This window comes from Sesamum indicum, linkage group LG6, assembly GCF_000512975.1.
Source record: "Sesamum indicum cultivar Zhongzhi No. 13 linkage group LG6, S_indicum_v1.0, whole genome shotgun sequence".
Classification (NCBI taxonomy): Eukaryota; Viridiplantae; Streptophyta; class Magnoliopsida; order Lamiales; family Pedaliaceae; genus Sesamum; species Sesamum indicum.
Genome location: NC_026150.1, coordinates 21,200,109 through 21,272,197, shown reverse-complemented (window position 1 = coordinate 21,272,197; position 72,089 = coordinate 21,200,109). Strand labels below are relative to the sequence as shown.

Genomic DNA, 72,089 nt, shown 5'->3' with positions numbered 1-72,089 from the left:
CCATTTCATGTTATTTGATTTCCTTGTGATCAATATTTACTGCTACACCAACATGGTGTTTGTATTTATTCACTTCCATAGTTGTAAGCTGAACAAAGGACTATCAAGACGGTAACTTGTTGTATTTCATTTTATATGCACATACATTCCGGTAGTCTTCCAATTACAGTCTGAGCTCAAAACTAATTTGTATTCCTGAAGGTTGAACAGGAAAAGCTTTGGATGAGAACATGTTTTGACTGTTAGTAAAAGGACATAGTAAAGTAGCCACTGAACAGTTAGAGAAGAGCTAAAGTAGCTGATGTTTTCAACAATGTTCAACGCCTTCCAGAGAGTTAATTAATTTTTTATTATTAAAAAAAAATTATATTATTATAATTTTTTTAATTATATAATAAAAATATGACAAATCGCGACTCGTCAATAAAATAATCGAAAAAATTGCAAAAGTGGCGAAGTCGGGTTTTAAAATCCCGACTTGGTTATTTTCCTTTTTTTTTGTTTAAATAAATTTATATATAATTAATTTTAACAACATACTAAAATCCAAAAATTAATAAAATTAACATTGCATTAACTTAAAAAATTACAATTAAGGATACAAATGTAGTAGTTATTTATTTTGTACAATTGTAAAAAATTACATTAAATTATACAATTACAAATATAAAAAATGTCCACCCATTCCACAATTTCGTCTGTGGCGCTGACGTTGAGGTCTTCTTATTTCCTCGTCCACATTTTGAATTGGCTCATTTTGCGCGTAATTTTCATCACCACCGAACCGACTTGATGTTGTTGCGGAACTTGACTCCACATTGTCACGATATGCACCAAATGATGGAAATGGAATTGGTGAAATATTATATCCTTGTGTATATGGTTGATTAATACCAAGACCAAGAGAATAATCTTGTGTTTGGTTTGACATATATGGAGTCGATTGAAATAAATCACCTTGAGACGGTTGAGGCATGTAATAATTTTGAGGCGGTTGAGGCACGTAATAATCTTGAGGTGGATATACTGTAGAAGGACCAGCTATATCCACCCCAATATCATGACGTTCAACTGAACCAGTTGACATTCGGCTAGAACTTCTTTTTTGCCTGTGGGATGTTGTGGGAGCATCATCGGATGAAGAAGCAATTTGTTGTGGCTGTTGGGTTATAGCTTTCTTGATAATATGTAACCCATTTTCAAATCTATCGACCAATTGACTATATCCTTCAATATTTGGTGGTCTAGATCGACATAAAGTTTCAAGGACATTCACCTCATTTGCCTGAAAAGTGTAGAAAAATAATGAGCCTTGTGTTGTTAATATATATATATATATAATATTATATAACAACGTACCACAACTTGCAACATAGGTGCTTTTCCAGGTTGATACCCGCTTTCCACACGTCTATCAGTAGATGACGACACGAAATTTCGTATTATGTTGTACTACCATTCCCAAAAACCTCGTTCTGTTTCCCTTCTATTGGAAATGAGTGGCCTATATGCAACCGTGTCATATCGTCTTTGCCATCTAGTGATATATTGTATGTGTTGCAGGTACCAATCTGCGCCCGCGTGATTTTTACGGGAAATCTGATGGAGGCTCATATCCCGGGTATCCGTCGATTCTGGTACATTTTGCCTCATCTCGAATTGGCGAACAACCCGTTCGGGACGATGCATTTCAACTATTGGTACAATATCAATGGAACGGATGACCTCCACAACTGGGGGTTCAATTCATCAACGTAAGCCATAATAACATCCGAGTCCATGTCATACGGTTGCCGTATGAACTGTAATAAATATAAAGATGTAAATTAATACGGATTTAATTCACGATATAAATATATGAATAATATTAAAAATAAGTTACTTGATCCGCATGCATCTCATCCAATATTTCTCGTATGACTCAGACAGTTTCCCGTACTATAGTGGTGAAAGTGTGATGACAATTCCAAGTAGCACCATATGGTGCTGCTAGGAGCCAACGATTGTTGTCCATTTGGACTTGGCCCATAAATAGTCGTTGGACACCAAGTCCAGGACAAAGTGGCGTAATCCGTGACCATGTCCAAATCTGCACAAACAATACAAATATTTGTTATTAATGAATATTAATAGCAAAAAAAATGTGTAAGAGTTTTTAAGTCAATTTTACTTGTAGCAATTGCAGCCCCCCACCAATTGCCGCTTGTGCTGGCATTGCATAATTCGCGATATAAAAATGCCAGCACAACACTTCCCCAACTATAGTTCCTCGCAGTTTCTATATCTTCTAATTTTGAGAGATATAGTTACCTGAGGAATCTGGACACATCAATCCCCCAAATAGAAGTAATGCAACGGCACGTGCGTACCGGACGACGACAGCCTAGGGAGTGTTATAAGTGATTTCGATCGTCGCCAAATATGATGTAATTGCGGATGTCTGTAGTCTCGAGCCCTTCGACACATTTGCATTCGGGCTAAAGCCTATGTAAGTAAGGCAGTATTCTTGCCATTGTTGTGTTGTGCGGTCGAGATCAATTCCAGTCACCAGCTTGCCGTCTATTGCGAGTGCCCATATTATTTGAATATCTTGTAGGGTAATTGTTGCTTCCCGTACACGAAAATGAAAAGTGTGCGTCTCCGATCGCTACCTCTCCACTAATGCAATGATTAAGTGATGATTTAATTGAAGGTGTTCGCACCTATAGACTCCATAAAATTCTATTTAATGTAGAATTTCTTGTACACGCTCAAATATATTATTTTGGTGAAAATGACTCTGAAAGCTACCATCCGCACACCGTGAAATTAGTACGGCATCTAGGTCACCTTCTGGAATATCGTCGGACCTATGTTGGGCTTGTTGAGATAATACAGTACCATCACGAGGACTGTAAACTGAACGTCTATCCATTTGTACGAAAAATAACACTACGAAAATTACCTCACACAAATGGTTTTGAATGTAGTGAAAAATTAAAAGTTGAGAGTTTTTGAATGTAGTGAGTGAATGTCCACAACGCTCAAATTTATAATGGTTGTTGGCGGTTTAATTATTTTTAAAATTAAAAAAAATTATTGATGGGTCAATTTTTTATTGACCCATCACTGGCCGCGGCCAGCCTTGGTCAAAGGATGGCGTTGCCAGCCTTTCATTAAGGGGCTGGCACGCTTCCCAGCCATTTATATATATATGTAAATATATTATATATTTGTAATATAAACATAATATATTTACATATATATGTTTATATATATATATGATATATATGTATATGTATATTATATATATTGGTACGCCACCAGCCTTATTAAAGGCTGGTAGGTCGCGTATCAGCCTTTACGTTGCAGCGCATTTTGTGCTGAGTACCCGCGTAAAAATAAATTTGGTAGGTTTAATCACTAATGTTCGTATTTTGGACATGTATAAATATGGTAGGTTTCAGTAGAATTTCACGCCATTCTCATTTCAAAACACATTTTGAAATTTCACGCAATTCTTATATCAAAAATGTCTGCTTCATCTTCTCGTATTGAGATTTTTGTGTATTTTGATGGTGAATTATCGAGCGATCAGACACCCATTGCAACGATGAGAATCCCTCATTCATCCACTTACGATCAATTTCTATAAAAAATTTGGTATTGATAGCTCCCAATTTTCGTTAAATGTATCTACAAAACATTCGTGCCAATACCTCGGGCGAATAAAGGAAACACTCATACCAATAAAGGATGACGATATGTTGTCATTTTTCACTATCCTACAGCTGGATTCCCACTCATTAAAATTTTTGTCGAAACTGTGCAAATCCACCACGACGATGCTCCACAAATTGACCGAGATTGGGGAGCTTTCGATTCCCAAAATATAACTCAATAGTGGGTGGATGACAACTCATAGATGAGTCAATAGTGGGGGGAATACATGGCAATGTTATCAAGCCAAGGGTTTCCGTCATCTTCCAACTACGAAAATTTCTCGAGTACGTACAACACTAATTTCGATGGAGGTACTTCTAACACCGATTTTGGTGCAGGCACATCGAATTATGAGACAGAGTGTTATACTCCCAACGTGGTGGCTGTTACGCAAGGGCTCGATAATATTGAACTCAATTACACAGAGCCCACCTAGTCACATACTCCATCCACCTCCCATTTTATACCAACTTCTGCACAAGACACTGCCGAGCCAGAAGACCCTATTACATACAGTTTGGCTGATGAATCAAATGCAGCTTTCGAACCGGATGAAGTGGATTATCTAATTCCACCGGAAGATGTAATACAAGATGTTGACATAAATATTGTGGCTGAAAATTTTGCACAAGGTACGTCAACATCCTCTCAATCGGTTACGCCACATCGAACTACTCAGCAAACATTTACCGCTCTATACCATTTTTCGAACAAACATTTCCGGAGGTACAAGTGGATTCCATTGATGTACCAAACTGAAGATATGCAAAATTTTATGACAAAAACGAAGGCAGACTTGATGTGGGAATGCTTTTCAAAAATAAAGAAGCTTTAATCGAGGCGGTGAAAAATCACTCAATACGATATGCCCGACGCGAGTATTGGGTAGCTGAGAGTTCAAAGACCAAGTGGAAGTATTATGTAAGCATAGCACCGAAGGTATATATATATATTTGTCGTATATGTATAAGCATACAAAATTATTCGACTAATTCGTATTTACTTTTTTCAGCTATGTGGTGTAGATGGGAGTTGCGAGGCATTTTCGAAAAAAAAATGAGAAGGTGGACAACAACAAAATACGCAACATATACTCTATCTAAATTACCGTGTTCGAGAGACATTTGATTCAAAATTTCCATGAGTGGGAATCCAGCTGTAGGATCACTGAAAAATGACAACGCATCGTTAGCCTTTATTGGTATGAGTGTTTTCTTTATTCGCTCGAGGTATTGGCACGAATATTTTGCAGATACATTTACCGAAAATTGGGAGTTATCAACACCAATTTTTTTGTAGATTTTTGATAAAAATTGATTGTAAGTGGATGAACGAAGGATTTTCATCGCTGCAATGGGCATCTGATCATATGTAACAGACCATCCATCGCTCGATAATTCACCACCAAAATACACAAAAATTTCAATACGAGAAGATGAAGCAGACATTTTTAATATGAGAATGGCGTGAAATTCTGCTGAAACCTACCATATTTATACATGTCAAAAATACGAACATTAGTGATGAAACCTACCATATTTATTTTTACGCAGGTACTCAGCGCAAAATGCGCTGCAACGTTAAGGCTGGTACGCGACCTACCAACCTTTAATAAGGCTGGTGGCGTACCAATATATATAATATACATATACATATATATATAAACATATATTATATATACAAATATATAATATATGCATATATATACATATATATAAATGGCTGGAAAGCGTGCCAGCTCCTTAATGAAGGGCTGGCAGCAACCAATTATGGGTCAATTTTTAATTTTTTTTAATTTTAAAAATAATTAAACCGCCAACAACCATTATAAATTTGAGCGTTGTGGACATTCACTCACTGCATTAAAAAACTCTCAATTTTTAATTTCACTACATTCAAAACCATTAGTGTGAGGTAATTTTCGTAGTGTTATTTTTCGTACAAATGGATAGACGTTCAGTTTACGGTCCTCGTGATGGTACTGTATTATCTCAACAAGCCCAACATAGGTCCGACAATATTCCAGAAGGTGACCTAGATGCCGTACTAATTTCACGGTGTGCGGATGGTAGCTTTTAGAGTCATTTTCACCAAAATAATGTCTGAGCGTGTACAAAAAATCCTACACCAAATAGAATTTTATGGAGTCTACAGGTGCGAACGCCTTCAATTAAATCAACACCTCATCACTGCATTAATGGAGAGGTGGCGATCGGAGACGCACACTTTTCATTTTCGTGTAAGGGAAGCCACAATTACCCTACAAAATATTCAAATAATATAGGCACTCGCAATAGACGGCGAGCCGGTGACTGGAATTGATCTCGACTGCACAACACAACAATGACAAGAATATTGCCTGACTTACATAGGCTTTAGCCCGGATGCAAATGTGTTGAAGGGCTCGAAACTACAGACATCCGCAATTACATCTCATTTGGCGGCGGTCGAAATCACTTATAACACTCCTCAGGCTGTCGTCGTCCAATACGCACGTGCCGCTGCATTACTTCTATTTTGGGGGATTGATGTGCCCAGATTAATCAGGTAACTATGTCTCATTACTATATCTCTCAAAATTAGAAGATATAGAAACCGCGAGGAACTATAATTGGGAATGCTGTGCTGGCATTTTATATCGTGAATTATGCAATGCCAGCACAAAAGGCAAAGCGACAATTGGTGGGCCGTTGCAATTGCTACAGGTAAAATTGACTTAAAAACTTACACATTTTTTTTGCTATTAATATCCATTAATAACAAATATTTGTATTGTTCGTGCATATTTGGGCATGGCCACGGATTACGCCACTTTGTCCTGGACTTGGTGCCCAACGACTATTTATGGCCAAGTCCAAATGGACAACAATCGCTGGCTCCCAGCAGCACCATATGGTGCTACTTGGAATTGTCAGCACACTTTCAACACTACAGTACGGGGAACTGTTCGAGTCATACGAGAAATATTGAATGAGATGCAGGCGGATCAGGTAACTTATTTTTAATATTATTCATATATTTATACCGTGAAGTAAATCCGTATTAATTTACATCTTTGTATTTATTACAATTCATATGCCAACCGTATGACATGGACTCGGATGTCATTATGCCTTACGCTGATGAATTGAATCCCTAGTTGTGGAGGTCATCCATTCCATTGGTATTCTACGCAATAGTTGAAATGCATCGTCCCGAACGGGTTGTTAACCAATTCGGGATGAGGCAAAATGTACCAGAATCGACGAATACCCGGGATATGAGCCTCCATCAGATTTCCCGTAAAAATCACGTGGGTGCAGATTGGTACCTGCAACACATACAATATATCACTAGATGGCAAAGACGATATGACACGATTGTACATAGACCATTCATTTTCAATAGAAGAGAAAGGAAACGAGATTTTTGGGAATGGTACTACAACATAACACGAAATTTTGTGTCGTCATCTACTGATAGACGTGTGAAAAGCGGGTACCAACCTAGAGAAGCACCTATGTTGCAAGTTGTGGTACGTTGTTATATAATATTATATATATATATATATTTAACAACACAAGGCTCATTATTTTTCTACACTTTTCAGGCAAATGAAGTGAATGCCCTTGAAACTTTATGTCGATCTAGACTACCAAATATTGAAGGATATAGTCAATTGGTGGATAGATTTGAACATGGGTTATATATTATCAAGGAAGCAATAACCCAACAGCCACAACAAATTGTTTCTCCATCCGATGATGCTCCCACAACATCCCACAGGCAAAGAAGAATTTCTAGCCGAATATCAACTGGTTCAGTTGAACGTCATGATATTGGGGTGGATATAGCTGGTCCTTCTACAATATATCCACCTCAAGATTATTACGTGTCTCAACCGCCTCAAGATTATTACATGCCTCATTCATCTCAAGGTGATTGGTTTCAATCGACTTCATATATATCAAACCAAACACAAGATTATTCTCTTGACCTTGATTTTGGTATTAATCAACCATATACACAAGGATATAATATTTCACCAATTCCATTTTCATCATTTGGTGCATATCGTGACAATATGGAGTCAAGTTCCGCAACAACATCAAGTCGGTTCGGTGGTGATGAAAATGAGACGCAAAATGAGCCAATTCAAAATGTGGGCGAGGAAATAAGAAGACCTCAACGTCAACGCTACAGATGAAAATGTGGAATGGGTAGACGTTTTTTATATTTGTAATTGTATAGTTTAATGTAATTTTTTACAATTCTACAAAATAAATAACTACTACATTTATACCCTTAGTTGTAATTTTTTAAGTTAATGCAATGTTAATTTTATTAATTTTTGAATTTTAGTATGTTGTTAAAATTAATTATATAAATTTATTTAAACAAAAGAAAAAGGAAAATAACCAAGTCGGGATTTTATATCCTGACTTGAAGTCGGGATTTTAAAACCCGACTTCGCCACTTTTGCAATTTTTCCGGTTATTTTATTGACGAAATCGCGACTCGTCATATTTTTATTATATAATTAAAAAAAATTATAACAATATAATTTTTTTTTAATAATAAAAAATTAATTAGCTCCCTTCCAGATGCCACTGACTCGGTAGAGAAGAGGTATTTCACTCTTGAAAGAACAAGTCGTGTGCAGGATCATATGGATGGTCCTTGGAAGGAATCTCCAAGATTGCCGGGATTGGTTTGTTATAGCTATCTACTAAGAACCTTATCATATTTGCTACCTGCAACAGGAGAACAGAGGATATGACTACCAGAGTTACTCTTACAATCATGTGGCAGACAGCAAACAAATGGAAACTAAGACCCTTGGTACTTCATTATCAAGTAGTTGCCAACCAAACGGAGCCTACATCAGTTATTTTCTGGACGTTCTGCACTGAAGCCATTTTACCCACATAGTTACGACAACTTTCTGTAGGACAAACTAGCAATTGTTTGATTGTTCTCTCATTAGGTTGTAGATGTTACTTTATAATCTCAAATCATAGAACAAGATCAACAGAATGAGCACCTCAAGAAAGCTAAAAACTTACATATTGGCTGATTAAAACTATTGCAATGGAGTTGTGAATTCTTTGAATGCGTCTTCAACTTGTTTCACCGTAGTTTCTAAACAAAAGCAAGTGGATCCTCAGTGAGAATAGCAAGCACATTGACGACCTCAATGAAAAAGTTGAAGCATAATAACTGTTTCTCAGGATGAGCACATTCAGAGATCATGTTATAAACACATTGAGGCGGTTGTGGCATGTCTTATTAGCCTGTTCTCTGGGCGTAAATGCAATCCACCAGTTCAAAAGTTCTAGCATATCCAACCTATTGTGAACAGGTTACCAAAATTCAAAGTGTCTGAATAGCGGACACGCCAATCATAATATTCTGACAAAAGTATCAGAACTCAGACAAAAGAAAACATACTTGACTGCACTATAAGGTAATTTGTTTTCCTCCTCAAATCGACGTTACCAACTCCAGCCAGCAAAAACCCAGTGATAGTGTCCTACGTCAACAAGAGTCATCATTTAACTTCACCACGCAGCAGACAAGAAAGAGCTTTGACTGCAAACAGACTGTAATAACTCGGGTAGGAAGACTTCACCTATTCACATCATCTCACATTTTAAAAACTATATCAAAGTTGATAGCATATAACACCAATTAAAAATGAAGGGCTCATATAAAGAATCACAGGGGAATGCTGCCGATTTACAGACACTTAACCGTGGATCATATTTCCTTACAGATACTTGGACCAAAGGAAACAACCATGCAGAAGACAGCAGTTAGAGAAGAAGTTAGAAAAACCAGTGATCGGTAATGGAAAATTTGGGTAATTTGCAGCATTTTCAGAAGTAGCAAAATTGGTATGAAGAACCCATGTTAATTAATATTTTTTCTCCCAGTAACAGGTCCCAGACCAGAAGACAACACAGCCTTTTCTCGTTCAATCTATAAACAACCGACAAAACCTCCCTACAGGCACACCGCAAGACTTAACCGTGGGCGCCGTCCTCCTACCCCATCCCTATCAAAATTACTCAAAAAAGAAAAATAATAATATAATGAACCAAACATGTGAGCAGGAAAAGAACTAAGAGAGCGAAAGTCAGAGAACGTGAGCACTGAGCAAGTTACCAATCATACAAACAAGACCATTTACTCCACCATATTCAATTAGATATGCAATACGGGGAATAGAAAATTACACTTCAATGAGCTAAACCATAGTCGAACTTGCAAAAGAACACCAAAATTACGGAACAAAAACAGAAACTTATACGGAGAAATACAGTCTATTGAATTGATCAAAAAGAACAAACCCAAAACCATAAAGGAAAGAAAAAACTGATACCTCGTCCGCGATCATAGCTATTAACGCTGAGCTACTTGTGCGGATCTGAGGCTTGTTCGCCATTCATTCCGATAAATACTAAAGCTGCTATGACGGATAAGCGCGACAAATCAATCAAACGAAAATCTAAACGAAGCGCAAAATTTGCAGAAGAAACAACTACCCTCACACCAATTACAAAAGTTGGACACGAGATTAACAGTATTTTGCGGCAATATGAGGTGGAGCTGGAATCTAAAACCTTACAGATGTTGAACTTGAGCGCGGATCGTGAGAGAGCTAAATTAGGGGTTGCCGATTAGTCGAGCTCAATTATTTCTCTTTATCAGCTTGCGGAGTTTTTTTATTTATTTTTATTGTTTTATCTATATTTTTATTTTTGGAATTTTTATATATTTAATTTTATATACAATACTTTATTAATTTTATACTCAAAATTGACCATATAGTACAATTATTAATTAATATTATATTTTATTTTAAATAATAATAAATTATGGTACTTTTATTTATATATTTTATACAAAAACAAATTGAATCAACAACTTAGTAAATTATAATATTTTTATAATAAAAATTAGTATTTAATATGACGCATGTAAATTTTATGTTATATTTTAATATATATTTGTATTACGTTAAACTTTTTTTTCATAGACAAGTAATTCACTTATGATTTTTTTTTTATCTATTTATGAGTTTTATATTTATATCAAGACCCATAATATGCAATATGCAATCTATTTTATTATTTATAAATTTACGTCGAAATTTAGTAATTTTTATGAATTAATCTAAAATTAATGATAATGATATTAATAATGATGGTTGAATATTTTTAATTATTATTTTATTATATGTAATGTGATAAAAAAGTTTAATCAATAATTACGAAATTCGGGCACTTGATTCATACTAAATTTAAATATATACAAGACTGTGTCTATTAGATCATATTAGACGGTATGATTTAAAATCACATGGCCTGATTCAATGATACATCGTCTTGAATGATTACTCTTATGTTCCGAGTACGATATCTCAACATCCCTATATCCAATAAGTCTACAACTTTAGCAAATGTATTGTTCTGTAAGTTTGATTATATCTAACTATTTGATCTGAATTTTGATAGCTCAACTAACCCATGTTGTTCAATAATGTAAGATGATAGGTATATCAATGTTATACTAACATTTATAAATATATAAATTTTGCAGATTGTGAACATATATTAATTTCAACTCTAACATTTATAAATATATAAATTTTGCAGATTGTGAACATATATTAATTTCAACTATAAAATATTTTTATCACTTGTATTATTCCAGATAATAGATACTTTTCTATAATTTTAAATTGTTTAGTATGAATTCTTTTTTGGTATATTTTACTAATCATATTACTACTAAACTAATTAGTAGTTTATATTTATATCAATAAATTAAAACTTCATACTATATTTTGGTATATTTATAACATAGTATACATTATAATAATCTATTTCATTACTTATAAATTTATGTAAAAATTTGGTGATTTGATCCCATGATTTAATATAATTTTAAAAAATATCAACTTGAGCTCGAAAAATAAGGATCAAGCTCAATCAGCTCGAGCTCAAGAGCTCGAAATGTAAGAATCGAGCTCGAGCTCGAGCTCACCAAAAGAGGTCGAGCTCGACTTGTTTACAGCCTTAGAGCTAATTGATGGGGGCTGACATCAGCAATAATTAGAAGACTGAAACAACAAAATAGAAGAAGAAAATAAATTGTTAAATTCCGGGAAAAGGCAATATTTCTATTTTTCTACCTCTAATGTGACAATCAGTGAATTATGAATATTTTTTCCTCTAACCCCATCAAAATATTGTGGCCTAATAATTAAAACTTTAATATTATTATGATAATATCTATCTATCTATACTGTTTATTACAGGTTAACCCCCCATCTTTATTTTGGGTGGCATGCCTAATCGCTATTTATTTTTTATTTACTTTATTTTTTACCAGCTCATTATTAGTGCCTCAACTCCGCCGGTACATAATATAATTTTTCCATGATATGAATCAAGATTTGAGGGTAGGTACTAAATTATCACCATGGCCCATCACATGATATAGAAATTTAGGTATTGAAAATGTCCTTATGCTTTTATGCAATTTAACAAGATTTGTCTCTACTTTTCAATTAGTTATCTCATCAACTTTAGATATGATATGACATGTTGTTGGTCAATTTTTTGAAATTTGCAATTGCTTTCTTGTTCTATACACATTTTCCATTCGTCTCTCCATCTTCAACCTTTGGCAACCTTCTCCCTACCATCTTCAACCAAAGGGTGGATGTCCCTCCAATGACTATCGTCCGTGCGAATTGTTCCCTTCAGGTAGTATCACCCACTAGCCGGTCGATTTGAGGAAGGAGTTGAAGATGAGTTCAAGAATGGAAGGAGATGTTTTGGCTAATGAATTATGTACTGTGACATGACATTTGCATGCTTGACGTTTTTTTGGCCAAGGGTCCAAATAACTTTTCTATTTTTATCATGTTAACAATACTTCAAAGAAAACATCACCTACACTAATAAATACATAATTCATATTTATAATTACATAAATATAATTTAACTTGCGTATACACATTGCGTGTGCTTCATTCATAATACTAGTAAGTGACATTTTATACACGTGCATAAAAAATTTAAAAATATAAATAATTAAATATAATTTACTGATTTTTTTTGGAAGAAAAATGATATATAAAAATAATTATAATAAAAAAATAATTTTAAAAGAGAATATTTTGAAGTAAGAGAAAAAACACTAACTAAACTATTAAAAAAATAAAATTTTACCATTTATAGATAATGGAAAAATGTGAAAGTTAGTGGTGAAAAGAGCAGAAGAAATACAAATAAAAAAAGGAAAGACACCAAAATGATGTTATTTATTTTAATCTTTCTTAATATGTAGTACAGATGAATAACGTGGAAACAAGAACTCCAACGCGCAGATCACATTAGTTTGAAACCCTTCACAATTTGCTTGACATAACGGCGTTATGCAAATCACAACTCCCACTCACCATTTTAATGACTTGGGTGACTGGAAAATCATATGACATTTATAAATGCAAATCAGGAAATAAAATTTCAATGTTTTTCTCATTTCGTTTAATTAAACTACTGTTAGTATTCTCCATTATTGCACTACAAAACCATGCTCTCTGAACTTCAACCAGTGAGTACTGTACCAAAATAGTGCAAAGAAGCTGAAGCAATGAAGTTTCTCTAGATAGACAATTGTTGATCCCCATAATAGAAGCTTAACGATAGATGAGACCAAACTACATATTGTCACAATTATAATCTGAAAGTTCTATGCTACAATCAATGTCCTGCACTGGAAGTGAAAGTGCAAGTATACCCACGGTACATTTTCCATCGTCTTTTCCTTGAAAGTTTATATCAATGTATGTATTTTTTTCGTCACATTTTACATTTTTTACTGTCCCCGATAGAGTCTGTCCAGTAAAATAAATGTTTTATATTTTGCTGGAGACAACATACCCTCAAAGTGACTGAATGGAGTTAGGAAGTTTGAGGATAGTCATTGCATTCGTGATCAATCCCATGAAAGCAAGAACTGGATTATGGCTGAATCTTGATACCAGATTGGAGACCAGCTTGAACTTTGGCTGAGAAATGTCCTTCCAACCTGCAAGCCAACTGTGTATTTAGATCCACAAACAACAAAAGAAGACCCAAGATGTATATCTTAGCTAAATAACAAAACGGTGAATGAAATTGGAATTTCTCAAAGGTGGCTGCAATCATGCCTGGTTGCACATTTATAATAGATTGTTTCGGGAGAGTTGTAGGTGCGTGCGTTCGAGAACATTCTCCGAACATCAGCCACAAACATCTCAAATGTCACATAATATTGCTCAGATTCTACTCGCTTCGACATTGTTTTTAAATCTGCATGCAATGCAATAAAATACAAAGCATCAGAACTTCATGGAGACTCAAAACACTTATTATGGGATAACAGTATGCACAAGGATTGAAGAAAAGGAAATAGTTCTGCAAGGCAGATTGAAGAGCTAGAACCATATGAGCTGCAATTGGCAGAAACGAGTTATTTAGCTTGCAATTCAGTTCCTGTATTTCTTCATAAAAGAGCAACTACGAAACCTAATATAGTGACTAAATATGCATGCACTAAAGTATAGGCCTTGGAAACTCTGCAGGACCTCTCTCTCTCTCTTCTTTTCTCCTGCTCTTTAAGGTAAACAATGCATTCTGACTCTTAAAACTCCTGAATAACCTTTTTGAGTTAGAAAGAGCAAATTGTCCATCATATTTTAACCAAATGTGAGAAACATTCTGAAAGAGAAAAATGATAAAAAATAAGATCCAATTCAAGCAATCATAAATAGAGAAGTTCGAGTATAGAGCTGAACTGTAGGATAATCAACAAGCATATTATTAGAAAAAAGTAGAATCTTCGACGAGATATCTCCCATCGAGCGATAAGGAAAATACCATCAGCACATACACATATATGAAATATACCCATTGGATCTTTAATGATGTCATAGTAGTCAGGCACATCACGTGCATCAACAGGCTCCTTGAACGGCCAAGCATCAGGATGATCATGCATTGCCTGCTCAATAGGATAACTGTCAATAGCATGTGGCATGAAAACATAGAGAGTATTATGGATAATTGTATTAAATCTGTTTTAAATGCCATTCATAAACACGAGCTGCATGGTGTTCCAGTTAAACAGATGATGTAAACACCAACATGTCACACAACAAGCTAGAAAAGGCTGCAAACGAGAAGGAACCCTAGGATAATATTATTTATAATAGAAAAAGAAGAGAGAAAAAGAAAAAAATCCATAGGAAGACCTAACCTGCTTAGTTGAAATAATCAATTCACAAGTCAGAACAATTTGTTTACAAACAGAGATTAATGATATATATGCAATGTACGCTGTCTGAACCCAAAGTTAGAAATTTGAGGAATTGCGCAAAACTTTTGCTATGAGAATACTAGAAACCAATCTGTATTAAATATGGAAAATAAGCTACCTAAATATCATCTTAGGTGACTTACCTTTATAAGTGAGCGCATGAATGCAGTCAAAGATTTCTGATGTGAGGCAGCATCTGTTGATGAGTTGACTGTTTTAAATCGAGAATGACCATACTGATCAGGGGTCCAGCCAGCCTCTCCTATTAAAATTAGATTCAAGATGTGCTCAAATTAAGATTTTAAATGCTAAAATCAACAGAGAAGCAGAGAGCAAAAATTAAATAAGACATGCACAGGTCAAAGCAACAACTATGACTGAGTTAAAATCACAATGTAACAGCATTAATTCAAATGTATAACTTGTTAGAATTGGTGACCATCAAGCCAATTGTTGACTCATTGTCAGCCAATCTCAACAGTCTTTTTTATTAACATATCAATATTGAGAATTGTTCTTTCACCATCTTTATCTTGTGCTTTATACAACTTGTATGCATTTGGTTGAATCTCATCGATCATGATACTATAGGGTTGAGTAGCGCATAGGATGAAGATAATGAAATCAACCTCTATGGTTTGATCTAAAATCTTCCAAGTCAATGAATTGGTTGAGACGGGGCATTGACCATGATTCTTTAGAGACTTGCACTAAGTAATGTTCATATGATGATTGTTGCGTTTCATAGACAATGATGTATAACGTTTGTACACTTAATGGGTGCTTGATAAGGATTTATCAAGTTCACTAATCAGACTCGTAGGAGTTGCCATATGTAAGCCAGTGAGGCATGATTTGTGTGAACTCTGATGATATATGAGTTAGTCCTTTGACTTTAAGAGTCACAATAGCCTATTATACGGGGTGGTGTATCTTGGTCTTAGCTAACATGGTTGCATAAATATGTGGTTGCTAAAAAGCCCTGTCCCATGTCCCAGTGCAGTCAGAACGTGCATTGAGATTGGTGTATTCCAAGAAAAGGGTCCATCGCCCATCATGAGATGACGGTGATCTTCTATGTTTTCTAGGTTGTGTACTCTCCAAAAGTCTGTGGCCACAGCTATCGATCAAATAGGAAAAGGGGTTTCTTATGATGATTAAGAAGACACACGAAGAGAGTAGATAAATAGATATCAAAAACTCTTGGATGGGAACCTATTACGGATTCCATGCCCTAGACTTTGATGAGGAGATGACTTCATGGAGACACTGGATCTATATGGTCCGCGTATCTTACAGGTTCACATAAATTCACGTATTCTCTAGTGCCATGGACAATTGCTAGGTGGCCACCTATGATCACAGTAACCTGCAATTAAAGAGTTAATTGAGGGTGATTAATTATGATAGGGATTTAACTAATTTGAGCAAATTAATTGCCGATTAAATTGTATGCGATACAAGCTCAAATCTTGTTGAGTAGTGGACTTAAAGGGTGACATACAAATCCATGATGAAATTTTTGAAAATAATTAATTGGATTAATTATGGAGAAGATGACAATTGACTTAAGGTGTTAAATTACTTGATCATGAAGCAAATTGTATTCTCTTAATGAGCTGAAGAAATCAAATTGACTTCCTCTTCGTAAAATGAAGAAGCATAGTTCTCCTTATAAGATGAAGAAGCAATCTCGTACTGAATAAATTTGTATTTTTCTTCGTGAGATGAGGAATCAAATCTATCTTCATCTTTGCAGAACAAGAAACAAACTTGTGTTCCTCTAATCAAGTTTGTCCTTTTGCAAGAAGAGTAAGTAAAATTGTCTTCCTCTTTGCAAGAAGAAGCAAAACTTGTCTTCCTCTTGCAAAGTTAAAGAAGATGAAGAAGACAAGTTGAACTTTTCTTGAAGGTCTATAATAGGAACTTGGCTAGTGGCATGAATGAGATATACACACACAACACGCATTCTTGCTCTCTCGTTCAACCCTTAAAGAGAAACGAGTTTTCTTGTCTTCTCCATTGATCATTCGTTGGTCTATCATAATTTGTAACGCCTACCAACACAGGGTAAAGGATATTCCATCATATGGACTATCTTTAGAGGGATGACATGTTTGTTCCTATCGTGAACGATGACAAAACGGTGTCACATTGTCATAGGACTAGTAGCCATTTTCCACCGATTGCTTGTAGGTATCGTTCTCGAGAACATTCACATCATCTACATCAAATCCGCATACACCAAAGGTTGGTACCCCTAAACGATTCAATTGACTCCTTTGTACATGAGATGTGCGTCATAGCAGCAAGGAGACGAGCGATTCAATCACTAATTGCAATATTGTATTGTAATTTAAATTTTAATTTCCGCTGCATTTCACTTTTGTATCAGTATTTTTTTATATGAAAAATGGAAGAAGTGGTGTGAATTGATTCCACATTGAAGAAAGAATTGAATATCCCTTCACCATATCATTCATTCCATAGTCGAGGCCTATACACAACTAACAGAACTAATTGACTGCCACAACATATGTAGAAATAAAACAATACCACACTTCAAATACTCAAGTTGAACTAGTAAAAGTTACATGTCAGCTCAGGAAATTATATTATAACACCAGGTCAATATCTAGATACATTATGATCTGTGTGCAGAGATGGCTGTTGGATGGTTTGACCCGGTAAAACTTAAGGAAAGTAATAAAGATTCACTAAGGTATAAATAATGATCTTTTATTTAGAAAACATAGCAACAGGCAAGTCCAACCACAGGCACAAGAAGTATATAAATTAGTAGGTACTGAAACCAATTAATGTGAAGGAGGAACTCACTCAAGCCAGGTATATCTTCAACCTTGATGGATTTTTTGGGAATACCGGCTTCTTTCTGAATAGAAGAGTTCACATAAAAACAATGACTAGAAAGTTAAAACTTCGGATAATATATAAAAGTATAAAAAATGATCAAATACTCCCAAATACAGAACAGGAAACAACTGCAACACATAGCATCACTAAAAATTGCAAACTTAATGATACTTGCTAGGAATGAACTATATGGCTTCAATAAAAAACTTATTTCTCCATCAAATCCTCATATTCCTGTTATTGTTATTGCTATCTGTTGGAAACAAGTTGTTTGAAACGATACAAACAACTAACTCATGAAATTACTAAGTCAGAACCAAGAGATGTGGGTATTTGGGATATTCATATACAATTTTCTTGGGGATAATTACACTCTCCTCCCTTGAGATTTGGTAATTACAAGACCACCTTTGATTTGGAAAATTACATCTAGCACCCCTGAAGTTTGCTTCCGTCTAACAAATAAGTCTTTCTATTAGTCAAAATTCACCAAATTTGCTGATATTAACAAAAAGAATAGGAAAAAAAATCTATATTTACCCCTGATTGACTTATTGCAGGTCAAAAAAATCTTTTTACAATCAAATTACCCTCATACGTTTTAATGCATTAATGCATATGAGGAGGTATATCATTCACCCTTATAAGGGTTGTTTAGTCGGAAAAAAATTGTTCAGCCTGCAATAAGTCCGTAATAAGTCAATCGAGGGTAAAATCTGCTTTCATTCAGCTTTTTTTGTTAATACCAGCAAATTCAGTGAATTTTGATAAACAGGGGACTTATTTATGGAAGAAAACCTTAGGGTTGCTAGATGTAATTTTCCAAACTACAAGGGATCTATGTGTAATTACACCAAACCTCAAGGGAGGGGAGTGTAATTATCCCATTTTCTTGATATCTAAGTAATTCTTATCATACGCCAATTGAAAATCCAATATCTTAGAAAACTTTAGTGCAGACTTTAGAGGTTAACTAAAATTATCAACCTTTTCTAGCTGTAGAAAACTAGTCATGCCCTGCCTCTGAATGAAATATGCATGAAGACCCAACTAGATATCGTAAAACTAAGAGAGAATAAGAGTGAATAAAATAAAAAAAAAAAGAAGTGAACATACCTTCTGGAAATCAATTCCAGGGTAGACAATGTGACAATTTGAGAGCTCCCTAATCTTTTCATCAATTGCCTAGCAATCAGATACAAGTCAAGGTCAGTTTTTCTAGCATGTAGTTAGCGGTGCAATACAGGATGGGCAAATGGGCCATTAAAATTTAATTTGAAACTCATAACTCATCAGGCACCAATATTTGCTCTAGCAGGACCTCAACATACTACATTAAATTAGTTCCTACTACTGTATGCAAAGAAATTATCAAATCGACCGTTGCACCAGATTGTCTTACCTGCCTCTGACGACGTATCATAGTTGATAGATCAGTATATGGAAGCTTTGGATCAATTTTGCATTCCATAAGGATCCCTCCATCGTAATCTTTAATATAGCTGCAAGAAAAATAAACCTCTATAGAAAAGCTATAAACTTTGAGTTCAATACATTTTGGTAAAAGAAGGATGCTTGCCGTTGCCCCACAATGGTCAATGTCTACATAACGAACTAAAATGCAAATATCTGATACAAATTATACAAAAACTAATCGAACTATGTGCTTCATTCTGTAATTTATGCTATGAACATTTGTTTATTGAATTATGCATAATGGAGAAACATCAGCTAGCTACCAGGTGATAGTTTATAAAGAGGTGAAAACTTTAGAATAACATACCCATGCCATCGTTCTTTCTCCAAGTAAATTTCTTTTGTGAAGCCCTAGAAAATAAAAAACAAGTTAGAGGTATTCATATATGAAACTACTTCATACATGAAAGAAAAAACCACAAAGAAACCAATTTTAATATTTTAAAAGAACAATTGCACAGAGAATTGCTCTTCCAATATTTTCAACAGAGCGACAACTCCACTGCAACGCAGCAAGCCAGAAGGCTGCCAATTACGGGTAGGTGCATATGCTGCATCTGACACCATCCTACCCCCAACAACCGCTGTTTTCTTTTTCTTTCCTTTTAAACAACTATACAGCTATACTTATGGGTACCAGCACCATGCTTGAACTGCATGAGATACAAAGGTCTAATACTGAACATTCTGCTGAGAAAACGGAAAGATTGGTTTTTATAGGTTGTCAAAATTTCAACTCTTCCTACATCTAACTGTGGGCATGTCTTCTCCATCACCCATCCTTCTGAAAAGTATACGTGCATGACCAATCCAAGGCCAAACCAAATTGTAGACCCATATCTAGGAAGATAAAGCCTCATTTTTGTCCTTTCCACCCCACTTGTGAGCTCAATAGCAACTCATCCAGCCAACCTATATTAATCAAATGAAGAGGTTTTGCACATTCACCATCAGTTGGTCTCCTGTTATTTGACCAATCTTTAATTATAACACAAACTATATACCTACAGTCCTACACTTCAAGCAATGGGTATAGGTTAATGAGGTCAAGTCTATGAAGGTTCTCTAGTCTTGGTTTATTCACATTAGAATGTTGCTAGCCATGATACAACCTTCCACAGTCTATCATTCATCCCCCTATTCTGCCTAGCTTCTCAAACTAACACAAAATTACAATCATATCTTGATTCACCATAGAAGGTCATATATCTTTGGCTTCCAAGCTCCTTATGACCATTGTTAGCCAGATTGGGACAGTTGAAGGCAATATAAATGAGAACATTGAAGAAAATGCCCTATACCCGTGTTTCAGTAGAATTTCACATGGAAATTATGCTAAAGAGATTCTGTAAATTGCTTTGCTACATATGCGTGGTGCAATCTCACCTGCTTGACAAAGTAACCAACAGCATTATTATCAGCATATGTGAGGAAATGTGTTAGGCCATCCACATCACGTGCGTGCTGCTTTAAGTGATTCATAAGACGGGTGCCATAGCCTTTAACTTGTTCATCTGCCGTGATTGCACAAAAAGCTATCTCCCCAAATTTTTGGCTACATGTAAAGTTCAGTGTTAGAAAGGCACCAAGAGCGCAAACAGAGTTCACAAACTAGTACAAAATTTGATAGCAATATGAACATCCTGTGAGGGCTGACATGTCAAGATCTCTTTCCATTTCTTTTCATTTGAATTATAGCGAATATATAGCAGAAATTTTACACATAATGTCCATCATACAGAGAGTAACATTGTCGCAATGCATATTTTTTAGAATAGAGTAAGTGCAACATAACTTTAGTCAACAAATATGTAAGAGGATATGCAAATCCAATCTCACCAATGCACATTTTCATAGACTCCACATGACAAAAATCTTCGTGATGGTATTCCGATAAAATAAGCAAAGCCTGGCATGAGAAGTTGTACCTGATATAGGGGCGATATGTAATACCACCAACAACCAGATTCCTTCTGATAACCATGACAGACTTGTGGTTTCTGCAGCATGAAATCGCAAGAAAGAATGAGATAATTCTTTAGAAACAAAACAGAAGATTATAATGTGAACCACGATGCAATTAAGTAATAGATTACATAGTGAAACTAACTTGTAGTGCAAATCCGGATGTCAGAAGGTGTATTTACTTTCACTTTGTCATATAATTACCAAGGTTACATACATGATGATGATAAGCATTGATCAGCAAATTGTAACATGATGACTATAAGCATCTATCAGCAAATATTCATTAAATTACACTGGAAGATTTTGTAGATCTTATTAAGATATGTCAGTAAACGAACTAAATTTGATCGTAGAACAATAAAAACCAGAAAAATTAGATAGACAGGAGTAACTGGCATTAAAAACCAGAAAAACCAGAAAATGATTTACTATATACAAATCAGGAATCTAATCAACTTTGAAAGAATGCTCCAGAAAATTTCTTGCAAGCATTATCATTAAGATTTATCTCAGAGAAATGGCAGAATTACCTTACAGGGATTCCTATTACTTGATGGTATATGATTTTAAATAAATACTTGATGTAATATTACATCACTGAAACATCATCCGGATAAATGACCAACAGTAAAAACTGCCAGTGCATCTTTCAGATATAGGAAACTTCAGTCAATCATTATGATTACAAAAAGCTTCGCAAAGAGGTCAGACACTGGAGGCATACCTGTCCATGACGAGACGAACAATGTATTCTCTTGGCATATTAGGTAGTTGCCTGGCAAAAATGTTCTTCAATCCTATCAGCCTGAAAATACATAACTAAATTTTTCAATTGAGTTTGGAATTTTTGTTGCGAAAAACTTACACATACATCAGTGTATTAGCAGACTTTAAGAAGATACATCAGGGGAACAGAATTCCTAGTTATGAACATGTAGATACAATAACAACTATGAAGAGGAAGTAGAAACAGTTACCAGACCATGTGTTCATCAACACCATCATTTGAAGCACAAACAAATTTGAGCCTTCCGGCTTCTTCCTGTGGATTTAAGGAAAATTTGATCCATAACCCTTACAAATGGTTTTCGGGGACAAAAGAACATGAAAGTGTAGAAACAGGAGTTGATGCTCGAAATTAACAAAACTGAAATTGAAAATGGACATCAGCAGCCAATATCAAGCAAATAACAAGTTCGTAAACACAATTTCCAAAATGAATTGAATATAAGCATTAACTCCATCGTTATCTAGGTGACTCTGCTTTGTGCATTAATTCATCATTCGACAACACCAAAGTAGTACAAACCTATACACCTAATATGCACTTAAACAACTCCAAGACAGACATATGTTTGCGACCGAGGGGCAAATGTAGCGGTGCAAGAGCGTCATTCGCCATAGAGGCTTCAGATGATGTCACTTATAATATAAAAGATGCTTCCATTTCTAACTTCTCTTCTAAAACCTATGAGTTCTTTCATTAGGTGAACAATTTTCTCCACAGCTACAAAATATCCAGCAACAGTTCAAATGATGCGTAATGATGAACCCTTATTCTTTCACTTCTCAACATTTTCATTCCAAAATTGAAGTATAAACTTGCAAGTACCAATCTACAACACATTTTAAAAGAAGGAAAATACATCGACCAACTCAACTTTAAGACATTAACTAAGCTTACTTCTCTCTTCAAACTCTCCTCCCTCGCACTGTAAGCGCCGCTGGCCTGTATATTATCCGTGAAAATACTCTTCACGGTATCCTCCTTCACCACAATGCCCGGAACCGAACCATTGGTCCCTGTTGTCGCAGCATTGCCTGAATTGTTGTTATTACTATTATTACCATCCTTCGCCACGTCAGCGGGCTCAACTTTCACCGAATTCTCAGCCTTGATCTTGGTGTTCCTCGCCGCGGGGCCAGCGGCGTTGCTGTTCTCCAGCCGAGACGACGTGAAATTCCGCATTGAGGAGTTGTCGTACTCTTCCTCCTCATCGTCTACAACCTCCTCGGACTCGTCATCGGAGTCCGAGTCGGCGCCGCGGACGCTGATACTCTCCAAGTCATCATTCGATGTGAGAGCACCGTCTCGCGTGTCGGATAACGATGGGGGAAACGGCGGTGCGTGGTCCTCGGGCGGCAGTTTTCGCTTGTGGATAGACGACGTGGCGGAGGCCGAGGCCGAGTGCGAGGGCGACGGAGATTGAGAACTCCGTGAACGGACCGGCGCTGTCAAATGCGATGAATGCCCGTCCATTGATAGGGTTTAGCCAAAGTGAATGAGAATTAGGTCTCTATTGATTCTTCGAGAGAGAGAGAAATGGTAATAGATGAGATGAATGGAAGCTGCACTGTAGAAGGTAGTTTTAATTAGGTTTTCAGGTTATCCTTCTCTTTGAAATTGGGTTTCGGAACTGGCAAGCGGACTCCAATTGACCGTTGATAGACCACCGCCGGTCGTTGCCTTGCTTTCCTACTGACAGATATTATTACATCCACCTCCTCGACCTTTTCTGTTTTTGTTATTCACCTCCTTGATATTCTGATTTTTAACATTTACCTACCTTGATCTTTCTATTTGATAAAAATCTTTTTTCTTTTTATTTAAAAAGTTAAAACACTGCTAATCTAATATACATATAAGCAATAAATTACTTTTAAAAAATAATTTAAAGTTAATTATTTTAAAATAAAACTAAAAACAATAATATTAATTTAATGCGTTTTCATAATTCAAGCTTTGAAAATATTTTCAACTGTAAACAATAATATTAATTTAATGTAATAGAATAATATATAATTTTAAAATATATGAGAGATTAATATTTAATTCAAGCCCATAGTAATAATTCGAATTAAATTGCTAACTATATGCGAAATATCATCAAATTCGATGAATGATAATTAATGGGGGAATTTATTTGTCAAGTAGAAGCAAATCTTAGAGATATTAGATTTATTTTTTTAAATTACAGAGAATTTATATATAATTACACCAAATTTTAAATAAAGAGATTGTAGTTATCCCAAAATAAAATAAAGAAACTATAAAATTACTCAAACATACATTATAGAAAAAGGTTGGATTTGACAAGGTCAGGACAACCGCTCCAAAATCCTTTCCACATTAGAAAGGGCTTTAGAACACATAAGGAACGAACAGTAAAAGATGACGTCATGTTCAATATTTTTTTTGGGTTATAATTTTGGGACAGTCACACCGTTCCAAAATGAGTTCCAAACAAAAAGTTACTAAATCCCTTCCAACCAATGTTCCAAAATATTAATGGTACATTGTTAGAACTCTGTTTGGAACACAATATGAATTAGTGACGATTATGAGTCATCTATTCCTATATGTGTGGAAATGGATATCCAAAAAATGATAGTTCGAAAATGTATTCCAAAATGAAGTATAATTTGGAATAATTTTGAACATCCTTAATCAATTATGAGAAAAAACTGTTCCAAATTATTAATTTTATCTAAGAAGTTATGTGTTTCTAAAATCGTTCCAAAACCTGATACAGATTAGAAAGGTTTTTTTGTATTATTTCTCTAGTATTGCTGAGACCGTTTCAAATGAAATAAAACGGTCAAAAGAATCGTCCCTAAAGCCGTTTCTACGATGTGCCAGAACCTAAGTTAACAGCTAAATATATGTTCCTATACTCGTTCCAAAGACCGTTCCAAATTTTTCTATATAAATGTGTTCTTCTTTTTTCATTTAATCTCACTATCTTCTTCTATTTTTCTTATTTTCTCTCTATTTCCTCAATCTCTCTCGAATTTTTTTGATCTCTCACTATCCCACTAATACTTTTCTACTCTTGTTCGTCAATCTGTCTTGAATTTGAGTTGATATTTGAAGTTATTTTGATCGGGTAACAACTTTAACCCTTAATTTATCAATTGATTATATTTATTGTAATTTTATCAATTAAATTTAATGTTATAATAATTTATATATATATATATATGTGTGTGTGTGTGTGTGTATGTGTGTGGAAAGAACGAGACATTCTGAATGTGCATCCCATTGATGTGGATTGTGAACGACCTACCTGCTTACGGGATGACGTCTGGATGGAGTTTCACTGGTGTTCTAGGGTGTCCAGTTTGTATGGAAAACACACGTGCATTCTATCTATAGAACGGTAGGAAGGCGTGGTACTTTGACTACCACAGATAGTTCCTCCCCCCGGACCATCTGTACCGTAGGAACAAGAAAGCATTGCTAGGAACCGAGTAAAATGAAAGGTTGCATGGCCAAGATTGATGGGAGAACAGATCTGCGAATGAGTTGAAGAGTTTAGTCCTGTGGTCGACAGTGTTGTTGTCACTCCCGAAATGGTATGGTAGCAAGCATAAGTGGATAAAAAAAAGCATCTTCTGGGAGCTCGAGTACTGATCGTCGTGTTTGACAATATTTCGATACGGTGATGGATATGAAGGGGAAAACGAAGGATACTCTGAATGCACGGAAGGACCTCAAGATCATTTGTAGTTAATCGGAGCTTAAGGTGGATGAAAGAATGCTAAACGTGATGTCCAAAGCCATATATACCCTGACCAAAAAACATAAGAGGAGGATATGTGAAGGATTAGTCATTTGAAGTTTCCTGATGGTTACGCATCTAATTGGGCCCATTGTGTCGACATGAAGGAGCTGAGGCTTTACGGCATGAAAAGTCATGATTATCACGTATTTATGCAGAAGTTGATCTCGATTGCCTTCCGTGGAATGCTTTTTAAGCCGATGTGAAGTGCGTTGATAGAGGTTAGCCTTCTATTCTAGATTCTATGTTCGACGACGTTCGATGTGAACAAGGTACAAGAATAGGAGGGTAGTGTCGCAACCAATTTGTGCAACCTCGAGAAAATATTTCTACTAGCTTTCTTCGACTCAATGGATCACCTAATTGTTCACCTGCCATATGAAGCGCTCGTGGGAGGGCATGTGCAATACAGGTGGATGTATCCATTTGAGAGGCAATTAGTACACAAGTCATTCTAATTTTTTGAAATAGTTCTAGTGTCATTATATTTCTAATAAATATTTTGGTTATTAGATTTCTTCGAAACTTGAAAATGAATGTGAAAAACAAAGCACACGTTTCGTTTTTAAAGTTATGGTTGTTTTTGTACTTTGCCATTTTTTCGTTTTAATTTTTTATACCAACTACACGAGTTTTGCAAGTTACCACCTTAGAGAAAATAGTCACATGCAACATATATTTGTAATTTCCACCACAAAATCTCAATTCTAGTTCTTTTTTTGATAGACCATATTCTTATAACAAAAAATGAAATTCAATTTAATTAACAAACCAATGAGTGACTTTTTAAAAATAAGGAAGATTCTTGCACATGTGTGTTGCATGCATGTGGACAATTTTCGATGATGCCTTACTCTGAGAACCAACAGACTCTATAAGAATGATAAGTAGCTCTATAACTCACATCTAAGTATGTAGATCAACTTCCAAACTCGTAATGGAATTAGTTATAACATAAATTCAAGTAAAACAAACTTATTGTCTTACTTTGGTTGTTCAGTGGCAATCATAGGTGCAAAGGGAACAACGTTTAAGGCAATTGGGTAATTCTAATATGTGGTACTCTATAAGAATGATAAGCAGCTTGGCTTATCAAAAAATAAAAAATAACTACAACTATTTAGTAAATTTGTTCATTCGTTGAATCTCTTTCTTCCAATGAATGAACAAATTTACTATGAAGTGCATGAGTAAGAAAAAATATGAACTGAAAAGATATTTTGCCAGCACTGCCAATGCACGATATCACTATTTTTTCTTTTTCGAAAAAGAAACAATACATAAACACACACTAATAATTTAATAGCACTTAGTACTGTTTGATCAGAAAATAACTCACTAAACAAGTTATTATTTAATCATTTTTGTTGTAGTTTATTAGAATGAAAAAGTAATAATATACATATTTATATATAGGTTTGTAACAACCACACACTTAAGTAATGCATGGAAACTAAATTAACATAACAAGTAAATTAATTTTAAGCATGCACAAGAATTCTAATAGTATAAAATTAACACATTTACATATGCACAAGATTTTCACAAAAATGTTCACCATCTATATATGCACACGATTCTCACGTATATGAATATTTTTATTATGGTGCAAAATTTATGTTTCAGTAAAATAATTAATCTTCCCATTATCAATTATTACTATATCCGAATTGCAAAAGAAAATTTGGAAGTATTTGCCATAACATTACTGGTAGTGCGAAAATGTGCATATTGAACAATAGAGAAGAAGTTTTCTGTGCATCCTTGGGTACATCAACTATAAAAATTTAATCGACAAGAGAAATGAAATCAAGAATTAAAAACTTAATAATTTCTATCATAAGTTGTTCTTCATAACTAAATTCATAGCTACTCCTTTTCAGTTTTCTCAAATGGATTTCCTTTCGAAACCTTTTCACCAACATTTGAACATCCCATTGATGGAGGCGTATTTCGAGTTACAGCTGTCGGATCATTGTCAGCTCTCATTTTCAAAGCAGAGTGTTTATGTTTCTGCTGACGTGGCTCATTTTCCATCCTCACTGCTTTGTTATAGCTTGGATTTCTAGACTCTGAAGAGAACTTCATATCTTTGTATCCTCTTCGGTCATCATTCCTGAAATATTCAAGGGATGAGTTGGATTAACAACGAACAAAGACATAACTCAAAATGTGTCATGATTTTATGTCATCTCAGAATGTGAATACATTAAGGGTACGTTTGTATTGATGGATTTGAATTTGAGAGAAGAATTGGAGAAAGAATTTCAAATATCTCCATTCAAAAAGCACTTAAAATCCATCCATATTTATCAAAACATAGTCCAAAACTAAAATGATAGGATTTGAAATCCTTCAAATTTAAAATTATTTAAGTATATTCAAATGATTTATTATTAAGAATTTCAAATCCTTCGATACAAATGCAACTAAGACTACATGTGAATGGAATGATTTGAATTTGAAGGAAGGATTTAAGGAAATAATTCAAATGACTTCATAATCAAAAGAATTTAAAATTCATAAATATCTCACAAAACATAGTTCAAAATGAGAGTTGCAAAATTTAAAATCCTTAATTTGTAATATGAATAATCCAAACAAACCCTTGTTACTAGGAATTTGAAATCCTTACTTTTAAATCCATGAATCCAAACACAATGTAACATTCTAAAAAAATACATCCGTTGGAATTTTTTTTTAAATTCAAAAATGGTAAATGCAACATAGTACGACTTAATGGAACATTAAGTCATACCGATATGGAGTAGTTTGATGAATACAATGTATTGTACGAATCTATCCGAATACTTAAATGGATATATGCGCATTCAATTCTCAACACTCAATTTAATTTGGCATAACGTTCTGACATGATCAGATTCACACAATCTTTGACCTAAGGGCTCCATCTCGAGCTTAGCTCTCGCTATAACTCACTTCTAAGTACTTAGATCAACTTCTAAACTCGTAACGGAATTAGTTATAACATAAATTCAAGTGAAAAAACTTATTGTCTTACTTTGGTTGTTCAATGGCAATCACAGGTGCAAAGGGAACAATGTTTAAGGCGATCGGGTAACTCTGGTCTGCGGTACTCTCATTTGCTTCCTTGAACTGTATATACAAAAATTCAATTATTTTTTCATGTATAGCATCAATAACACATATAAGTTAAGAGGTGGGATTTAACTAACCTTTTCACCTCTAGTAGGTGAGCCATGGTGAGGTCTTGAGGTGACTTCATCTGCTACAGTGAGATGCTGAAACTTCGAGGAACCAACAGACTCTGCAAGAATGAAAAGCAACTAAACTTATCGAGCATAAGAAATAACTATATCTCTGTAATATATTTGTTCATTCATTGAATCTCTTTCTTCCCTACATAGAATGAGTATGAGATGCATGAGCAAGAATATGCTCACAAATGCATACTATAATTTCTATCCTTTGGAGAACATCAAGACTCATCTAGGTCGATGTTGTTATATACTTGTTATAGGAAAAACCTTTTCTTCATTCGCCTTTTTTATATCTAATTAAGAAATTCTTCTTAAACAACTTCTAGGATGTCAATTTTTTGGATCAAACTGTAAATGAGTAATAATTCATGATTTAAATTTCTGTTTCAAATCACAAATACTCTCGAAATTCTAATTGACCGATAAACATGATTTAGTCAGATCTCCATCTAAACACAAATTGGTGTTTATTAAAAACAAAAAATGTTTTAGGATGTCATAACCAAATTTATTTACATAAATTTTATATATTTGCATCAATAGAGTCCTTGTTCAGATCTTTAACCTTTTCTCGATCAGACAATTTTTTAGAATTATATATCTTGAATAAGAAGACTCTATATACTAAATCTAATTTTCTCCTTCACAACATCAAATAAGAGACATAACCAGAAAAAGCATAATTACAACATGATAACTACAATTTGTTTAAAAAGAATTTGCATAATTTAAAAGCTTACCTTCATCCATAAGATCACTCATTTTCCAAGCAATCAATCTGAAACCCTTAAGCAAAAACAAGAAGAAGAAGAAGAAGAAATACTTGAAAAAACTCTAGACAAGCTTATAGTTCAAAGTGCTTATTAAAAAATTTGAAGTAGCAACTTGATACTACCTAGACATATTAATGAGTTGTTCAAAGAGTTAATATTTATGGTCATTTGCATTTACTACAGACATTTTTTTACTGGATTCCACATCAATACATAAAGGAATCAAATTAACTAATCATTAATACCAACTCTTCTAAGATTTTCAAATTTCATACATGACGTAATACTTTGCCTTCGTTACATCGTATTTTTCCCAATCTAAAAACCGATTTTTTTAGTAGACAGTGAGTGTCGTGATCATTGTACGTAGATATAATTCATTGTAGTTCTCATTTTCATTAAAATAATTAATTACAGATTCACTATACAAATATAAGTTCAAATAAGAAAAAATAAGTTTTAAAGTATTATTGGATGCTTCTCGATTAGGTAAAAGTATTACAATAGATATGCATTAGTTTTCTAACCTTTTCTGTAGTGTATTTGAATTTTTTAAGTGGCAAGAAAGTATTATACAACAATTCAAACAGAATTTGGATTTTCTATTTGAAATCTTCTTACATCTTTTGTTTTATTTAATATGTGCATTTATATGTGAAACTTTTTTCTTAAATAAAATTATATGGCATACTTTGCGTATATATATATATATATATTAAATTAGACTCTGGTATGATATTTGGAAAAATTTTATTTCCTAGTTTATTTCATTTATATATATATATATATATAAAGATATGCAAAATATGCCATCTAATTTTATTTGATAAAATATTTTCATATATAAATGCATATATTAAATAAAACAAAAGATGTGAGAAGATTTCAAATAGAAAATCCAAATTCGGTTTGAATTGTTGTATAATACTTTCTTGCCACTTAAAAAATTCAAATACACTACATAAAAGGTTAGAAAACTAATGCATATCTAGTGTAATACTTTTACCTAATCAAGAAGCATCCAATAATACTTTAAATTTATTTTTGCTTATTTTTAACCTATACTTGTATAGTGAATTTGTAATTAATTAGTTTAATGAAAATAAAAATTACAATGAATTATATCTACGTACAATGATCACGACACTCACTGTCTGGTAGAAAAAATCTTAGAAGAGTTGGTATATTAGATTAGTTAATTTGATTCTTTTATGATCAAGACACTCACGTACAATGAATTATATCTACGTACGAGGCAAAGTATTACGTCATGCATGAAATTTGAAAATCTTAGAAGAGTTGGTATTAATGATTAGTTAATTTGATTCTTTTATGTGTTGATGCAGAATTCAGTAAAATGCAAATTAATGACCATAAATATTAACTCCTTGAACAACTTATTAATATCTCTAGGCAGTATCCCGTTGTTGCTTCTGTTTTTTAATAAGCACTTTGAATTATAAGCTTGTCTAGAGTTTTTTTGAGTATTTCTCTTCTTCTTCTTCTTCTTCTTTTTTTTTTTTTTTTTTTTTTTTTTTTTTTAATTTGATTCTTTTATGATCAAGACACTCACGTACAATGAATTATATCTACGTACGAGGCAAAGTATTACGTCATGCATGAAATTTGAAAATCTTAGAAGAGTTGGTATTAATGATTAGTTAATTTGATTCTTTTATGTGTTGATGCAGAATTCAGTAAAATGCAAATTAATGACCATAAATATTAACTCCTTGAACAACTTATTAATATCTCTAGGCAGTATCCCGTTGTTGCTTCTGTTTTTTAATAAGCACTTTGAATTATAAGCTTGTCTAGAGTTTTTTTGAGTATTTCTCTTCTTCTTCTTCTTCTTCTTTTTTTTTTTTTTTTTTTTTTTTTTTTTTTTGGTTTTCGCTTCAGGATCAAATTGGTTGCTTGTAAAATGAGTGATTTTATGGATGAAGGTAAGCTTTTCAACTATGCAAATTCCTCCTAAAAAATTGTAGCTATCATGTTATAATTTTGCTCTTATGTGATGTTGAAGAAGTAGATTAGATTCAGGATATAGAGTCTTCTTGTTAAAGACATATAGTTCTCAAACAAAATGTGATTAGAAAAGGATTGAATCAGAACAAGAATTTCATCGGTGAATATATATATAATTCATTTAAATAAATTTGATTGAGACATCCTAAAAACTTTTTTTTTTTTTAAATAAACACCACTTGTGTCTATGTGGGGATCTGACTGAATTCTGTTTATCAATCAATTAGAATTCCAAGAGCACAGATTATTTGAAACAGAAATTTAAATTATGATTTCTTACACATTTACATCTTTCATCCAAAAAAATGGCATCCTAGAAATTGACAACAAGAATTTTTTAATTATAACAAGTACATAATAAGGTTGACCTAGATGAATTTTGATGTTCTTCAAAGGACAAAATTTTATAGTATGCATTTGTGAATATTTTCTTGGTCATGCATCTCATACTACTATTTTTTTTATCATTCTACGTCCTTCATTGGACGAAATAGATTCAATGAATGAAAAAATATTATAGAGATACAGTTCTTTCTTATACTCGATAAGTTTAGTTTCATCACCTCACTATAGCAGACGAAGTAACCTCAAGACCTCACATGGTTCACCTAGTGGAGGTGAAAAGGTTAGTTAAATCCCACCTTTTAACTTATATGTGTTATTGATACTATGCATGAAGATAAAATAATTGAATTTTTGTATGTACAATTCAAGGAAACAAATGAGAGTACTGCAGAGCGGAGTTACCTAATTGCCATAAACGTTGTTCCCTTCGCACCTGTAATTGGAATTTAACAACAAAAGTAAGACAATAACTTTTTTGACTTGAATTTATGTTATCACTAATCTTGTTACGAGTTTGGAAGTTGATCTGCGTACTGAGCTAAGATGGAGATAGAGCCCTTAGGTCGAAGATTGTGTGAATTTGATGATGTCAGAATGTTATGCCAAATTAAATTAAGTGTTGAATTGAATGCGTATATATCCATTTAAGTATTCCAACAGATTCGTACAATACATTGTATTCAACTACTCCACATCGGTACAACTTAATGTAAGCCACAATATGTTGCATTTACCATTTCTAGATAAAAAAAATTTCCAGTAGATGTATCATTTTAGACTGTTACATTGTGTTTAGATTGGTAGATTTAAAAGTAAGGATTTTGAATCCCTAGTAACAAAATATTTGGATGGGTTTGGATGATTCATATTACAAATTAAGGATTTTACATCCTTCAACTCTCATTTTGAATTATATTTTGTGAGATATTCATGAATTTTGAATTTTTTTGATTGTGAAGTCATTTGAAATTATTACTTTAAATTCTTCCTTCAAATCCAAATCTTTCCATTCAAATATAGCTTTAGGTGCATTTGGATTGAAATCATAGATTTGAATTACTTAATAATAAATTCTTTGAATATGCTTGGATAATTTTACATTTAAATAATTTTAAATCCTTTCATTTTAATTTTGAACTATGTTTTGATAAATATGAATGGATTTGAAATTCTTTTCAAATGGAGACATTTGAAATTCTTTCTCCAATCCTTCTCTCAAATCCAAATCTATTCAATCCAAATGCACCCTTAATGTATTCACATTTTGAGATGATATAAATCAGTTATCTCTTTGTTGATCTATATATATTCTTATATACAACTCATCCCTTGAATACTTAAGGGATGACGAAAGAAGAAGATATAAAGATATGAAGTTGTCTTTAGAGTCATCTAGAAAACCAAGCTATAACATAGCAGTGGAGATGGAAAATGATCCACGTGAACAGAAACAGAAGCACTCTGCTTTGAAAATGAGAGCTGATAATGATCCGACAGCCATAAGTGGAACGTTCAAATGTTGGTGAAAACGTTTTGAAAGAAAATTCATTTGAAAAAATTGAAAAGGAAGGTTCAATCACAATTAGCCCAATCCTCAATGATACCAAACAAATCATCAATAGTTTGATGCGTGCAGAGATTTCATTTGTGCGAAGACAGGGCAACAAGGTGGCTCATTGTTTAAGCTAGCTTGTCAAACATGACTTTAGTGGTGATTATACCTATTGTATCAGAAGCTATTCAAGCTGATATTCATCTATCTGAATAAAATCTACTTCATATTCCCAGCAAAAAGAAAATTGAAAAGGAGTAGATATGAATTTAGTTACAAGGAACAACTTATGATAGAAATTATTAAACATCCAATTCTTGATTTCGTTTCTCTTGTTGATTAAGTTTTTATGGTTGATGTACCCAAGGATGCATAGGGAACTTTTATGTAGGAGTTTAACCTAGTTTTAAATATTGGCAATTGAGATGTGAAAAATCTTGGAGTCAGACATGCAACAATTTTTATGTATGTTTTGAAACTCTTTGCAGAAGAACATATCTATATTTTGACGTATCTTTTCATTAACTTCCTTGCTTATTTCCTTACTATAACAAAATTGACTTATTGTTTATTTTATCTGACTTGCGTGTGCTTATTTCTTCTTAATCTTGTAAAGCGTCAATCTCAACCCATTTTAACCATAAGTTTATAACTTAAAGTGATTTAAATTGAAACATGTTTACATAGTGTTTTGAGTGACACTATTTGAATAGTTGAAATTAGTTGATTTAGTGATTTTTATTATGAGTTATTTAAAATTTTGGAGTCGACAAATTTGAATAAAATATTGCCTGAATTTTAGATATTAGAATCTAAATATATGAATGAATTTTGGAAATACAAGAAATATCAAAATTGTGACAGTTTGCAATTCTTTCACTTGCAAATATTTACTTTCATAATTATAAATATGTTTTTGCTCATTCTCACTTATAAGATAAGAGAATATTTAAAAAGTCAAAATATTTTATCAATATCCATTAAGGTAGAGAGATATTAATTTTAAATAAAAAAAATATAATATTTAAAAGAATAATAAAATTCAAAAAATTAAAGAAACAAAGAAGGAATTATAATATTATTTAATAAACATACTAGATCATGTGGTAGATTATGAAACTCTTCATACGAATTACAATTATTTGCAATTGTGATTGAATATATACTCGTGTAAATAGAGCTATTTGCATATTTCTGCAAAGTAAATAATTGCAAACTTTACTTCTAAGTTCATATGTTCTTCCGTGTGCATTATATGTGGGGCTTTGTAATTTTTTGAATATCGTTTTAATGTCTTATTTATTTCTGCACATTTTTTTTCAAATAACAATTTAACATTAAAATGTGTTTAGTTTTATTATCATAATGAATATGTGAGTTATTATTTTTATTATTTTTAAAAGTGAGTTACAATAATAGAATTAAATGGTTTAAAATAATTATTATCAATTTTTTTTGAAAATATAATTATATAATTTAATATTTCAATGATAGAAATATAAAAAAAATTATGAACTTAATATTTTTTTTAGCTAACAAGTGATATATTCACATCTCAATATATGTTTCTCACATGCTACGCACGCTGATACATTCTAATATTCAATAAAAATACTAATGCTAATATACAATTAGCTATTTCTTTCTTTCTTATTTAGTATTATTATCTACATAAAGTAGAAGTGTTTATCCATGTAAGGCACTATAGTAAAGAGGAACAATAATTATAAATTGAAAAGATATATATAGAATGGACAATGCCCGATATCAATGTTTTTTTTTTCATTTTGAAAAAGAAAAATACATAAATAGACACAAAATAAGTTCATAGTACATAGTATTTTTTTTTTAAAATAGCTCACCAGAAAAATTATTATCTAATCATTTTATGTTGTAATTTATTAAAATGAGATAGTGCTATATATACGTAAGTGATATGTCTTAAGGACACACCCCTAAGGAATGGAAACTAATTTAGCATAATGGGAAAAATAGCATTTTTTATCTTGTAATTTAGGGTCTTTTCATTTTTTGATCTCATTGGTTAATGAGTTTTCACTTTCAGTCCCATAACTTTAAAGAAATAATAGTTTTGGTCTCATGACACCTTTATGTTAGATATTTAAAGGAAAAGACCATGTGATCATTAAGTACATGAGACTAAAAGTATTACTTTCTTAAAGTTATGGGATAAAAAATGAGAATCTCGTAACATATGAGACCAAAAGTTTAAAGACTTAAATAGTCACATGCTATTTTTCGTTAAAATATATAATAAAAATGTATTATAGGACCAAAAGTATTACTTTTTAGAAGTTATGTGACCAAAAGGGAGAATCCTGCAATCAATGGGACCAAAAGTGAAAAGCCCTAAATTACAGAATGGAAAATGCTATTTCCCTTAACATAATACATGTAAATTAGTTTAAATATGCACAAGAATTACACATAGTACGAAATCAACACATTTACATATACACAAGATTTTCACAAAAATGTTCACTAGCTATATATGCGCAAGATTATCACGTAAAACACGGCCTAAATATATAAAGGTGCTTTTTTATCTAGTTTTGGTCTAAAAATAAACCTCATATGCTAATACCTATACTTGGTAGTACATATGTTTTTTGTGGTTGTTAAAGTAGAAGTCATCATTTGTTAATACATAATAATTGAATTAAGAGAAAAAATAGTACATATGATAGTTTAAATGAGTGAAGTGTTATCATGCTAATTTATCATACTTACTAGTTGTTGTGTTAGCCTAAATCTTTTCAAAAATACTTACAAAAAAAATTAAGTGATTAGAAGTAAAATTGCTTGAAAAGATTAAGACTAAAATATGCACGTGTACACCATATAAACAATAAACCATCTTTTGTTATAAAAGGAAAATAAACACAAAAGTTAGTAAAATGATATGTCGAAATTTAGATATGTTCCTCTATAAAAAGTTTCAAACATATATAAAAAGATGTTGCATGTTCAAATGGAAGATTTCAACATCTCAATTACCAATATTTAGATCTAAGTTCCTACATAAAAGTCCCTCGTGTTTCATTGTGCATATCAAATAAAAAACTTAACTGCCAAAAAAGAAAAAAAAAACAAAAACAAAATCAAGAATTGAAACTTTAAGAATTTCAACCAACATAGGAACGTTCCACCGATGTGAATGTATTTTCAACTATGATTGTCGGATCATTGTCAGCTCTCATCTTTAGAGCAGAGTGTCTCTTTTTTTTTTGGCGTGGCTCATTTAAAATCGATTGCTTTGTTATGTTTTGGTTTCCTAGATGGCTCTGAAGACAACTTCAAATCTTCGTATTCTCTTCTTTCGTGGTTCGTTAAGTATTCGATTGATGATTTTGTACAGAAAAATATATATATATATCAGCAAACAAAAAATTACATAACTCACAATATATACTAAAAAAAAGTATATTATTTCCTATACTATAAAGTACTAGGACTTGAAAATCAGGATAAATCAATATTATTTACCATGGTCAAACAAAGCACCATGACTTGAAAATCATAACAAATCAATATTATCTACCACAATCAAACAAAACTGATGTGAAATAACTCAAGTTTTAAGCATGCACAAGAATTGCACATGATAAGAAATCAACACATTTACATATGCACCAAATTTTCATGAAAATGTTCACCATCTATAATATATGCACAAGATTCTCAAGTACAATGCACTAAATATAAAAAAATATTTTTATCTTGTTTTGTTTATAAATAAACCTCATGTGTACCCCTACTTGGTAGTAGGGGTCGTAGATGGACGAGTTGGGTCGAGTTCAAATAGGTCAGGACAAAAATGAGTTTGGTCCAAAATGGGTTTAAATGAACAATTCCAGAATAATTCGGGTTCTAAATGGATCAAGTCGGGTAAATATGAACCATTTTACTAATTTGAACAATGAAGGTTTAAAAAATATCACTCTATGAAAAAAATAAAGGAAATATCTGAACTATAAAAATATTTAGCTACTACTTGTAATTTAATATAACTAAACACAGGTGGTGTTCACCAAAAAAGATGTCATAACCGACTTTATTTATATAAATTTTACATGTTTGCATCGACAAAATTCTTATTCTGATAGCTAATTCTCAACCTTTTCTCGATCAGACAATTTTTTAAACTTATATATTTTGAACAAGAAGATTCTATATAATAAATCTAATCTGCTCCTTCACAACATCAAATAAGAGAACCAAAAAAGAGCAGAATTACAACATTAACATCTACAGTTTTTTTAGGAAGAATTTATGAAGTTGAAAAGCTTATCTTCATCCACAAAATCACTCATTTTCCAAGCAATCAATCTAAAACCCTTAAGTGAAAATAAAAGAATACAAGAAACCCTTGACAAGCTTATAATTCAAAGTGCTTATTGAAAATCAGAAGCCGTAATTACTACATGTACACAATAGTGAGTTGTTTAGGAGTTAATATTTATGGTCATTTGTATTTATTACATGGTATTTTCTGTATTGGGTTCTGTATTATTATTTAATTTAAAGGAATTATATTTAACTAATCATTAGTATCAAATTCTCTTAGAATTTTCAAATTTCATGCACGATGTAATACTCTGTAGTCGTTACGTCATACTTTTTTCCTCCCACTATAATCATTTTTTAATTGGATAGCGAGCGGGTCGAGTATTGTATGTAGATATAATTCGTTGTAATTTTCACTTTATTGAACCATTTAATCAAAATTTTGCAATATTAATATTAAAGGTTAAAAATAAATAAAAATTTGTAAAGCCCACTAATATTAGTCTACATTTACTAAAACCCCATATTGAATCCTTCTTAATTAGTTCAAAGTATTACATTAGATATGCATCAATTTTCTAACATTTTATGTAGTGTGTTTGAATTTTTTAAGTAGGAGAAAGTATTTCGCAGCAACTCAAATTGCATTGGATGTTCTATTTAAAATTTTATTACATTTGTTTTTTACTATTTAACCTACACACTTACATGTATAAAATCATTTTTTATAAATAAAATAGATTATATATATTTTGTATATGTGACTTGTATATACTAAATAAAATAAAATTTGAATTAGACAATGTTAGGACAAAATGCTTGGTTACGTAAAAATTTAGAAAACGTAACATAATGTCGACATCAAAATATTCTCATCTGCTAGAAACACGGAAAATATTTATGAGAAGTATTTTCGATTTTTCTATTGTTTGTAATTAAATAAGTAGATTTAATATTTTCATATTAGATTATCTTATAAACGATATTCATTAAAAAACTTCAATCAAAAAAGAGTTATTTGTAATTTGAGTCTCAATAATCTTGAATCTATTGATAAATTATTGATAAATAGAAAAATAAATAAAATTAAAAATATATTAATAAATCTAATGTATATAGTAAATGATATCGTAAACTATTACTAATTCAGAAATGCAACTTGCTATTTTTATAATGATTTATGTTGATATTCAAATATAAATAAGTAATCTATTTTGCTCCATTTTGGTGTTTTGGTTTGAAGTAACTTTGTGTTGAATATGTATTTAAAGTATTTTTATCATTTTTGCTTAATTTAAAATTTATTTAGCATTTTTTATTCCTTGTTTTGAGTAAACATATCAAACAAAGAATTGCTTGGGCCCAACTATACCCAAAATATTTGGTCTGAAACAGTGGGATTGGGCCGAGAGACCTATTGGGTCTTGAGGGGTGGATATTAATTAACTAGCCGTTGTGGCACATTATTCTTGTGTGCATATAATAAATAATATTTTATATTTTAAAATATTTTATAAATAAAAAAAAATATATAAATCAAAACATCACATTTCAAAAAAAAAATATTTAAAAACGAATGCATCAAAGAATAAAAAAGAAAAATAAACTTAAGGGCATTATCGACATAATAATAAAATTGGTGTCACGGTATCATGACCGCCGTTTATGAGAGAAAAATATATTCTCTTATATATTAACTAGATGCAGTGGTACGTAATACCTGTGCACATAATTTTTAGTAATACTTTTATTTGTTTGAAACTTATAATTTGTTCTTTTATATTGAAATTTGTGATTGCATTACAACCTTACACACGAAAACTGTCTAGTAACTCTTTTTAATCAATACATATCTTACTCTAATTAAATTAAAAATCGACACCTTTTACAATAATTGTTATATTGATAACGATTATTATATATACATGCAAAACAAATACTAATATGTTATTTCAATTTCAATTAACAATAAGTTTAAACAAAATGGGAGAATTTAATTTTTGAGTACATGTAATTCATGGAATTAATTTTTTAAAGGAACTTGATTAAGTGGTTAATTTAACATGAGTTGGAAGTTGAAGGGTATTTTTGGTATTAAAATAATTTGATGTACTGGTATCAAAACTACCACTTTGAGTCTATAAAGCTTTTTCTCTTTATAATAGCATAGATATAGATACATTGGTCTCTTTTGAGTATGGTTTGGATAAGGCCTTATGGTACCCATTGATAGCCCCACCCCCACCCCCACCTAAGGGTAACAATTGGACCCAACATTGAAAAAGGTTGTCTTGGACTCACCTCTAATAGAAGAGGTTCAAGTTAAAAAACGTGGAGATCATAACAGATAGTAGGTCTTATTTTTTTCGGGTCTAGGGCAAGTCTCGCATCTATGAGGACTCATTTCAAAACCCGCATTGTATATTTAATTTAATATATATTTATATTTTTTTTTTATATTTCTCTTTCATAAGAGTTATTATTCCTACCTTAAAAATGACATAAATACCTCTAAAAATTAGTGTCTATTACAGAGTTATGCTAAACCACGCCCTCTAAATTCAGGTCGGATCGCCTAACCCGACCCCGATGACCCGCTATTGAGAGTCGTTGATTCAGGTAACAACATATAAGGCAAGACACGACACATGACACATGCAAGAGGACTCTTTCAAACCCTATAAATAGACCACTTATACTTCATTTATGGTAAAACATTTATTACATTCAACCCGCACTAAATACATTGAGATTGCTTCCTTCTAACGCTACCCTTTCACTAACTTAGGCATCGGAGGGTCTTAGCTGGAGACCTCCCAACAAGCCTAACGATCTACTCTTTTCTCAAGTCCCAACACTATTCCAAGGTCATGAGGTGACCAACAACCTGCAACACGGATCAATTGGCGCCCTCTTTGGGAAATTGAGAAATAATCACTTAAATTCGAGATGGAAGGAACCTCTAGAGGAGAACACACCTCTATGGAAGAACCGACACCATCGGGGCAAGGGGAACAGACCCCAGTACATTTAACTCGTGAGGAATTGTAACGCATGATGAAGCAACTAGCAGAAATGCCATAGTGGAATATGAAAGAAGAACGGTTACGCCAACTATTCCAGAGCCTGTAAGGAGACAGTTGTTCAGAGGCAAAGGAAAGGAAATCGCAGATGATACAAAGGAGGTGACAAATAGAGTAGAGCATGAGAAAGAACATGCACCTAGTAGAGGACACAAGAAGGAAATGTTAGATACTTGGTCCAGTAAAAGAGGAAGATGAAGAGAATCAGGGATTTCACTAGCAGAGGTAGCAGATGTCGCAAGGCAGATAAAAAGGCTAGGCCAGCAAATCGATGAGCTTAAGAGGCGTGGAAAATTGGTAGCGCGAAACAAGCTCTCCCTTTCAAACAAAATTCTTACTAAGATAGTGGATCTTAGTTTCAGGTTTCCAAATAAGTATGATGGAACTAAGGATCCCAAAGAACACGTATCGGCCTTCGAACTGGTAATGAGTTTATATGGGCAAACTGATTCCATAAATGCAAAATTATTTGTGACTATTTTGATAGAAAAAGCACAGGAGTGGTTCACTAGTATACCTAGTGGAACCATAGAATCTTACTACTAGTTGATCCAAAAATTCACTTCATTTTGATAGTAAAAGAGAAGCAAAAAGATCAGCTACCTACTTATTCACCATTCGGCAAAGAGAGGATGAATCTTTAAAAAGCTTTATAGAAAGGTACAACAATGAAACTTTGGGGATGTAGAACTTGAGAATAGACATGATGACAAGTATCTTAATACATGGTCTAAAAAGGGATCCTTCGGTTTAGCTCTAGCTAGACCCCCTGGAAGACGTTAAACAGTTGATGCAATTGACTCAAAAATACATAGATGAGGAAGAGATAAATGCAATGAAGGATAGGGAATGGTCCAACCATAGAGGCCGGGACAGAGGTCAGGATAGAGGAAGAGAGGCAAAATTGATATGGAAAAGATCGGCAAACGCCCTTTCAACCTAAGTACTAAATATAGGGGCCTCAGGAAAAAAACACTGTTGTATAGATCTGGCAAAGATCTAATTAAATACTACTTTGAAAGTTTGATTCTAGCTACATCTCACGTACAGATAAAAGAATTGCAAAACCTGAAAAAGGAAACAATATTTCAAGTATAAACGACCATCGAGGTTTGCATGGAACAAAATTCTGAAAAGAATTCTTTCTAAGTTAAAACGACCCATCGAGGTCGCGTGGAATGAAATTTTGGAAAAGAATTTTTTCAAGTATAAAAGGACTCATCGAGGTCACGTGGAACAAAATTCTGGAAAAGAATTTTTTCTAAATTCAAAGGACCAATCAAGGTCACATGGAATAAAATTTTGGAAAAGAATTTTCACAAGTATAGACGACTCATCAAAGTCGCGTGCAATAAAATTTTGGAAAAGAATTCTTTTCTAAGTTAAAAGGATAATCGAGGTCACGTGGAACAAAATATTGGAAAAGAATTTTTCTTATGTTAAAACGACCCACCGAGGTTGCGTGGAACGAAATTTTGAAAAAGATTTCTTCTAAAATAAAAGGACCCATCAAGGTCGTGTGGAATGAAATTCTGAAAAAGAATTTTTTTTCTAAGTAAAAAGGACAATTGAGGTCGCGTTGAACGACATTTTAAAAAATATTTTTTGCTAAATTAAGGACCCATCAAGGTAGCGTGGAACGATATTTTGAAAAAGGATTTTTGCTAAGTTAAAAGGACCCATCGAGGTTGCGTGGGACAAAATTTTGAAAAAGATTTCTTCTAAATTAAAATGACCCATCAAGATCGCGTGGAATGAAATTCTGAAAAAGAATTTTTTTCTAAGTAAAAAGGACAATTGAGGTCGCGTGGAACAAAATTTTGGGAAAAAAAATTCTAAATTAAAAATTCCCATCGAGGTGGAGTGGAATGAAATTTTGAAGAAAAAAAAATGTCTAAGTTAATAGGACCCATCGAGGTCATGTGGAACAAAATTTTGAAAAAGAATTTTTTTTAAGTTAAAAGGACCCAATGGGATCGAGGTCACACTCTTGTCCGAAAAGGAGGTCGCCAACAAGGACGAGGTCCCACTTTTACTTAAAAAAAAGATTCTTTATGGAGGTCGCAAACCGAGGTTTCACTAGTATTTGAAAAAGAGCACATTAATTTGAAAAAGATCACCTTAAAACTGATAAAGATTTTATATCTCAAAAAGATTGTCCAAAATATCAGACCTCAAGAGGTCGAGGTCCTAAACACCCAAGAGATCGATAGGTTGCATTTTACATCACTTTTTTATCTACTTCTTCAAGTGCTCTTTTTCAGATACACTTTAAGAAGTGGGAGACTTATGATAGGGGTATATCATCTCTACCTAAAAAATGACATAAATACCCCTAAAAAATTTTGTCTATTATAGAGTTATGCTAAAGATCCGCGCCCTCTTGATTCGAGTCGGGTCACCTGACGCTACCGGCTCCAGCGACCTGACCCCGATGACCCGATTCTATTAGCCGATGATTCACTTGACAACATATAAGGCGAGATCACGACACATGCACAGGCAAGTGGACTCTTTCAGATCCTATAAATACATTGAGATCATTTTCTTCTATCTCGATCTCGTCACTAATTTAGGAATCAGATGGTATTAGTTGAGGACCTCCCAACAAGTCTAACAATCTGCTCTTTTCTCAAGTCCAAACACTATTTCGAAGACGCGAAGTGATCAACATTCTACGACCCAGATCACTATTCTTCTATTTGCCCTAATTGTCTCTTCCATCACGAATCACTACTTTTCTCCCTCTCTTTTCCCATTTTGCACGCTCTCTCTGCCCTCCCTCTTTTCTACTTGTTTGTCTTCTTTTATGTTCTCTAGTTTTCACCCTCACTATGACGCTCTCTGCTCAGTCCCACTCTCGCATCTTCTCCCTTTCTTTTCTTTATCTTTTAATATAGGGTTAGTTACACTTAGACCTCATCTAAATTTATAAAATTATGTTTTTTCCTAAAAAAGTTCTGAAATTACACTTACATTCCTTTTGAAAATTTTTCATTTACATCTGACCCATTCTGTTGGAATTTGGATGAAAGATGTTGTTGTTAGCAAAAAAAATTGCATTAATTTTGTAATTTTGTCACTCATTGAACATTCTCATGTATAATTTTATTATTATATATATATGTGTGTGTGGAGTGACGTAACTATCATTATATTCTTTTCGTTATAAGTACAAAAATTATTATACGGGAATATTGAATAAGGGGTAAACTTGAAAATATATGTAATTTTTTTTTGCTAACGTCAATATTTTTCATGGTGAGTTTTGTAGCAGTGTGGGGTAGAGTAGGTTCGAGAAGAACCTGGTGGGGCGAGTCCCAAGTCCACTCCAACCCGCCCCATTGCCACCTCTACCCCTATGGGTGGGCATTCAATCGGGTTGTTCAGGTCTCGATCTGATCAAAAAAATTTATAATTTTCAGGTTTTGATTACTCGAACCCGATTTTGAATAAATGAGATCAATTATTGGGTAGAGAAAAAACTTCAATCGAGTTAAATCAGGTACTCAATATTTAATAAAACATAATAGTAAATTAAAAATAAAATTATTTGTTATTACTAGTAAAACAGTAAAGTAAAAAAAGAATGTTATATGAATTGGTTGATCTACCTGTCAAGTTATTGATATTTATGAATTATTTTGTTTATCAATTTAAACCAATTGTGATTATATACTTTAACTTAATAAATTGAAATCATAATTTATATTACATTTTTGTATAATATTATAAAAATAAAATCATACCATGCATATAAATTACAATTTATAAGTATAAAATTATCAAAAGAAAAATATGCTTTTAAATATATATTTGATACTTTTATTTTTCTTCACATTTAAATTGACAAAAAAAAAATGAGTATCCAATTTCGTGTAGCCGATTTTATTAGGTTTGTGATGGATACCAAAATATACTATTCAACCCAAAAATTCAAAATTTAAAATACCCACCCCTTTGTAATATTTTTTTGAGTAAATTACAATGACCTCCCTAAGATTTGTCATAATTACGCATACCCCTCATTGTTTAAAAAATTATAAATACCCTGATGTTTGACGAAATTATGTAATTCTTGGATAGAGGTATGAAATTGTCAATGTTACCCTTACTATATTATTTATTTATTTAAAAAAATAAAAACTTATAAAGAAATCGAATGGGTGGATGAAGATTTTAAAAATTATAAAAAAATTATCCACTTAGTCCATAAAAATTAAAAAAAAAATAGAATAAAATTATAATTTTTAACCCATGAGGACATTTTATCAGTTTACTATAAAAATTGAATAAAAACCTAACAGATTGGGATAATTATTAGGAGGCCGTTAAAATCAAGGGGTATTGACAATTTTAAAACAATAAAGAAGTATCCGTAATTATACCAGATTTCAGAAAAAGTTGGTTGTAATTGTAATTTACTCTAATTTTTTTAACAAAAGAAGGTGAGATGAATGAATTTTATCATATGGAATTCGGGTCAAAACTTTAGAAAATAGATTTTCACAGCCCAATTAAAACGAAGGCGGCCATACTCTGACCCAATTATCACACCGCAGCCTAATACATAGGAGCATTTAAACTTGAGAGGATTAGGTCCAACTACACTGCACAGACACCATACCTTTACCCCATATTTATAAGTCCACTGTCTCCACCCCAATAAATGAACGGAGAAAGAGGCAGCAACACCCAACTGCACCACTGTTTCACATTCCATCTTTGCCTATCTCGTCCCCATCTTCTACTACCATCATTTCACTATGTTGCCATTTTCATGCTTCCACTTACATTTTCCTTGCTCGTGAAAGTTAATTATATTGTATAGATTATTTTACTTATTCGATTCGGGAGATACTCAAACCAACAACAAATTACGATGAAAAATATAATACATTATGCCGACAATGCATGGGCTGAAAGTTCGATCGTGCTGCATCAATTATACGTCGGTTTCATATAATATAAACGATTATTTACTTAAGTAATCTGTGAATTACATGATACAGTATTGCACAGATTGTCCGGAGTTTGGTATGGACATAATGAGTTTGGCCTATGAGAATAAATTTTGAGTGCAACACAATCTCATCTACTCTATCATGGTACAGATGCTTCGAAGACACAAAGCACAAGCGCCTATCGAACTCATTTAAGATAAGTATGAAAACTCAACTAACTTGACGTCTCAAACATAAATTACAAAATTGAAACTAAAAATATGTGGGCCATTATTATCAATTTCGATCTCGTTTGCTGTAAAATACTATTTTATTACGTACTTTATTCGACATATATACACCAGATGGACATTATCGAAATAAAATACAAGAATGTAACAGCCCATCTTATAATGTATGAATTTGCATTATTACATGGTCTAGCATGTTTATATAGCTAATGAAAACACAAAAATATAATACTATTTTATAGTAAAAACTAAAAAGTTCAACCTGCATACATCAATGTAGCAATAGTTTTAGGGTGTGCTAAAGAATTTTGTTGTACTATCATGTGTTTTTTTTTTTTTATGAAAATTACGTTTACCCAAAAAAAAAATAATTTTAGGGTCTGGACCATTTTACAAAATTAGAAGGAAAACCTGTACATCATTAATAAAATCTGGGCCCATAAGTTTCTGTGTGTAAGCAACTCTTAATATCAGTAAAGCCCAAGCTGTCCCATTTCCCAAAAAAAGATGTTGTTTGAACTTTGATAGCAAGTATTGGTGGGTAAAATTCATTGTAGGAGTTTAATTTAAAACAGTCATTATATATATATATATATATTTTTTTTTCAGCTCACTTCAAATAAATCATTTAAAAGGGTGGTTTTTTTATATTATTTTTACAAAATTCATTTTTTTTAATAAAAAGTTATTTTAGTCCCTCATTTTTTATTTTGAATTGCAATGTTGTCCGTCCCTAGCGCACACATGAACCTGGAAAAAATATAATTATTTTTAATTAAAAGTATTTATATTTGGACAATATTTAAATAATATCTTGATCAATTACATATGGACATAATTTTAGTAACGAACTTCTTGCAATTTTTAAATTAAATAAGTTGAATAAAAAAAGTAAATAAAAATTATTGCAAATATTTTTAAACGAAAATACTTTATAAATTATACGTGTGCGTATATGAAAGAGTGAGGATAATTTTGTCAAGCGAAAAAATTTAAAATTTATAATGTTGTTTAAAATAAAAAAATATGTGTCATCTGAATAGAATAGCTATCTACACAATTTATATTTAAAAGTCTAAGTCTGCGACATCTAATTCAAGTAGGTAAGGGCTTTTATACTCCATTTTTCAATATTTTAACTGACATGTTCATTTTTTTATTTATATTCTAATTTTAGAACATTTTGTGTTTAAATATTTTTTATTTAAACTTTTTCTCGACTTATATTATTTAAGTGATTTTTTAGTGCAAATTTATTTTAGTCCCATAAAATAAGGATAGCATTTTTTTTGTACTACAGCTATGGTATGTGTTGCTTTTAAAATCACGTCTTTTTAGTCAAAAAGAATGTGATTTTTGGGACTTTTTTAGTCCCAAAATACAATACGTTTTTAGCCTTAAAATTACAAAGCACGTAATTTTTTTGGATTAAAAATACGTAATTATTAATTTTATGAGACTAAGAGTGACACCTACCATAATTATGATACAAAAAGAATTTGTGTAATTATTTTTTATGGGATTAAATCTAACTCAATTCTCAGCAACAATATTAACAAAGATATCTCATTGCACGAATTACTGATTATTATACTCATACACGACTCTCACAATTCGCATCATTTGATCATAAAAAAATTAGCATCACACTATGGTAACAAGACATTGAAATTTATAAAATCGTTTAAATTAATGGTCAGCAATCCACGTGAAATATTGATCATAATTCAAATGTCATGTGATTATGTTCAATGCAGCCAAATTGATTTGAACATAGCTTACAACTCTTATATAAACTGTTGCCATTTCCATATCACAAACACAGTTTCCTATCAAAAGTTGGAGGAATCGTATATGTAAAAATCCAGCAAAAATAAACTCTCAGACACCATCATGATGTTGCCTTTGAAGCTCAACTTTCTCATAACCCATCCCCACCTCACTTTCATCGTACTACTCCTCTCAACGCTGACCCTTTTCCTCTTTCAGTTTCTCGCCGCGAAGTCGCGACGGAGAGTGTTCTTGGTAGATTTCGCATGTTACAAGCCGCCGGAGAGCCAAAAGTGCAGCAGAGAATCGGTGGTGAATCGAGCCAGGCAACACGGGTACTCAGAGGAGAACTTGAGCTTCATGGCGAAAGTGCTGCAGAGAGTGGGAGTCGGCGACTCATCCTACGTTGCGCAATCTATAATGTGCGATCCTCCGAATCTCACCATGGAAGCGGCGAGAGAAGAATCGGAAAGCGTGATTTTTGGAGCCGTAGATGCGCTGCTGGCGAAGACGAAAGTGGATTGCAGTGAGATCGGGATATTGATTGTGAACTGCTGTGTGTTTAGTGTGTTCCCTTCTCTTTCCAGCGTTATAGTGAACCGGTACAAGCTTAGAGAAGATATCTCCAGCTACAATATTACTGGAATGGGGTGTAGTGCCGGTCTCCGGGCCATCGGCCTTGCGAAACAGCTACTTGAGGTGAATTTACGTACTCCGAGTCACTGTTCCATTGAACATGTATATGATGTGTATGAGCTATTTTTATGCTATGATTCTTACAGCTAACGATTGCATTTTTTCTTCAACAGGTCCACCCAAATGCCTGTGCACTGGTAGTTAGCACGGAGAACACTACCAGCAGCGCGTACGAAGGCTCAGAACGCTCCAAAATCTTAGTCAACTGCCTATTTCGAATCGGCGGATCCGCTGTCCTCCTCTCAAACAAACCTTCGCAACGGGAATCCTCAAAATACGAGCTCCTCCACGCTGTCCACACTCAGACGGCGAGTTCTGACGTTTCCTACAGATCCATTTTCCGCGAAGAAGATGCAGAGGGATTCACAGGTGTGACTATTAACAAAGATCTCTTGACGGCAGCAATTCTCACAATCGAACAACACATGAAAACGTTGGGTGTGCTAATCCTCCCTCTCTCCGAGCAACTCCTCTTCGTTAAAAGCTACATCATTCAGCGTCTCAGTCAGGCGAAGATCAGGCCGTACATTCCGAAATTCAACCGATGCGCGGAACATTTCTTGCCGCACGTAGGCGGGAAACCAGTGCTGGATGAACTGCAGAAGAATCTAGGCTTTACTGATGCCCATATGGAAGCCTCGACGATGACTCTGCATAGATTTGGGAATACTTCCAGCAGCTCTGTTTGGTATGAACTAGCGTACGTCGAAGCTAAGGATCGGGTAAAGAAGGGCGACCGGATCTGGCATATCGCGTTCGGGTCGGGTTTCAAGTGTAGCAGTGTGATCTGGCGGGCTTTGGTGGATGTCAGGGCTGAGGAGGAGAACCCATGGATGAGCGACATTAATGATTATCCCGTGGATTCGGACAACGACGGTTCGTTTCCTTACTATTTTCAACCAGCCAAACAGCAATAATCCCTTCAATTTCCTAAAGCTTGATAAGCGACAATGGAGGGTACTGCATCGTGCTTTTACCCACTGAGACTTGCGGTAAAATATTAAGTTCAATTTGTAATGTTCTGCAACTAAGATTATGCATTAGTCCACTACTATGCTCATTACGAGCATTCTTATATGTGTGCTTAAATTTTCGAAATATATAATTAAAGATATTGATTAAGTTTTTCTTTGTATGAATTGAATACACTTTAATATATTATTAGATTATGGTAAATGAAAAAATGTAAGTAATATGATTTTTAAAGAATAGAATGGATTAAAACTTTAAATTATGATTAAGGTGAGATTAAAATAAAAAATTAAAATACTAAGAGTTCGTTTGACTCAAGTGAGATGACAAGAGAACTGTGGAATGAGGAGAGGAAGTGAAAGGGGGAGAGCAGGGAAAGAATAATAGTTTTTCTTGAAGTTGTTTGGTAAGATTGGGTGAGGAGTAAATATCAAACACTTCTCCTTAGGGAAAACAGATTGAGAAGAGAAGACTATTTTTGTAATTTTACTGAAAAACTCTTCTTTTCATTTATTGTATTAGAAAATATATAAATATTATATTAATATGATTTTAATATATCAAAAATTTAAAATTTTTATTAGTAGAAACATTTATGAAATAAGAATAAGAATAAGAAGTGGTCATAAATAGGTGACCCAATACACGACTAGTTTGTTAATTCAATAACAGGCCCAGGGGGCCCAATGGAATAACATGCATCGGGAAGGTTCCATAGACCTTTCCCTCAACTAGAGCCCAAAAAAGTCAAAGCTCAAGAGAAGGACAAATCTCTTGAAAGCTCAAGGTGGTATTGAAGCTCAGGGGGCTCAACGCCACCCTAGTCTCTAGCAAAGCAATTGTCCAGATGGACAAATGTCACTCAAGCAGGACCTAACAAGGAGGTCCAAGAAAGTAAACGCTTGAGAAGCGAGATCCCTATTCTACCAAGGACTTTCAAATGAATTGGACTCCTTTAGACCTCACCAACCAATAGATCAGGATTCCAAAGAGACTTATCCATTGAAAACTATCTCCACAACTCTCTAGGGGACCAAACTCCCTAGCCACAGGGAAACTTTGACTATAAAATCAGGTTTGACCTCCTCAAATAAGGGGATATTTTTTCAAACAATTTTTGCCACACGCTCTTTTAACTCAATATTTCACCATAACTTGCTATCTCAATTTCGTGTTCTTTTTCTTTTTAATATCACGTATTACCTTGAGTGTCAGAATGCTATATTTATTTTTTAGGTTCCCATCTTTATACTTGCAAAGAATTTGGCCCACCAAGAGCTCAAATCCACAAATTATTATAACCATAGGTTTCTTGCACGAATCAAGTGGGGTCGTCTGTGGGACCACAGAACCAAAATGTGAGAATGTTGTTGTTCTCTCTTTTTTAATTACTTTACTTATTAAGAGAAAGTCAACGCAGGATGAACTACTCCCCCTTCCCTGCCCCCTACGCGCATTCCTCAATCAACGAAGACGGGCACTGGAAATGAATTCGCAAAAGTAGCAATCGAAAAAAGAAAATGCGGAAACACCCTCTTCGGAGACTTTTGACTATGATCCAAGTCACGTTCTCAAAGACCCTGCTTTAGAACGTTCGGAACAATGAATGGATGCTCCAAACAACAACTTCAACAAACAAAATGTTGTGGAGGCCACTTTTGCAAGGGTTATCCAGCAATGATTTAACCAATTGCCGGCAGGCACGATCCGAAGATCTTTGTTCTTACACCAGTTTGCTAGTAGCCGAAAACATCAAAAGACGTAGCTCAGTCTCTTTGCAATCCGTCGGAAAGACCAGAGTCCCTGAAGAACTATCTTCACAGATTGAACACAACTGGTTTGGAGGTGCTTGTGCCACCCAGGAAGTCAAGACTAGTGCCTTCACTTAAGGACTCCTGGATAGGGATTTCTTTAAATATTTGGCCAAGAAAACCACCTTAAGATTCAATGGCTTCCTAGCCAGGGCAACAAAATATATCGATATGGAATATGCTTAGGCCTCACTCCTCGACGTTTGGACTCTCTAAAGGAGACGCGCAAGTCCTCGACGTCTGAACACTCTGAAAATCCCAACCCTCATAAAAAAGGAGTAATCTGCATGATAGCCAGAGGAACTATGTGCTCTTACAGGGCTAGGAAGACGCAAAAAATAAGGAAAATGGAGAAGGTCACCTCAGATGAGGTCTTGGATGTGAAGCGGTGGAGGATACCCCAATTATCCAGTTTGGACACACTGAAACAGTCGGTTGGCTGTCCACCACAATGATGCCCTGGTCATTACGACCACCTCAGCCAACTGTGAAATAAGTAGGATTTTCATAAATTCTGCCAGTTCCATTGATATTTTATTTAGCGAGGCATACAATAAAATGAAACTGGCGGATGCCTCCTTGGAAGCAGTAGATACCTCACTATATGGTTTCACGGGGGAAATAGTACGTCCCCGAGGTATGATATCACTCCTTTTGTCCTTGGGAGAAGAGCTATTCAGAAGAACTTGCCTTATGAGATTCCTGATCGTAGATATCCCCTCAACGTACAATGTAATCCTGTGTAGGCCTACCCTTAACATGTTCCAGGTAGTCATATCCATGTTTCATATGAAGATCAAATTCCTTGTACCAGGGGGAGTAGAGGAGGTTAAGGAGAACCAGTTGCAGTTTTGTAAGTGTTATGTGGAAGCCATCCAGAAGGGGTGAAAGTGAGGTCTTGAAGACCTACCATAGAAGAATCCCAAAAAAGACGAGGGAATGATCCTATACTGGCTGAGGAGGTCATCCCCGACAAAAAAGATCCGATCGAAGTGCAACCAGCAGAGGCACTTCTCACCTTAGAATTGGTGCTCTGAGATACTGAAAAGACCACTCGTGATATAATTTTTTGTTAACATCAACAAATTCGATAAATTTTATCTAATAAAAAAACTTATTTTTTATATTAAAATAAATTTTAAGAATATTAAATGTAATTTTTCAAAGTATAAAAAATCTATATCTAAATACCCCTTAAATTTTTTAGAAGATCATAAACATTGAATTGGGCCAAAAGGTTGTCAAAATTGATCCAACCCGCGCGGCGGAGGCTCCTGCATTGGGCTTTCTCAGGTGATTTGAAATAGTTTAATAAGCACAATGATTATAATGTGACAAAAAATGCACGGAAAGCAAAGCACTTTGAATAAGCAAAAAGCTCACATCACTTCCAAGTTCCAATTCCCCAAAGATACTTTTTAATCCCGCTCTGGCTCTAGAAAACGCGAGGTTGAGGCCCAGAGAGTGCGACTTTTAATGCAACTTTTAGAGAGAAAATACTGCTCTGTGCTCAACCCTCCAGCTTCACTCCAACGATATGCCTCAATGATATTTAAATTTAGATATAATTATATATATATTTTTTAATATTTGATGTAATTATACTTAAATTTTTTATAATTTATAAAATTATATGTAACTTTCTTAAAATTTTCTTTCGTCTAACAAATATCTATTCGTTAGTCAAAACTTACTTAATTTGTTGATATTAAATTTGCCTGAATTGACTCATTACTGACTTATTGCATGTCAAATAAATCTTTTCGAACTAAACTATTTTTATAATGGTGAAAATATACACTTTACATACATTAATGTATGAATACGTATGAGGGTAAATATCAACAAATTAGCGAATTTTGACTAATCAAGGGATTCTTTGTTAGATAGAAACAAACATCGGCGGTGTTATATGTAATTTTTCAAACCACATAAGTTATACGTGTAGTTATACCAAATCTCAAGAGAGATGAGTGTAATTATCCCTTAAATGTAGGATAAATTATTTTTTCTTTAAATTTGGCATAATTATAAATACTTTCTTATTATTTAAAAAATTACAAATACTCCCATAGTTTCAATACTCGCGTAGCTACAAGCTCATTCCACTAAATTTTTATGCCCTCAAAATTGTCCTTTTATATCATAAGTTATACTTTTTAAAATTTTATAAAATATTTCTATGAACTACAATTACTAAAGAATTATTTATTTTATCAACCCTTAATTTTTTTGTATTTTTCAAATAATAGGGCAAAATAATAATTTTTATCTCACTATTTAACAATTATATAATTACTTTTTATTTGAAGGGAATTTATAATAACGCTTAACTTTTAAGAGGAGGAGCTGAGAGGTATTTATAGTTAACCTTTAAATGCATTCAACATCATAATCCATAATCTTCAGTACCTCAACTCAAATTCATCATAGTGGAGAAATATAAATTTGTTAACGGTATTAATAAAATTAATGCGGACAGTCGCGATGATATGTTACTGTAAATTTAAAATTAATAAAATTCTTAGAATTTCGTAGGTTAAAGTGAAATAGCAGTATAATTCGTAATAAAAAGAACAAATAGATAGCGTCATGACACGTTCTGTACTGGAATATCAAGAAACGTCTGATGCTCGGATCTTGTTCCGCTCACAAAACGGCGATGTATGAATTAAAGGATAGCATAGCATAGTTATTTACAAATAATATTATTAGTATTATAATAAAATGTAGTATCAGACACGGAAAAGAAGACATATTTATATAGATTCGGTCCAAGAAACGAAACCACTGAAAAATAAAAATACATAAATTACAGCAAATGATCAGCTCTTCTGCTTGTTCTTTTACATCCCTTGATCTCCACTACATGAAGCCAAGAATCACAATAGGAAAACCAAAACACAAACATTCAAGACAAAGTAATTGTATTCATTTTTTATTTGGAAAATACTACTTGTTTGTAATACTTTTAACACCCTTGCACTAAAAGGAGAAGGGAATTACAATACAAACCTCCCACAAAATGGTACCCTGCATCAGGTTTAATAAGGTGAGCAGTTCTGGTAACATCAGGAAGATCAAAAGGTACCTCAAAAAAGGACCCAAAATTTGTTTATGGTTTATCTTCAATCACAGAAGCTAAACCGGTCACGATCTTCATTCGTCTGTGCAAACTCTTTGGTTTAATCTCCGGTGGCTCCCATGGCTTCACGAACAGAGCCACATCCTTAACACTAGCTTCCGGGCTGTTAATGTTGGTTAAAGTAAACACACCATTGTCAAACTTCTCCATGGGAGAGCATTGCTCTGCAAAGATCATTACGAAATCACCATCACATGAACTTCCCTTTGCAACTGAAGCCTCCTCTTTCTCACCCGTCAGCCCTGTTTCCGGATACTGGTTGCTTGTAGTGCGGGAAGAGATTGGAGTTGGGCTGATTCGGGTGAAAGGCGAGAGCCATTTGGCTTTTACATAATCGGCTCTGCGCCATGGAGGAATAGGCATGCCTTTCTTCTTCAGACTTAACTTAGCTGCTTCTGATACAATGTCGATGATTTTCTCAAGACGATCGGCTCTGCCAACGAATATGTTGGGTAGTGTTTGGAGAACCAGTTTGTACGCCTTCGTGGACCTTGCAACTTCGAACTCCGATCTAAAATCAATGTCAATTATAAATCTCTCCCCTTCAATTATTACATCCACATACTCATATTCTCCTGTAAAGAGAAGAATTTAGCTTTCCCAAGTTTCTCCTTGATTAAATTACATGAAAAGGGCCAAATAATTCTTGGAATTAAACAGAGGAAGAGACAATTTCGCAGCAAGGGGAAAAAGGGATTTACCAGCGGGGAATGATGGGGATTTATCCCATTTCGATTTACAGATTGAAGCTTTGTGTCCAAGAGCAATTAGCCCATCTGTCACAATTTTTCTGCATAACCCGTCTTTACGCTTGTTGATCTTGTTTCTCTCAACGATTTTTGCAGCGTCCGCTAGCAAATTTCTTTCAGAAACGCACAAACAGGGCACCAGACCCTGCTCAAAATACGGAAGAATTTTTCAGATACTTTATCCAAACAACAAAACAAAATACCAGAGAATCAGTCAAATGATGGACCACAAATGTACATGCATATGTTTTCCGGTCAAAGAGGAACTACCTTGAGAACATCACATGCGTCGACGGAAGAAAAATTGTATGAGTCTGGCTCCTCGTCGGAGCTATCCGTACAGTTGCCGTTGAAACAATTGCACCGTTTTCTCTCACACCTCTGCTGTGGCTTTTCGTTGCTCCCCTCGATAAAATTCTGAACCATTTTCGCTAGACATACCGTGCTCGGCTCCAAACCCTCTAAACCATCCTTGCTGCAGTTGTACAGCGGCTCAGTGGCGCCCGCTGGCTTATCCGACCCCGGTATTCTCAAGACGCTCGATAACTGCCTCTCAAAAAGCCGCTTAAACCTCGTCCTGAATATTGGTTTCGCCACCGGCTCGAATTTAGGCTGCGGCTCCCCTGGGGGGTTGAAATCAATAGGCTGAATCTTCATATGGTATAGGGCGTTACTTTCAGGGCGTGATGATCAAGATTCGAAACCGCTGATTTTTCTAGCGCTTTCAATTTTGAGGTATCATTTTTCTAAAGCACATTCTTCGGAAATTTCACAGTCAACGGAGAAACGCTTCAATTTCTAATCATCCTAATTCTCCTTACCATATCCATTTCAGGAAATTTCATTATTACAAAAAAGTACTGATCATCCACTCAATAACCTCAAAGTAGGGCAGTGAGCTGATCAAACAAACAAAGTTAGATGAATAAGGTAAAACTGGGTGATATTCAACAAACAATCTTTAATCCCAGCACAATTTCAATTGACACAAAAAACTGAGGATCTGACGTTGACCAATCTGCAAAAACCAGAAAATCTTAACCATCATATGCCTTTATCTCAAGGATTATCAGCATCACTCCAATAATTCATCGCTTATTATCCACGAGACCAAGCATGGAATAACTTCTAAACTATGCTACGTAAAAATTAAAAATAGCTTGGCTTTTGCTTAGGGCTAACAAATACGGCTAAACTCACCACCACAGGGAAGAAAAAAGAGAAAAAAAAAGGCCTATCGACATTACGTCACTTCTCCGAAATCCGATCATCAGAGGCCGGAATCTCCATTTCCGGAAAATCTCATGCCTGAATATGAATCAAACAGCTAGGAAGAAAAATCACACGCACAAACACGCTGAGTGTGTGGGAAAAGAAGGAGAAATGAGGAGCTGTTTCGGTGTGAGAGTTGTGGACTGGAAAGGCTAAAGCGGAGAGGAGTTGGGGGAGTTCTTAAAGGGCTTTTGGGGGGGTGGGGGGCGGATGCTGACTAGGACTGGCTCTTGTCCCACTGGAATCCTACGTGGCAAAACCAATCCAGTACCGTACGGGGGTACGTGTTGGGTGATTAGGGAGGTTAAGGTCGCGATTGCAGCCTCACGACGCCACGTCTATCTTCGCTGACGCGTTGAGGGCTTCCCGCTGAGTTTCCAAAATTAGCCTCCAGTTGCTGTCTGTTACATTTGGTTAGCCTATAGAGTTATGATTGAGAAGCAATTTTAGCAGGTGTACGATTAAAATAAATATTATCAACTTATTAGAAAATCTTTAATTTAGATTAAATTTAATTAAATTTGAAAAAAATTATATAATAAGTACAGTACATTTATTGTATGATTGATGTACAATTTAAAAAATAATCAATCACATTACAAGTGTGATATATTTGCCATATTTTTTCCGGGGTGAGCTTGCAAACTCTTTGAAATATATTAAGATGACTGCAAGCTTATAAGATGTTACAAAATACTCGATAATTTTTTTAGAAAAAGATTTTATAAGTTTTAAAAATAAAATGTTAGAAGTTTATAAGCTCTTTAAAATAAAAAGGTACACAGCCGTCAACATATGTATAAGGTCTTAACAAATTTCTTCGAATTAATTAAAAATCTATCAATATTAACATTTTATGAGCTCTATAATCTGATTTTATTCAGCCACTTTATGAATTTATTTTTAAAATAAGATTTAATATCTCTAAAAAATCTTACAAAATGTATATCCTTACAAATTTTTTTAAACAAACTTAGCCAAACAATCCTTTATTCCCACTATAAAGACACAAACTATTGTAAATATTCCTTAAGTTACTCAAAAAATTTAATCCAAACATTAATTATTAAAAGTTAATTCTAATTGGACATATAGTATATGAAATTTCCATTTTCAATAATAAATTAAAAAATTATAAATTACATATAAAAATATGAAATTAGGTGAATTAGACTCATTTTTCCACCATTCAAATAATATAAATTTAATTTGATTAAAAATCAAATTAAATTCAAATGAAATACACTTCAGCTCCTAATTGAAAGCAATATAAATAATATTATAGCCTGTTACTGATATTTCCAAGCACAATTTTTAAGTTATTCTGTAGTGTCTTTTCATGGGATGGGGCCTTCCAAACGGCCGGTGTTGGCTTCAGATTCTGTTGTAGGCCCATTGTCCCTCTGTGGGCTCCTCTTACTAGGTTATCAACAAGAAGTCTCTTTTTATAATATATTGGCAGTTTTAAAAATATTTAATGTATTTTTAGTTCCATAATTTAGATTGTCTGACGTTTTTGTTTTTTAAGTTTTTAGTGTAGCATTTCTATTTTATATTTTTTTTAATTTTCACGATTTTCAGTCCTTTTGTTTGTAGAGTTCACCTCCATCGGCTAGAAGGGTGAACTTTATGGAGAAAATGTTCAAATAACGAAAATTAAAAAGATGTAGGACCAAAATGTTACTCTAAAAAGTTGAAGAACAAAAATGCTGGTAGAGATGGATCAATATGAATAAAAATCTTAATTTTAAAATGTCACGTGAGAGGTACGTGCATTTATTCAACGAGAATGGTGAACTCAAACGAGAAAGGATTGAGACCAGGAGAATTAAAAAAAAAAAGTACAAGACTGAAATACTATCATAAAAAGTTAAATTATAATAATGCCAAAATAACCTGAATTACAACACCAGAAATGCATTTAAACCATTAAAAAATGATATAAATTATTTAAAATAAATAAGTAATTATAGTGCTATAAATATTTAAAAGTATAAATGATATTTTTTGAATTTAGTGCAATGATATTGCAAATCCATCGTTTGTGAGAGAAAATTACATTTTCTTTTTATCAGGTCAGGAGAAATCATCTGTCCTTATATAACATAATTAAAAATTAAAACTCACAACACATTGTCCAATAAGAGACTGTGTTTAGTCTCTATTGGATCAAACATTTATAAATCACCTAACGTCAACTCAACATAATATATTCATAACAATTCTACACATAAAATTATTAATTTTTTTTTTATTTTTCAATGAAATTCAAACTCACCACATATAACACTTAACAATTTAAGTTACCATTATCCATAGTAATTTGTGTAATATTAATACAAAGGAAAAACGAACATATTTTAGTGTAACATCAATATTCGATTAATATGTACAAATAATTAACTTAAGTAATAATCTAAAAATAAAAATGTATACCAATCACATACTAATATATATAAAAAACAGGGTTTAATGCAATTTACCCCAATGTGATATTGCAAATGAGCAAAATAAAGCGATTTATAAAGAGAAAAATTGTTGTATTTTAAAAAATACAGAGAATAAATTATTATTATTTTTTTCATAAAAAAATAATTTATTCATTTATAATATTATAAAGAATTAATTGTCAACACAATCAGAAGACAACCTATCTTTAGACTGTGAAAGACGCTGTTGTTTTCTTGCCCTACAATGCTACCATAAATTCAAGGGGGTGGATTTGAGATATGTAATTACGGAAAATTTTTATTCAAATTAAATTTGATTAAATCAAATAAATTATATGATAAATGAGATATAGGTTATTTTTATTAAATTATATATTAATTATATGATAAATGTATAATAGTTATTAAATAATTAGTTCTGATACGATCCAACGCAATTTAAATTAAAAATTTTCCATATTGACGTCATCTGATCTGCAGACACCAAATGGAAATGGCAGTCCCAATCCATCATCCACAGAATTCAAGGAAACAATAGTGGAATTCTTGACCACCTTCTACAAGCTTTTCTAGTAATGCTTCACAACAGTCAAAAAGCAGGATTCACATGTTTTCCACTTCCTACGTTTTTTCCCTTTTCATTACACCTATAAAAATAACTGTAGGGATAGTTATATTTATATTTCACCCTCTACTCTATAATCAATTTATATAAATTCTTTATATGTTTTTTTAATAATTATACGTACATCTACTGGGAACATGTGTATTATTTGTACAAATCATTCGTATTTTTTTTCTTTGAAAAATTACATATACATTTTTAAAAATATCAACATCATTACACAAATTATTCTTATGTTTTTGCTATCGGAATGATTTCTGTGATTATAACAAAAATAGAGGTGATTGTATAATTATAGCTAATCTTGATTTTGAGGATATTTGTCTGAATTTATTTGAAAATACTTATAAACTCATAAACTATATAATTTCCTTATTGAATTTTATAAAACATAAAGTATTATCATATAATTAAATTATTAAATATTTTATAATATCTTATAAGTTTTGAAACATTTCTAAATATTGAAAAGAGTTTGTAAACTCGTAGATGAGCATGTGGCCTATTGAGCCTTTTTTTTTTGGGATAATCACACTTTCCTTTCTTAAAGTTTGATATAATTACACATAGACTTTCTGTGGTTTGAAAAATTATATTTAACATCTCTAAAATTTGCTTTCGTTTATCAAATGAGTCCATCCGTTAGTTAAAATTTATCGAGTTTGCTGCTATTAATAAAAAAAAATTAGAAAAAAAATCTATATTACCCCTGATTGACTTATTGCAGGTCATATAAATCTTTTTATGGCTAAATTGCCCTCATACATCTTCACCGTTATAAGGGTAATTTAGACCGAAAATAATTATTTTGACAGTAATAAGTGAATCGATGACAAATATCATTTTTCATTCAGTTTTTTTATTAGTATCAACAAATTTAGTGAATTTTGACTAACAAATGAACTTATTTATTAGACGGAATCAAACCTCAAAGGTGCTAGATGTAATATTTTAAACTAGAGGAGGCTTATATATAATTAAATCAAATCCCAGAAAAGAGGAGTGTAATTATTATTATTAGTTTTTTTAATCTTTATTCTCTAAAAGTAGAATTACTGAAATTTCAAGTGAGTTTCTTAATATATTTCTTTTAAGAAAAGATATTTCCTTTGATTTTAGAAAACATGCAACTCAATTGGGATTGAGAAATGTATGAGTTCCAAAAAGGACTGTGGTGGGTGTGACTTATGAGACACGAGAGTGAAAGTCTCCCTTATTTTGGTGCATTTGCTTTTTCCATTGTCATTCTCTACTTCCCCCAAAGGAATCCTCTCTAGGGTTCCATTATTATTATTATTATTATTTTGGTACTTACAACTATGAAATTTGATATAATGATGAATATCTTTTATTATTTAAAAAATTTTAAGTACGTTATTGATATTTGATAAAATTATATAATTTTTGGATGGAGGTTTGTAATTGTTAATTTTGCTGTTAATATACTTTTTTTTAATTTGAAAAATTATAGAAAAAATATCAGATAGTAGATTGAAAAATTGTCAAAATTACCCACTTGGTCCAAAAGAATTTAGAAATTTTAAAAAATAAGTAAAATAATTATTCATAGTCTACAAGGATATAAACTCACTATAAAAAATAGATAAAAACTTAATGGAAACTAATGGATTGGACTGGTTATTTTACTGCCATTAAAATTTAAAAGTATTAATAAATTTTCAAATAAAAATTAGATATTTATAATTATTCAAATCTCATAGTAACTTATTGTAATTTATCCATTTTCTTAAAAGTTGGAATTAGAATTTGACTTTTTCTTGAAACAAAAAAAAAAAAACCGAGGTGAGAAGCCCATCAGATTCACCGGTAAATCCAAATAAAATGGTACAGTCTCTTTCTCCATTGGCCCAAATTATTGAAAACTAAAAAATGAAAAAAAGAAAAGATACTCCGTGAGTTTTGAGCTGAAACTTGAAAGCTATTTCCTCTAATATTAATTTATCTAAAAAAATGTAATAATTTTCCCTATCATTTTCTTAAAAAGAAAACAAAAAATCCTTTATACTACTCTTTAATAGCATAGATATGGATCTTATTAGAAAAAATAAAATAGCAGAGATTAAGAGATAGTTGCAATAACTTATGTTTATGGTGAGAATAAGTTGTAAAAAAATTATAATTTTTATTTATATCTGTAAGCGTTTGAAAATAAAAATAAAATAAATTTGAAGTTGAAATTTTTGAAAAAATAACGCAATATTTACAATTTTATGGATGAATTGCAAAAGTTTATAGAAAGTTGTTTAAAATTATTGGCATAAATAAATTTAATTTGTGTAATTTAAAAGTAAAAATAATATGAAATAAAAATGAGAAAAATGGATAAAGGTTGACGCAAACACCCTTTTAAACTAAAATCAACAACTCCAAGTATCTAGTAAATTCAAAAGAAAGAAAGGGTATTTTGGTAAAACACCAAGATAGACCAAAACATTTTCAACTGCGAAAACGCTTTTCCCACCCAAAACCAACCGCCAAAATTGCTCTCCAAATTCAAAAACCGCACTGAAGTGCATTTTCCTCTCTTATTAGTTATTACTGTTACCAAATCCCTCACAGGCGCGCTCACTCTCCACCTCCAATCCTCCTGCGCTGTCAAGGTTCTGAGGTACGTGCTTGATTGTTTTTGATATGTGTGATTTCCGCATCTTCATTGTTCAATTTTTTCTTCAATAGGATTTAATTTTTGGTGCACCGGCTGTCGTTTGAAGGATTCTAGCTTGATGAGTTTTTCTTTTTGTTTGTTCCGTTCCGTGTCTTAAGTTGTTTCTTCTTTTCTGTGTTGGTGATTCTATCGTCTAAAATAGTCAGATCTAGGGTAGAATTTGACAGGAAATCAGACGGAAAAAGCTTCCTGATAATCTGCCCCTTTGAAGTAGTAGTTAATGTGAAGAACGAGTGGAAAAAGGTGGAAATGAAGGAAGATGTTGCGGTACCTAGTGCAAAAATCTAAAGTTATTTAAAGCTTTCCTGGTTTAAGGAGATCATATAAGCTGCGCAACAAGTAGAATAATTTGTGAACTTAGTCATGCATTTCAACTTTATCTATGTCTACTCATTGATTCAATATTAGCTAATTTATTTTTACTCGATCTGGTAGCTAAGGCGAGAAAATGGCCGGAAAAGGTGGCAAAGGCCTTGTTGCGGGCAAGACTATGGCAGCTGCAGCAGCTAACAAAGACAAGGACAAGAAAAGGCCGGTTTCTCGCTCAGCTCGTGCTGGTCTCCAGGTACATAAATACCACCTTATATTGATTATTTCTAAATATGTTAATTCCTTCGGCTAACAAGTTCTAACTGGCAATAACTTATTGATTGATGATATACTGCTGGTTAATTAATTTGTGGATGAGATGAGGTAATTGTTTAAGTCATTGTACTGACTGCCTTGCTGAGAAGTAGCTTTTAAATTGTTGCCGTATCTTGCATCTAGCTAAGCACTGGTGCTGCTAAACTTGAGTTGATTGTTAACGTTTTGCAAGTGAATTAGTTTTAGTTTGAATCGAGATTTATTTTCACTTGTCAGAGTTGGGAATAATTGTGTGTCACTGGTTATGGTGCCATAATGGTAACATATGATTGTATCATATTTGATGGATTGCCATGTAATAAAGGAGAATATTTGAAGCTGTTGAGAGTTCAGTTTCTTGATATTACTTATTGTATTCTTGTGGAAAGAACAATGGAACTGATGTAGAATTGTATCTTTCTGCAATAGATTGAATTGGGAAACTTTGTTTCTCTTTCGTTGCCCTCATCACACTCAATTTCATAAATACTGTCTTCAACATTAGTCTTTTATTTACTTCAAGTTCACAACTTGTAACTTACACAAGCACTATGGCGGCTCAGTTTCCGGTGGGTAGAATTCATCGTCACCTGAAGTCAAGAACCAATGCTAATGGAAGAGTTGGAGCCACAGCAGCAGTTTACTCTGCTGCAATTCTTGAATATTTGACTGCAGAAGTGCTTGAGTTGGCAGGAAATGCCAGCAAAGATCTGAAAGTTAAGAGGATAACACCAAGGCACTTGCAGCTGGCCATTCGTGGGGATGAGGAGCTCGACACCCTCATCAAAGGAACCATAGCTGGTGGTGGTGTGATTCCACACATTCACAAATCTCTCATCAACAAAACCACCAAGGAATGAAACAACTGTATTGACTCTTAGTGTCTATTTATCTGATGAACAATGTCTATGTTTGTATTCTGCTTTTATTAGGTTAGATTAGAATGGAAGTGGTGTAGTTTAGATCAATTAGTTGAGCCAGTAGCTTTATTAGATGTATTTTTCTTTGACATTGAGTCTCATTATACATCTGTCTCGCGAGTGCTAATATTTCTGTCGCTTTCTAACCTCTCTCATTTCTTGATTCTATACGTTTCATTACGAGCGTAAGTTGGTAGTATCCATGCATGTAGTATTCCAACTCACTCACTTTGATCTTGGATCTAATGGGTGGGGTCGTCTTGCCCAACTTAATTTGATTGGGCTTGCAAAAGAGCTGCATATGCCGGCTCAATTGCCTCTTCAATTAAGGAATGCGCGTTCACTTTATTGGTGGAAATAAGTGAGAATAAATTGGGATGAAAAGTAGAAGATGATTAGCTAAGAATTATTTGTAGCTTATTTATTCTTGAAAAAGTGACTTGATAAGAAATAATTAAACTTTTATTATGATTGATAAAATGAGGGGCAAATTACTATCACATCCTTATGCCATGTTTACTATGGCCAATTACCCTGGTGCCTAAGCTGCAAGAATGCAGCAAATCTGTAAGAAGAAAAATGGCATTTTCCTCCTGTTATATTTTCCAATGGACTTCACTATGCCTAGACCCTACTGCCACCATCCCCGTCCCAGGTCCTTGTAACCGCCGCACTTCGCCACTTTCCTCCGGCTATGTCTTCGAGGTGTCCAAAATCTATTGACAACATCACAATTGGTGTTATAGGTGGTGGGTTTGTGGCCGCGTGCTTGCAGTTATGCTCTCCTTCGCTAACCTCGAGAAACGACGGCAAATGGAGGCGGAGAGGTGGGCTGAGGAGAAAAGGAGGTGTGCTGGAAAAAATATGTGGCCCAGTACCAAATGGTAGGCCCACCCACTTGGACGGCCCAAGTCCATGACCGACGACACAACCCGACCCGATCGGACCGGACCCAACCCAACTGCTGAAAAATAAAACCCTAATTCTACCAGTTCATTCAATCGGTCTCTCTATCTTTCTCTCTCTCTCCCTCTTCTTCTTCACTGTGCCGTTTCTCTGTTTTCTCCCCCCTTCTTCTCATTAATTTTCCATGGCTTTGGGACTTCAAGCACCGCCTTTCTCCTGCAACTGGAACCACCATTTAAAGTGGTCGGTTCTTAGGATGTGGAGAACGAAGTGTGCAAGAAAGAAATTTGTTTTCTTCCTCCTTTCTTTGTCCTAAAGTTATAAGGTTCGGGGTATTGTGTGTCAAAGGGCTTAGTGCCAAGCTTGAGCAACCGTGGGTGTATTTTAGGTTGCCGGTCTTTATGAACGTGAGTAAAGCCAAAATACGGATCTGGCTCACTGAGCCTTGTGTGTAGATTTTTACTGCTTTAATATTTTGCGTATATTTCGATTTGTAAATTTGTAATTTGTTTGTATATTGTCCTTGGCCCCTTTAAAACCCCTAGTACTAACCCCAGGGTGCAAACGAGCTTCACTATTCTCAAAAGCAACATATTTGCCTTTACGTCGATCTTTCAAGTCTTTGCACTTGCTGCGCATTCAACTTCACACGAAGATCCTCATAATTAGGAATAGGCGTCCGTTGACTATCCCTGTCCACCGGCCAAACCGGGGCCTTTGTCTTGTGCTTCTCACAACACTCATCCTCAGCATGTCCCAATTGCTTACAAGTCCCACATTATTTTGGAAGTTGCTCGTAAATCATCGGTCGGATAATCACCTCTGTCCCAAATCCCAGATTAATCTTTGTTTGCGGCGGCGCAAGCAGATCAATTTCAACACATACGCGTACTACACTAGGACGAATCAAAAGTGTCCGTAGAGACATCCGTCGAAAGAGGTGTCCGAGGTGTCCCCGACAAACAGGCAATACTAAATAAGGCATCCCGATCAAAGAGCTAGATCAAAAGTTCTAGTAGGCAAACATTGGTGTCCATAGGGAAGCCTTCCACAAACCAAATCAATTTAATCCAAAGTTTCGTACAGTCCTCCTCAAGTGCAAACTTGATGAATACATGTCTAACATTAATAGCCCTTACTGAAAAATCCCCATGAAATCCCTGAGCAAGTATCCAACGATGCAGATTTTCCATGGATGGATAGCCATAAGAATATTTTCGCACCAAGGCATAATGGAATGGCAGAGATAATTTGGCAATTTCGTCTGAAGAAAATTGCAAAACCTTCACCCCCTTATCCCGTGGAAGAATACCCATCGACCGAAATAGTCGATACACTGTTGAAGAAGTATAATGTCATTCATCAAGTTTCAGCCGCCTACCATCCCCGAACAAATGGTCAAGTTGAGATTTCTAACCTTTAGATCAAGTCCATACTAGAGAAGATGGTGAACCCCAACCGAAAAGATTGGAGTACAAGCTTGGATGATGCACTATGAGCTTACTGAGCATAAGGCATAATGGACTATCAAGCAATTCAACTTGGTAATAGATGAAGGAGGAGGACAAAGAGAGTTGCAATTGCAGGAACTTAAGGAGATACAAAATGATGCCTATGAGAATTCAAAGATTTACAAGGAAAAGGTCAAAACATTCGATGATCATCTCATTTCCCGAAAGGAATTCACTGTTGGGCAAAAAGTGTTATTCTTGCACTCTTAACTCAAACTCTTCCCCGGTAAGCTACATTCCCGATGGGTTGGACTTTTTATTGTCACTAATACTTTTCTTCATGGTGCAGTTGAAATCAAAAGTCTAACCACACACAAGGTGTTCAAAGTGAACGATTATCGGCTCAAACCATTTTATGAGGATTTTCAAGCACCAGCTATAGAGAAGATCCAACTCATGGAGCCCACCATCGTCTAAGCATACCACCTTGAGTCTCGCCAAAGACATTAACGAAATACGCTATATGGGAGGCAACCTATGATTTCTCTATCCTTTCACCTCTTCTTTATTCCATTTCACTTAAGTATTGTGGTTATTTGGTGTTCATATTGAGTTTTGCAAAAGCGTGCCCACGTCTAAAGATTCATACAAATATGTCTAGACTCTCCGTCTAAAACAGATATCCATAGCTAGGCGTGTTCACGTCTAAAAGATATGCATCGCAATAATATGTTTGACAACATTGCCACACACCCATTTTTGTTTATATACATACATGTATTTATATATATATGCATATTTATTTATTTTAGATAATATAAAACAAAATACAATATTTTAATAACATCAAAAATTAAAATATGATATATTGACTAACAATTCTAATGTATGGTGAACTTCGAAATAAATGCATTTTATTTAGTAGATATAGAAATTATAACGATAAAATTCATATGAATTATATTAAATATTTATTTATAAAATTGATATGGATAAAAATTAGCTTTTCCAAAGAAGTCCAAGCGGTCCAAAAAGAAGAAACAAACAAAGGCCCATGGTACCTTTCAAGAAGCCTAGGAAATTCTATGCCCATAACACCACTAGGAGATCAAGGATGTCATAGTCTATAGTTTAATTAGACAGGCCCAGACAACCCAAGAAGCTTAGGAAGAGAAAAGGAGGCCTAGGACATCTCCTGACTCGGAGCCTGGTTTAAGCCTGAGGAAACATTTAGCTCAAAATCCCTACACACGTGGCAGCCCACTCTCCCACGTGGCATCTCATCAACCTATATGGCAGCAGCCACCTTGGACCACATCAGCCCTAGCAAGGAAAGGGACTCCCTTGCAGCTAGGACTCCTAGCTATGGATAAGAGTGGTCTATTTTTTATCCTGACCATCCTTACCAGCTTCCGCAAGAGTCTCAAAAGGGGGATAGACCCACAGCACACAGGGGCACTCTTCTATAAATACATGTTTGGTCCCTCCAGGCGGGAGACACCTTTTTCACTCCTCTTTTACTCTTTAAACTCTCTTCTCATTATCTAAACTATCTCTTAACCTCTATCTGAGCATATTATTACATGTTCTTACACTTTCAAATTTATTTACTATATCACGATTTTCAGTCACATTTATTTACTTTTTTACTTTATTCAATCTAAAATTCAATACTAATGTGGGCGTTGTAGTGCTAACGCCTTTTTTGCAGGTCGCCTTTCCAGGATCCATATACGCTTCGGCCCAAACTTCGAACAATAGCCTATATCCATGGACTCGTGCGTTTTTAGCACGCATCAATTGGCGTCGTTTGTTGGAAAACAGAATTAAAAAAGTGAGTAATAATGGAAACACCTAGCAACACGTTGAACAAGCAGAAGACCATGGAAACAGCTGGTAGGGCCCTACCCCTGCAAGTCATGCTAGGGACACCCTTGGCCCCCGCTAGTAGTACGATAATCCTAGGACCTCCCAAACACACTGATTGAGTCTCCACGCCTCAGTATCTTCCTCAGAAAATAAACCTTACCCCCAGGCAGGCATCCTTCACGGAATAAGTTTTGCTCTTAGGCAAGCATCCCCCTCAATGAATAAATCTTCACATACAAGCTTCCCTCAGGGAATATCTTTAATATTTTAACTAAATAAGCTTGTAGGTCTACTTTATCACTTTCAACGTATTAACATGTGTCTTCTTGTAGGGATTTCATGAGGGAGACATCTCAAACTTCTTATATTAATGATTTGTCCCTAGGCAGGCACCATCTCATACCCCATCTTCCACAAAGGCACAGAGACTTTCCTCTATGGAGTCAACCCAACCTTTCTTCAGGCAGACACTTAGGTTCTTCTTTGGGGGACTTGTAAACTCTGTCCGGTGCAAACACCTAAGCCCTCCTCCATGGAGGAATCTAAGCTCTACTTCCGACGGATACCTCATTCTTCCTTCGAAGAGGTTCCTAAGTCGAAATCTTCACTTATTATAGTAGGTGGGCTATTGATGTAGATAAAAATTAGCTTGCCAAAGAAATCCCAGCAACCAAAGAAAAGAAAGAAACAAAAGGCCCATAATACCTTCCAGGAAGCATAGGACATCCCACGCCCATAATGCCACTAGGAAGCCAAGGATGTCTCAGCCCACAGTTTACTTAGACAGGCCCAGACAACCTAAGAAGCTCAGGAAGAATAAAAGAGGTTTGCAACATCCCCGGACTTGAGGCTGGAGACATCGCCTAACTCGAAGTATGATTAAAGCCCGACAAAATATTCGGTCCAAAAAGTCCCGCACGTGGTAGCCTACTCTCTGAGATGACATCTCATCAACCCAAGTGTCAACAACCACCTTGGACCACATCAGCCCTAGCAAGGAGGGATTCCCTAGCGGCTCCTTGCAAAGGAGGGGTCTCCTTAGACAAAAAAGACTCCTACTAAAGCACTCATAACTGCATATAAGGATGACCTACTTCTTATTCCAACCATCACAACCAACTTCTCAAGAATCTCGGGAGGGAATAGATCCTCAACAAACAGTGGCGTTCCCCTTTAAATATGTGCTTGGTCCCTCTAGGCGCAGAACACCTTTCTCACGTTCTTTTTACTCTTTAAAATCCTCTCCACTTTCTAAATTATCTCTGAAACTCTATCTGAGCGTATTATCATGTGTTCTTATACTTTTAACCAAATTTTTTCACTATATCACGATTTTCAATCACATTTATAATTCTAATATATTGTGAATTTTGAATATAAACTCGATATAATATTGAATATGTACTTAAATAATATTTATAAATAAAAAATAAATAATAAAAAAAGATATGAGTTTGCGAATTACGAGCAAAAGGAATCAAACTCGAGGTCAAGCCGGCTCTGCTCATTGCACCCCTACCTTAAACTCTGCTTTCAAGGAACATTAATAATCATCTTTTCAAGCTAATTATTTTACATAAATTTTCATTTCCACATACTTCCCAAGAAATTCTCCTTCAACTTTGAGGAATCGTAAAGCCAATCATAATTACCCTAAATGATAAATGTGGATTCATAGAGCACATAGATGTAAGAAAACAAGTTCGAATATAATCAAGAAAGAAAATTGTTTATTAGAAATGAACTGAAAATATTCCATAATCTACTAAAAAAAAAAAAAAACAAAACAAAAGTGATTAGGTAAAGGCAAAGTTGAATTATTTTCACATAATAACCAAGATTCCGTACTCATCTAAACCCTTTTTCCATCCAAAAGGTTAAAAAATTTACCCACCCCCTCAAAGCCCATTTATGACCTACTCCATGTTAAATTTTCCTCCAGATAGGCAATGGATATTTCCATTTGTATGTAACCTTCAAGATCAAAAATTCACTACCATTTAATAACACACACACACACACCCACACACCCACAATTTGGTCAAGATTTAGCTTCTGCACAAGGCCCCAAATTTAGCTTTAAGACATTGACATCTTCTCAAGTGTATCACAGAAAGTAGAGGCTTTCTTTTTACACACTTCTGGACTTCCACCTCACAAATCTTCATTCATCAATACTCCCCGGAGAGAAGTGTGTACTTAGCAATCAATTAAAACCAAAAGTACACAGCAGCTGCATGTGCTATTGCCAGACCACTATCCATTGCCCACATACCTCTCTAGTTATGATAGGGACCCTCATGCCTCCTCTTTTTACAGAGATTCTTGGGGCTATTTTTTTTTTTTAAATTTAATTTTTTTAAATTTAATTTTTTTTAATTTTATTTTCCGTTTGGGCATTCAAGTTTTGGAATTGTTAGTTAGCCAAAGCCATAATCTATTTCATTTCTAGTGGGTTGAATATTGGGTTTGTTTGAGTACTTACTATGCAATGGAGAATTATGTCATTAATATTTTTTTAGATAAACCTATAAAAAGTTCATGTAACTTCAAAATTAGTTTTAAGGTGAAAAATGACTTGACGAGCTGAAATAAATGAAAGATACCGATTGATGATATTAAAAAAAAAAAAATCAATTTAAGGACCCATTACAAAAATAAAGCAAAATTAATAAAGGTCACTTATCAATATAAATACACAAATAATATAAAGGTATTTTCAAATAACTTACAATTACATTAGTTAATATATGAGATAATTCCAAGTATATTTTAATTAAAGAGGCAACAACAGAAAATAAAATCTAAATATTTAATTATTTCTCTCTCTCTCTATATATATATTATGAACGATGTATGATTAACAAACCGATATTCTTCTTAATTATTATATTGATACAATTCTCAAAGTATATGTGAGAGTATATATCCCATTTATACCTAAAGGTAAAATAAAGAACAAAACCTCCACCATGCCCAAAGAACATAAGATAAATATATATAGTTCAATTAGGCTCATGTGTAAACAAATTTGAAATTCTAAAATAATATACAATAGGTTGTCACGCTAGAGAATATTTGTTAGACGATCGCTCAATTTAGGGAGTAATTATAATTAGGCAAAATTTCACTTTTGGTCCCACTAAATAGGGTCATTCTCACTTTTGGTCCCGCGCTTTAGGTGCTCAACACTTATAGTCCCAAAATCCTAATTTTTGAACACTTTTAGTCCCACACCGTTAAAAACTGACGGAAACGGCACGTGACACGCACGTGCCGTTAGTCAGCTGGTATGGTCCATGTTGGTCAACGGCAAAATATCACTTTTGGTCCCACTAGATAGCGTTATTCTCACTTTTGGTCCCACGCTTTACGTGTTCAACACTTATAGTCCCAAAATTCTAAGGCCCGTTTGGTTGTGTTTTCATTTTCATTTTCAATTTTCAACATTTGGAAATAGGTAGAAATGCTTTATTGGTTTTTGTGAAAAAACTGATAATATATTTGGATTAGTTGTTTCCAAATATAGGTATATAGGTGTGAGAATGTTGAATATATGTATATGTATTTTTGATGTGTCAGAAATTGGTTATAAGGGTTGACCAAATTGATTGAACATTTGTGTCTTTTTCTATTCATATTTATGTATAGATATATACATATATATTGTGAATGCCAAAT

The 72,089-nt window shown here is 33.7% G+C and overlaps 5 protein-coding genes and 1 pseudogene across 5 annotated transcripts in view; 3 read left to right on the top strand and 3 right to left on the bottom strand.

Annotated features, from left to right (window-relative positions):
* The window catches only part of LOC105165323 (tryptophan synthase alpha chain), a 3,963-nt gene extending 3,829 nt beyond the window's left edge, over window positions 1–134 (top strand). The window contains exon 9 of the mRNA XM_011084296.2: window positions 1–134. This exon is cut by the window's left edge and continues 261 nt beyond it. The gene's annotated coding sequence lies outside the window, so the exon portion shown is untranslated.
* On the bottom strand, window positions 7,285–10,382 carry LOC105165365 (annotated as a pseudogene).
* LOC105165321 (histone acetyltransferase GCN5) lies at window positions 13,473–23,856 on the bottom strand. Its single transcript, XM_011084294.2, has 13 exons — window positions 23,060–23,856; window positions 22,353–22,417; window positions 22,100–22,180; window positions 21,336–21,407; window positions 20,794–20,962; window positions 19,715–19,758; window positions 19,334–19,433; window positions 19,048–19,116; window positions 17,896–17,950; window positions 15,201–15,319; window positions 14,649–14,742; window positions 13,910–14,051; window positions 13,473–13,788 (listed from the first exon to the last, which is right to left on the bottom strand). The coding sequence occupies exons 1-13, from the start codon at window positions 23,633–23,635 to the stop codon at window positions 13,722–13,724; spliced, it is 1,653 nt and encodes a 550-aa protein (XP_011082596.1). The 5' UTR covers window positions 23,636–23,856; the 3' UTR covers window positions 13,473–13,721.
* On the top strand, window positions 48,274–50,055 carry LOC105165320 (3-ketoacyl-CoA synthase 11-like). The gene is made up of 2 exons (XM_011084293.2): window positions 48,274–48,931; window positions 49,042–50,055. The coding sequence occupies exons 1-2, from the start codon at window positions 48,356–48,358 to the stop codon at window positions 49,843–49,845; spliced, it is 1,380 nt and encodes a 459-aa protein (XP_011082595.1). The 5' UTR covers window positions 48,274–48,355; the 3' UTR covers window positions 49,846–50,055.
* Window positions 54,503–57,023, bottom strand: LOC105165319. The gene is made up of 3 exons (XM_011084292.2): window positions 55,876–57,023; window positions 55,558–55,750; window positions 54,503–55,431 (listed from the first exon to the last, which is right to left on the bottom strand). Exons 1-3 carry the CDS (start codon window positions 56,260–56,262, stop codon window positions 54,827–54,829), a joined length of 1,185 nt encoding a protein of 394 aa, XP_011082594.1. The 5' UTR covers window positions 56,263–57,023; the 3' UTR covers window positions 54,503–54,826.
* LOC105165318 (probable histone H2A variant 3) lies at window positions 62,453–64,328 on the top strand. Its single transcript, XM_011084291.2, has 3 exons — window positions 62,453–62,581; window positions 63,074–63,203; window positions 63,826–64,328. Exons 2-3 carry the CDS (start codon window positions 63,087–63,089, stop codon window positions 64,120–64,122), a joined length of 414 nt encoding a protein of 137 aa, XP_011082593.1. The 5' UTR covers window positions 62,453–62,581; window positions 63,074–63,086; the 3' UTR covers window positions 64,123–64,328.

Coding starts and splice junctions, on each gene's coding strand:
- LOC105165321 (XM_011084294.2), bottom strand. CDS start 23,635: ATGGACGGGCATTCATCGCATTTGACAGCGCCGGTCCGTTCACGGAGT. Junction 21,408..22,099: donor GTTCGTCTCGTCATGGACAG/GTATGCCTCCAG, acceptor TTCATGCTGCAG/AAACCACAAGTCTGTCATGG. Junction 13,789..13,909: donor TATTATAAATGTGCAACCAG/GCATGATTGCAG, acceptor GTTGGCTTGCAG/GTTGGAAGGACATTTCTCAG.
- LOC105165320 (XM_011084293.2), top strand. CDS start 48,356: ATGATGTTGCCTTTGAAGCTCAACTTTCTCATAACCCATCCCCACCTC. Junction 48,932..49,041: donor TTGCGAAACAGCTACTTGAG/GTGAATTTACGT, acceptor TTTCTTCAACAG/GTCCACCCAAATGCCTGTGC.
- LOC105165319 (XM_011084292.2), bottom strand. CDS start 56,262: ATGAAGATTCAGCCTATTGATTTCAACCCCCCAGGGGAGCCGCAGCCT. Junction 55,751..55,875: donor ACGCATGTGATGTTCTCAAG/GTAGTTCCTCTT, acceptor TATTTTGAGCAG/GGTCTGGTGCCCTGTTTGTG. Junction 55,432..55,557: donor ATCCCCATCATTCCCCGCTG/GTAAATCCCTTT, acceptor TTCTCTTTACAG/GAGAATATGAGTATGTGGAT.
- LOC105165318 (XM_011084291.2), top strand. CDS start 63,087: ATGGCCGGAAAAGGTGGCAAAGGCCTTGTTGCGGGCAAGACTATGGCA. Junction 63,204..63,825: donor CAGCTCGTGCTGGTCTCCAG/GTACATAAATAC, acceptor ATGGCGGCTCAG/TTTCCGGTGGGTAGAATTCA.